Source organism: Salvelinus namaycush, chromosome 7 (genome assembly GCF_016432855.1).
Source record: "Salvelinus namaycush isolate Seneca chromosome 7, SaNama_1.0, whole genome shotgun sequence".
NCBI classification, from domain to species: domain Eukaryota; kingdom Metazoa; phylum Chordata; class Actinopteri; order Salmoniformes; family Salmonidae; genus Salvelinus; species Salvelinus namaycush.
The window spans coordinates 42,784,446-42,856,144 of record NC_052313.1 but is presented as its reverse complement, the minus strand read 5'-3'; the positions used below and the strand labels follow the sequence as shown (position 1 = coordinate 42,856,144).

At 42.6% G+C, this 71,699-nt stretch overlaps 5 protein-coding genes across 7 annotated transcripts in view; 3 read left to right on the top strand and 2 right to left on the bottom strand.

The window, feature by feature from the left end:
- Positions 1–10,845, bottom strand: part of LOC120051262 (CD99 antigen-like protein 2) — a 17,974-nt gene extending 7,129 nt beyond the window's left edge. Inside the window, exons 1-10 of the mRNA XM_038998029.1 lie at positions 10,805–10,845; positions 10,606–10,668; positions 6,093–6,122; positions 5,579–5,641; positions 2,376–2,414; positions 1,831–1,875; positions 1,556–1,609; positions 873–911; positions 238–288; positions 1–89 (exon numbers count right to left, since the gene is read on the bottom strand). The exon at positions 1–89 is cut by the window's left edge and continues 4 nt beyond it. Coding sequence (XP_038853957.1) covers positions 1–89; positions 238–288; positions 873–911; positions 1,556–1,609; positions 1,831–1,875; positions 2,376–2,414; positions 5,579–5,641; positions 6,093–6,122; positions 10,606–10,666 — 471 coding nt within the window. The 5' untranslated portion in view covers positions 10,667–10,668; positions 10,805–10,845. The remainder of the gene's footprint in view (positions 90–237; positions 289–872; positions 912–1,555; positions 1,610–1,830; positions 1,876–2,375; positions 2,415–5,578; positions 5,642–6,092; positions 6,123–10,605; positions 10,669–10,804) is intronic.
- Positions 10,846–18,893: 8,048 nt separating this feature from the next.
- LOC120051261 (dehydrogenase/reductase SDR family member on chromosome X-like) lies at positions 18,894–40,321 on the top strand. 2 transcript variants are annotated; one of them, XM_038998027.1, is made up of 7 exons: positions 18,894–19,051; positions 23,522–23,629; positions 24,093–24,161; positions 31,721–31,822; positions 33,503–33,710; positions 34,806–35,013; positions 37,804–40,321. In XM_038998027.1, the coding sequence occupies exons 1-7, from the start codon at positions 18,952–18,954 to the stop codon at positions 37,984–37,986; spliced, it is 978 nt and encodes a 325-aa protein (XP_038853955.1). In that variant the 5' UTR covers positions 18,894–18,951; the 3' UTR covers positions 37,987–40,321. The 2 variants fall into 2 exon arrangements, with proteins under 2 accessions (XP_038853955.1, XP_038853956.1); XM_038998028.1 differs by lacking the exon at positions 23,522–23,629.
- LOC120051260 (E3 SUMO-protein ligase ZBED1-like) lies at positions 18,940–22,744 on the top strand. Its single transcript, XM_038998026.1, has 2 exons — positions 18,940–19,051; positions 20,279–22,744. Exon 2 carries the CDS (start codon positions 20,331–20,333, stop codon positions 22,410–22,412), a length of 2,082 nt encoding a protein of 693 aa, XP_038853954.1. The 5' UTR covers positions 18,940–19,051; positions 20,279–20,330; the 3' UTR covers positions 22,413–22,744.
- Positions 40,322–63,644: 23,323 nt separating the features above from the next.
- LOC120050463 (ankyrin repeat domain-containing protein SOWAHC-like) lies at positions 63,645–65,993 on the bottom strand. Its single transcript, XM_038997049.1, has one exon. The coding sequence runs from the start codon at positions 65,775–65,777 to the stop codon at positions 64,065–64,067; it is 1,713 nt and encodes a 570-aa protein (XP_038852977.1). The 5' UTR covers positions 65,778–65,993; the 3' UTR covers positions 63,645–64,064.
- Positions 65,994–70,245: 4,252 nt separating this feature from the next.
- The window catches only part of LOC120051258 (septin-10-like), a 6,670-nt gene continuing 5,216 nt past the window's right edge, over positions 70,246–71,699 (top strand). For both annotated transcript variants that reach the window (XM_038998025.1, XM_038998024.1), the window contains exons 1-3: positions 70,246–70,392; positions 71,156–71,270; positions 71,524–71,699. The exon at positions 71,524–71,699 is cut by the window's right edge and continues 20 nt beyond it. In XM_038998025.1, coding sequence (XP_038853953.1) covers positions 70,366–70,392; positions 71,156–71,270; positions 71,524–71,699 — 318 coding nt within the window. In that variant the 5' untranslated portion in view covers positions 70,246–70,365. The remainder of the gene's footprint in view (positions 70,393–71,155; positions 71,271–71,523) is intronic.

The window sequence follows — 71,699 nt, the reverse complement described above, 5'->3', positions numbered from 1 at the left end:
TCCTCCACCACCTCCCTTGCCGGGATCAGGCTTGTAGCCACCGTTATCGCTCACATCAAACAGGTCGCTGTCGCCGAAGGACCCGCCACCTTCCAGATGAAAACAGTATAGCAACAGTGAGTCAGTAACAATTAGCATTGTTTTCCTGGGAGTCCATAATAACAATAGACAGTAGCACACACATAGTATATGATCATCAAACTGAGGAAATAAATGAATATATCCAATGCTTAGTACCGGTGCCTCCATCTTTAGGTGGAACAACAGCTGGTTTATCCGGTACGGGATCTATGGATGATAGACATTAAAGAACAAGGAAGAGGAGTGGGAAGTTATATTACAATATAACACGTTATAATAACATTATAATAGGTTTTCACACTGGGAAGCATGCCACTAGTCCCTCATACCATTTCCTCCGACATTAGATGTGAAAAAATCAGCACCTACAATCACTTAAGATCTTAAGTGAAAGTGACAGTGTGGTTAAGCAGGTTTTGAAAGCTCAAGAGGCCCAGCTTCTTATCAAGAGAGGTGAGAGTGTGAGAGTCACTGGACGCAAAGCAGAGGGAATCTCCTTTACATACCCAGCCATCACCATGTCTCAAGACATCTCAAGACGTCTCAAGACAAAAGGTGATTGCTGGTTATGTAAAGGCTGCTGAGGAAAAGCTTAATCATAGATAGCAGTGGGTGTGATTCATCACAAGCCCGGTTGATTGCTTGATTCAATGATTGATGAATTGTTTGTTTGTCGATTGGGTTAAGGAAACAGGGAGGGAGGGACAAAGGGAGAATCCCCAATATAGACCTGCACCAAATGGAAAGACTTCTTCCCTAGACTGAGAAACTAACAATAACTTTGACTTTACCTGGACCCAAGGCATCAGTCAGGTCAAAACCCATCCCATCTATGAAGAGAAAATATAACAGAAAACATTCTATGATTGCATCATTTACAATGGATGACATCTCCCATCTTGAGGTCAATACTAGGTTTGCTTTAGGAATCAGAAGCCGGGCCTAAAATTAACTGTTTGGTCTGCAGCCACTGTGGCAGGTACTCGCCACTCAGATTTTTTACCAGCCAAAACATTACACTTTTTTTTTTTTACGGATGACCATGCTTTGTAATGTTTCTAAAACAAGAACTGTATTAGTAAGAAGTAATGTGGTATATTGGGATATAGGATTCATATTTCATTGTGCGATTAGCAGCTGTGAAACAAAACAGCAGAAATACTTTGAAAACAGCTACTGCAGCATTTTTCTGCAATAAATTGCCACTCGCACTTTTGACTATTTTATTCACAAATGTAATGCTCGCACTGTAGAGACCTGCAAATTGAACACCGTGGCTGGTGAAATAGACATTCTTACCCGCCATTACCTAAATCTACCCGCATTTGGCGGGTGGTGGATGTTCATTTTATGCACTGATCAGAATGTCTTCCTGTATTCAATCATCTTAGAGCTAGAATCCTGATCAAATAGGATGGATACTGTAATTACAAGTGATGGGTGTTACTTCAGCTGGTTGAGTTAATTTACTTACCATCAAATGGTTTTTTGGGATCTACAGGTGCGGGAGGAGGGGCAGGTTTGGGATCTGGAAAGGGCATCAAGTATATCAACTATAAGAGCATTGTATTCCACATTTGGAAAATGATTGGACAAATGATTGGACAACATATTTAGTTAAGAACACATTAAATAAACACATTGACGTATCCATAAAATCTAAATCATCAGAGAACAGAAAGAAAATCTTAGTTGAAATACATGTGAGCTATCCATTCATTTGACATGTGTTGGCCATAGATGCCTTACTAGTTCCACCTTCTTTAGGAGGGATCCCAGCTGGTTTACCAGGATCTAAGAAGAGGAAAGGTGAATAAAGGAAAATGGATTAAAAAAAGCCTCAACTTTAAACCAGAATTCCCAGGATTTTCACCTTTGAGTTTTACAATTTAAAAGCCAGGAAAGGAAAACTTATTAGAATTATAGCATAATAAAATAAGGTGATCCAGGCTGGGATTTGCTGAAAGGGATGGGTGTTTAATTTAGCCAGTTATTACTGGTTGAATATAACTGAATACCACAACAGTATAACTATACACTTTGATGCAGTTATAAATCTATCACCCAAATCGCAAACTGGATGAACCCTTAAAAGCAAATCATTGAAAAAGAAATCAGAGACAAGGAATGATCCAATCTTATTATCCCAGCACCAACGAGCTGGTGAGAGTAAGTCTGTTGAATGGGAAGGGTAACCAAATGTAAGTCTGATATATAGAAAAGTTCCAAGAGGAAAACCAACACCAGCTTAGACAAAGAGGGAGCCATCTACACCTATTATTGTGTCACTTTACCATCTGGACCTAGAGCATCGAATAGATCAAATCCTCCTCCTGGAGATGAAGAAATATAATGACATTTATTTATGCTTTTAGCATGATTATAACACTGTCAACACAGAAGAATCTGGTCATGTAGAGGGGTATTTGAAGAAGTGTGACAACACAAAGGTGTCACGCCTTAGTATTCCTTAGTATTCTTTGTTTTCTGTAATATTTTGGTTAGGTCAGGGTGTGACAGGGGGGATGTTTGTATGTATTTGTCTCGTCTGGGTGGTTGTATTGTATAGGGGGTTTTGTTGAGTGTATGGGGTTGTGTTCAGTATAGAGGTTTAGGAAAGTCTATGGTTGCCTGGTTTGGTTCTCAATCAGAGACAGCTGTTTATTGTTGTCTCTGATTGGGAACCATATTTAAGGCAGCCATAGGCATTAGGTTATTGTGGGTAATTGTCTATCTGTAGTGTTTAGTGTCAGCACTATTTGTTTGAATAGCTTCACGGTCGTCTGTTTGTTGTTTTTGTTCGTTTGTTCGTCTTCAAAATAGAAAGAAGATGTCGTTCTATCACGCTGCGCCTTGGTCCACTCTGCCTCATTACGACGATCGTGACAGAATTACCCACCAAACTCAGACCAAGCAGCGTGTTAAGCAGCAGCAGGAGCAGCGCATACAGGATTCTTGGACTTGGGAGGAGATACTGGAAGGTAAGGGACCTTGGGCACAACCGGGAGAATATCGCCTCCCTCGTGAAGAGCTGGAGGCAGCTAAAGCCGAGAGGAGGCGATATGAGGAGGCAGCACGGAAGCCCGCGAGTAAAACCCAAAACATTTCTTGGGGTGGGGGGGCTACAACGGAGTGTGGCGAAGTCAGGTAGGAGACCTGCGCCAACTCCCTATGCTTACCGTGGAGTGCGAGAGTACGGGCAGACACCGTGCTATGCGGTAGAGCGCATGGTGTCTCCTGTACGTGTGCATAGCCCGGTGCGGGTTATTCCACCTCCCCGCACTGGCAGGGCTAGATTTAGTATTGAGCCAGGTGCCATGAAGCCGGCTCAACGCGTCTGGTCTCCAGTGCGTCTCCTCGTGCCGGCATACATGGCTCCAGCCCTACGCATGGTGTCCCCGGTTCGCCTACACAGCCCAGTGCGGGTTATTCCACCTCCCCGCACTGGTCGGGCGACGGGGAGCATACAACCAGGTAAGGTTGGGCAGGCTCAGTGCTCAAGGGAGCCAGTACGCCTGCATGGTCCGGTATATCCGGCGCCACCTCCCCGCCCCAGCCCAGTACCACCAGTGCCAACACCACGCACCAGGCTTCCAGTGTGTCTCCAGAGCCCTGTTCCTCCTCCACGCACTCGCCCTATGGTGCGTGTCTCCAGCCCGGTACCACCAGTTCCGGCACCACGCACCAAGCCTCCTGTGCGTCCTGTTGCTGCTCCCCGCACTAGCCTTGAGGTGCGTGTCCTTAGCCCGGTACCTCCAGTTCCGGTACCACGCACCAGGCCTACTGTGCGCCTCAGCCGGCCAGAGTCTGCCGTCTGCCCAGTGCCGCCTGCACTGTCCGTCTGTCCCGAGCCGTCAGAGCCGCCCGTCTGTCCCGAGCCGTCAGAGCCGCCCGTCTGTCCCGAGCCGTCAGAGCCGCCCGTCTGTCCCGAGCCGTCAGAGCCGCCCGTCTGTCCCGAGCCGTCAGAGCCGCCCGTCTGTCCCGAGCCGTCAGAGCCGTCCGCCAGACAGGAGCAGCCAGAGCCGTCCGCCAGACAGGAGCAGCCAGAGCCGTCCGCCAGACAGGAGCAGCCAGAGCCGTCCGCCAGACAGGAGCAGCCAGAGCCGTCCGCCAGACAGGAGCAGCCAGAGCCGTCCGCCAGACAGGAGCAGCCAGAGCCGTCCGCCAGACAGGAGCAACCAGAGCCGTCCGCCAGACAGGAGCAGCCAGAGCCGTCCGCCAGACAGGAGCAGCCAGAGCCGTCCGCCAGACAGGATCAGCCAGAGCCGTCCGCCAGACAGGATCAGCCAGAGCCGTCCGCCAGACAGGATCAGCCAGAGCCGTCCGCCAGCCATGACCAGCCAGAGCCGTCCGCCAGCCATGACCAGCCAGAGCCGTCAGCCAGCCATGACCAGCCAGAGCCGTCAGCCAGCCATGACCAGCCAGAGCCGTCAGCCAGCCAGGACCTGCCAGAGCCGCCAGCCAGCCAGGATCTGCCAGAGCCGCCAATCAGCCAGGATCTGCCAGAGCCGCCAGCCAGCCAGGATCTGCCAGAGCCGCCAGCCAGCCAGGATCTGCCAGAGCCGCCAGCCAGCCAGGATCTGCCAGAGCCGCCAGCCAGCCAGGATCTGCCAGAGCCGCCAGCCAGCCAGGATCTGCCAGAGCCGCCAGCCAGCCAGGATCTGCCAGAGCCGCCAGTCAGCCAGGATCTGCCAGAGCCACCAAAGCGGGTATTAACTATGGTGGAGTGGGGGCCACGTCCCGCACCCGAGCCGCCGCCGTAGGATTGGCCCACCCGGACCCTCCCCTTCTGTGTCAGGTTTTGCGGCCGGAGTCCGCACCTTTGGGGGGGGGGTACTGTCACGCCCTGGCCTTACTATTCTTTGTTTTCTGTAATATTTTGGTTAGGTCAGGGTGTGACAGGGGGGATGTTTGTACGTATTTGTCTCGTCTTGGGTGGTTGTATTGTATAGGGGGTTTTGTTGAGTGTATGGGGTTGTGTTCAGTATAGAGGTTTAGGAAAGTCTATGGTTGCCTGGTTTGGTTCTCAATCAGAGACAGCTGTTTATTGTTGTCTCTGATTGGGAGCCATATTTAAGGCAGCCATAGGCATTAGGTTATTGTGGGTAATTGTCTATGTGTAGTGTTTAGTGTCAGCACTATTTGTTTGAATAGCTTCACGGTCGTCTGTTTGTTGTTTTTGTTCGTTTGTTCGTCTTCAAAATAAAAAGAAGATGTCGTTCTATCACGCTGCGCCTTGGTCCACTCTGCCTCATTACGACGATCGTGACAAAAGGAAATCCTTGCATAGAGTTGATAAGAGTCCCTTCGGGGGGCTGGGCCACCCTACAGTCACATGCTGTGCTCATATTCTGTTTCTTTAAAGTGGTTACTCATGTTGAGTCATATGAGTCGTGACTAATGAGATGTCTATCTTCCCTTGCTTGTGACTTTTGTTGACTTCCAGAGTTTGTTTCATCCCACAGTCAGTGTTATATTATGTGATAGGTTTCCCTACCTGGACTGGGATCCTTTGCAGGTTTCTTTGGCTGTTTTGGAATATCAGTTGCCTTCGGGTTATCTAAACAAAGAGAGAGGTTTTTTTTGCCTTTCATTAAATCATTAATCACATTTCATCTATAAATCTGTATAAATCTATACGGCTAGAAATGTTAACGAAACAAAAATCTGTACTATAATAACAGGATCATCATGTGTTATGAGTATTAAGAATTAAAATTGTCATTTCTAATCATATATAAAAGATTTTCAGAAGGCCTACATTATATTTGGACCTGAAATCCTGTTCAGTAATAACTAACTAACCAATTTGCATTATGCAAAATGTATTCAACTGGATCAGAGCCAGACAGCGCTGTGAGCAGTGCTACAGATAGGCAGAGGAGGAAGACGTACCACCTGAACACGGTGAGGAACAGCCATTACACCTGTTTCGTCCGTATGAACTACATCTACAGTTGGCTTACCTATCAACAGACATCAAAATAAAATAAAAAGATCAAGAAACTTACCAAAATCTAAGGCATCAGCAAGATCAAAGTCTGTGGGACAAAGATAAAATACTATTGGTCAGCCACAATGTCCAAGAAAACACCCACAACACTGGCTGTCTACGCATCTTAGTTAGCACCACTTTCTACTCAACTAACTCAACTAGCTTTTTTAACCGTGTGCTAAAAAAGTTCCATGGAACCACCAGTTGCTATGTGCGTGTCTGATATCGTGACAGTGTTTGTGCTACTTAACAGCAGGTAGGACATCCTGTATTGGTTGCCTGGTGAGGTTTTGTTATGGGGGAACTGGCCTTGCCTGGCATGCAGTCTGTTGCCACTACAGTCAGTTGCGGTTTGAATGACTCATAGGCAGCTGAAACCGGAGAGCCTCCTTGAACACTCTACTTTCTCTACTCTGCCTTGGCTGTAGTTAAACCTTTAGGAATGAACCAGGCTAAGACTGAACTAGCACACTAACTAATTACCTAATTAGCCAACCCACTTAAAATAGAGGCCTCCCAGTTTGAATACATTTGCTTACTGCGTCCGAACCTTCGACTGTATAAGAATACGGTCTCAAGTGAAACTGAGCAGAAAAGTCAGATGGTTTTACAGTGTAAGAAGCAACTAAGTGTTTAGGATCTGAACACATACCTAAACTAACACTTTCTGAGACACTTTTTAACACGCATCAAGGCATTTAGAATTGAAATGAAAACACATCACAGTATTTAGGCTGTAACACTTGTTAACCACATGAACACGTTTATTCAGCACAAGGCGTTTAGGTTTTAAAAACTAAACACTGGGGGTGTTGCTTGAACACATTTCCCAGCATGCCTCTTGAGTGAATGTGAGCAATGCCAACCCAAGACTGTGTTTGTTAGTGACAGAGAGATGGTTGTTGCAATAAATTCAGTCCAAGTAACTACCTAAATTAATCTGTAACCCTTTATGACCACATATTATACATTGAGTGTATAAACATTAGGAACACCTGCTCTTTCCATGACAGACTGACCAGGTGAAAGCTATGATCCATTATTGAAGTCACTTGTTAAATTTACTTCAATCAGTGTAGATGAATGGGAGGAGTATGGTTCAAGGGTTTTTAAGCCTTCAAACAATTGAGATGTGTATGTGTGCCATTCAGAGGTTGAATGGGCAAGTCAAAATATTAAGGTGCCTTTGAACGGGGTATGGTAGTAGGTGAACTGCAACGCTGCTGGGTTTTTGCCGCTCAACAGTTTCCCGTGTGTATCAAGAATGGTGGGAAGCATTGGAGTCAACATGGGGGAGCATCCCTGTAGAATGCTTTTGAGACCTTGTAGAGTCCATGCCCCAACAAATTTAGGCTGTTCTGAGGGCAAAAGGGGGTGCAACTCAATATTAGGTAGGTGCTCCTAATGTTTTGTACACTCAGTGTACATTTCATAAGGCCTCGACATTGTAGTCTGAAAATCTTGGCTTATGTGCCACATCAGACCTTCAAGTCACAGGACGCTGGTTTATGATGTGATTAGTAATTCCTATCAGAATGAGGGAGGATATCCAAGAATTTGAAAATTGTATCACCCACAACCTGCAGTCAGAATGACTGCTATGGTGAATGACTTAATAAACAAGACAACCTGAACCAGTGGTTCCCAACCAGGGATAATAGGACCCCCGGGGCTACTTGGCCTAGCCACAAGGGGTACTTGAGAATACTCATGAGAACATAGGCCTACTAATAAAATACTCATGAGGGGATAAATCAGGGGTACTCCGGCAGAGCAAATTCTGTTGGTGGTACAGTAACTTCAGAAAGATGTAAACCACTGACCTAAACCTTTTAAAGTAAAACAACCATCTCAGTAATGGGTGCAATAAGTCCAACCCCTCACAGATTGGATTAGTTTTTTGTTTTATGAAGTTATTTATCTTTGTATAGTATAACATCAATTAATCAATCAATGTGTATGAGGAAACATAGATTTAAAAAAAAAAAAACTATTCTACAAATCAACCTGCAACAAAGCATGCTGGGAAACATGATAATGAGGGCCCCTCCCATGTCTTTTTCACTCTGAGAGAGTTACCAAAAATGAACTCAACACAGCCAAGTAACAACAACACCATGCGATTAAAAAGATTTATTGAATCAAATGTCCTGTCCAGTTAGGTGACAGACATTCCTAACACTGATCTGAATAAGGCATGGGAAGTCACATCAATTTCGAATGACTAAATGCACTCTAAACAGGATGATGGGAAAGTAAACAGTAGTGTTATAAAACATAATACTTAAGAGATATATGCGTTCTCTTGGTTGGAAACTGACTGGAAAAAGCTGAGTATCAGGTTTAATCTTGCAATCTAAATGCCTTTGATTAAGATGATAACCTTTATTGGCTAATTTAAATGCCTAATGTTTAAGATTTAAACACTGATATTTGAGTTATAAACGTGTCACATGTTTCATGGTTTTACAGTGTACTTTCAGAAGAAAGACCAACAAGCTATTAACTGTATCAACTAACTAAATATAACCCACTTGTACTAATTATTTCACTGTGTACTGGACACTTGAGGCAATGATGGGGTAGTATAAAACAGTCTTTCTTCAGTTCAGTCTGGCTTTTAAATCTAGGCATCACATGTGTCATCATGAAGACAGCGTGCCCATCTGGGTAGGGGTTTGGGGCTGCATGCCTGTTGTCAACTCTAGCAAATCCTGGAGCAGCCTCACACAGGAAGCCAAGAGACACAGCCATTCACAGGATGGGAAATATATTTTGAATGTTACGTTCATTGGGTGCTGAGTATAACTCACAGAGGAGCTATAAGGCTGAAAAGTCTTTCAAAGTCCAATATCTTGTAAATTTTCCCTGCAACAGGGTGATCAAATTAAGATCCTAAACCTATATTTTTTTTTACAAACATTGCATTGTGGGAAAGAAGATCTGAAACATTGGGGTGAGAGCAACAGTATCTGATAGTATCTGATTAAAAACTAGCAACTAGCAAATGTATTGCCAACTAAGTTTGTTGGAGCTACTTTCTATCTGTATATTTTTCAACTGACACACAAGTACAGAGAGCCTACAAAAAAAACAAGGTAGCTTAGCTTGAAAGTGTCTCGAAAGAAGAAAAACTTCAGCGAGAGAGTTGTTAGTATGCAGTACAGGGAACTGTGTTCTGCAAACCTCCCTTACCTTTCAGTAATTAAATCCTGCTAGAAAACAAAACTCTCTCTGTGCATTTCAGACTTGTTTTTCAAAGTTGTGCCCAGTTGTGCAAGTTAGTATTGCACGCACATGTGCTTCCCTATGAGCCAAAGACACTACCCTGATTATAAAGGGCAGACTAGACACACCCTTGAGTCATATACTACCACACTAAGATGAGTCAGAACTCTTCTGAGAGCAAGGATTATAAAACTGTACAAGAAGTACACAAGTGTTGTAGTAGCCTACACATTTGAAAGTGTTATACTGCCTTGCTGTTAAAAACTTCTTCAGGATCAGTAGGTCCCCTGTGGGACGGTTGAGCTAACGTAGGCTAATGCGATTAGCATGAGGTTGTAAGTAACAAGACAATTTCCCAGGACATAGACATATCTGATATTGGCAGAAAGCTTAAACTCTTGTTGATTTAACTGCACTGTCCAATTTACAGTAGCTATTACAGTGAATAATACCATGATATTGTTTGAGGAGAGTGCACAGTTTTGAACATGAAAAGTTCTTAATAAACAAATGAGGCACATTTGGGCAGTCTTGATACAAGAGTTTTAACAGAAATGCAATGGTTCATTGGATCAGTCTAAAACTTTGCACACCACCTAGTTGCCAAAATCGTAATTGCACCTGGGCTGGAATAATATATTATGGCCTTTCTCTTGCATTTCAAAGATGATGAAACAAAAAACAAAAAACTGTTGTTTTTTTCTTTGCATTATCTTTAAACAAATCTAATGTGTTATATTCTCCTACATTCCTTTCGCATTTCCACAAACTTCAAAGTGTTTCCTTTCAAATGGAACCAAAACAATGCATATCCTTGCTTCAGGGCCTGAGCTACAGGCAGTTAGATTTGGGTATGTCATTTTAGTTGAAAATGGAAAAAAAGGGGCCGATCCTTATTAAGGTAAATGCATGTCATTCTTAGCTGTTCAACTAAAAACTGCATGGGTGAGTGGGGTGCGAAACAAATGCATGCAACAGGCGCGTGCCCTAACACAAATAGACATAACACATAGGGGGGCGCAGACATGGAATTTCCCAGTCTATTTTCTTGCCTAAATCTATAAACGTATTTCTACTACTTTTAGGCCAATCTTGTGTCTACCTTAACCAAAGGATGGGCCTAAGCAAGACGTATACCTTTAAATAGGCCTACGTTACCATCAACATAACAATAAAAACAACAAGTAAACAACAACAATAATAGCAATGATCCTCATATTATTATCATTATCATAATAGCTATTCATAATAGTCCTAATAATGGCTTGGTTATGTATCCTGGGTGGGGAAAAAAACCTTACCTTGTGTTTTCGTCCCTATAGCAAGAGTTACAAGCAAGGCAATCCATAAGCAAGATTTCATGTCTGCTGAATAGGAAAGAAAACAAAAGTTTTCCTGAATTATCCGATGCTGGATCGATATGGCTATTTTAACTAATTCCTTGCTCGGAGTTCTTTGTCAAAATAAATCGGTAACTTTAGGGTGTGTCAACGTGCCTACCAGCGCTCGAGTGTTCTCCAGTTACAGAGTGGCAGTCAACTTTCCAACAGAATGAAAGAGCAGTCAGGGTGGGTGTGCTGCAAGTAACTTCATTAAATAAAGGCGTTACCCATGCCGCGCATCAGGTCACAAGCTGAGAGAAGTGAGGGGCATAAGCCTAAATTGACATTACTCTTGTTGCCTATCACCATCAATTGATTGAAAATGAATGTAATTATCCTTACTCAAACGCTATATGAACTATCTCTATTCAAGGGAAATTATTATTTTATCAGCATATGCGTATAGGCTACACAAAAGCTATTTTGCATCAATTTCATGTTTATGATGTAAAATAATAGAACACTGCAGACACCTACGTTCAATTATTTCCCAAATACTCCTCAGCAGATCCAAATGTGTGGTACTCCCATAACACATTGGCTATATGAACGGGGCGATTGTGCCATCTAGCGAGACGTCATGGTTTTCATTTTCATTTGTAACGTGCCTTTTCATACTGTGCGGTGTGCGTAAAAGCGAAGAAAATGTGGCAATTGGCCATGGTGAAAATGGTAATGAGAAATAATGTAATTGGCAGCTATACTACAAACTCTCATCTTGTAAAATAGTGTGTAGTAGGCTATGGCCTAATCGATGTAATGCATAGTCTATAATAGGAAAATGACCAACATCGAATAACAGAGCACGATATTGAAATAATGTTTGCCTTATTATTTTAAAAATTATAATAATGAGATTTGAAATCGTCTCTGTTTATCAACATCTGAGGATTATGGAATCGTGGTCAGTGTTGTCTATATATAATGATGTATAATCATATTTGTGTTGCTTCCGTGAATGTTGAGGTCTCTAAAGACAAATGTATAGGCCAGTGGATGCCAGCGAGTCTGACTCTTCAAGTTGGCACGCATCAATGCAGATGCCAATGAGGACTAGTTCGGGTGCTTTAGAGTGCAGAGAACGTGTCCATCATTTCATTCATAAGAACCGGAGCAACAGAGCCCGCTTATTCATCCTCTTTTTCTTCGCTGCTGACATGCAGTCTTTCTTGTCTCCATTTAACAAGGCGATCTTAGTGGCTTTGTTTATTTTTGCCATCTTACTCATTCTTTATGTAATACTATGGTATATATGCCGAGACGTGGATTGTGACCACGGTATCTGACGCCTGTCGTGAGAAAAGCAGACGATACCCTGACTTTGGCTTATACGGAGACGCGCCAGGGTGACCCTTTGGTAAGTCCACAGGCGCGTCTTGACCGCTCTGACCATGAGCTCAAGGTGCATCATTTAACCAACGGTAACATGGAATTCGTTTGTATATATTGGTGATGTTGAGTACAATATGTGCAGTTCCTTTTATGTGTATCGTGTAGGCTGAATACCCTATTCAATTTGATCTCCAACGTGTTGCGCCACATTCGTGTTAGCATGAGGTAGGCTATTGCAAAGCAGGGGAAATGTTTCCCTTGATTTCTATTAGTATTCATAGTAAAATGTTATAATTCAGTAAAACGTATATTAGTGGAAAAGCTGCTACCGTGTGACAAAGAAGGCGGGAAGGTGGTTCAGGCTACACGTTTTTGAAGCATCTGTGTCACCCTTATCCCCCTCGCTTGCAAATGTCCCGTTCTTGGTCATCCAACAAAAACACCGTTGACAATTCATAGAGACGTGTTGCATGAGGAGGCATCAATAACATTTGAAATTCTATTGAATCATTCTGGTTCTGATTCTGGTTCATCCACAATTGGAAAGTGTGATGGGAATAGACGGGATTCATTTTATTCTATGAATATTTCAATTCTGCAGAATGTCCTGTAAATGCTTACCTTTAAAACAGCTCTGCTTTTTTATTTTAGTTCATTTGACCTTATACCGTGTCCTGTGTATCCAACATTAGATGTAATAACATTGCAATAACAAAATCCCAACCATCTCTATAAATATTTGCATTGAAATCAAAGAGAAAGCTTTTTGATGCAGATACTCAGCATATAGCCTATTCATATTGTTGGATAACAATTTAGGCCTACTGCCCCCAGTAGTCTATTCTACAATACATACAAATATATTATTTAATAATCCCACTCAGTCTGAACTTCCCACTCATGCTGAAAAAAAATAAGGTTCTTAAAGAGACATTTGTATGTATTTCTGCATAGCGCATCTTTAAGGTATTTAATTTTAATGACAAGATATTCACTTAGGATCTCACTTTATGAAGGCCACAGGACTTAATATGAAAGAATGCAACAACTACGTCTCTGTCATTAGCAAAAAAAATCCCTTGAAAGGCACCATGGGAAATATGCAGATCAGGCTTAAAACCATACAGCAGGGCTATTTAATTACGGTCCTGGAGGGCCGAGCCATTTCTTATTTTTTTTTCAAAGAACCATCTCATTTATGGTTCTTCAAAGACCCTAAAATGGTTTTCTTATGGCTTCGCTCTCAAAAACCTTATTTGATTCCAACATGCACCTTTTATTTTTAGTAGTGCAGTCTGAACTGACTGGGTGCATCCGAAATGGCACCCTATTCCCTATGTAGTGCACTACTTTTGACCAGAGCGTTATGTAGGGAATAGGATGCAATTTGGGATACAACTGACTCTTGGGCCCAGGTCAAAAGTAGTGCATTATGTAGGGAATAGGGTGCAATTTGGGACGCAGAGGAGACCTCTAAATAGGAGACCTCTAAATAGAGAGAAATGTGTTTGCATAACACTTTGAAGTTGGAGCTTACCCACCTGCTCTGTTCTAGCCTAGCCTACTGCTCTATCATTCCAGTAAAGGTAAACCTGAAGTTTGTCAATCCCTCAGGGGGCCTTCATGGAATGAGCTCCCTGCTGTTTGACAGAACACAAAGACTGTGCACTTTCCTGACAGTGTAAACAACGTCATCGAAACACACAACAATGGGTTGACTTGATTTGACTGTAGACTGTCTGCCAGTGATGCTGTCTTGTAACTTTTCAAGGACAGTGTTTAATAACCAAAATCTGATGCATTCTATCACTATGACACCGGCGAGTCAGTCACTCTAAAATGCTATTTGGAGAACAGTAAAAACAAGCAAAAATGACCCCAGCCATTATCACCGTGGCTGCTGTAGCTTCATTCAGTCGATCTACAAATACATAGTATATTAGCTATACAATTAGCCCCTACACATTAACCCACATTAACTCAGCACCCGGATTAAAAACTATAATTTAATACAGAAGGATCTCTCAGCAAAAAAAAGTATTTAAAAAAACAAAAGCTAAACAAATACCTTTGCTTTACAGAAAAAAAGTTTGTGCAGTTGTACAGCTAATTTCCTGCAATTCTACACATTTTGCCATTACTTATGCCATGTTAATATGTTATCTGAGTGAAAGTAACTAACAAAATCAATTGGGGCCCCCTGGAGATCATAGCCCCTGGGCACGTGCTCCCGAGTGGCGCAGCAGTCAAAGGCACCGCATCTCAGTTCTAGAGGCATCACTACAGACCCTGGTTCAATTCCAGGCTGTATCACAACTGGCTGTGATTGGGAGTCCCATAAGGCGGTGCACAATTGGCCCAGCTACGTCCGGGTCCATCATTGTAAGTAAAGAATTTGTTCTTAACTGACTTGCCTACTTAAATAAAGGTTAAATAAAACAATTGTACCCCGTGTGCCCGGTCAGTAATCCGGCCATAATTACTACAAGTTTAGATAGCTGGCTAGACTAACTAGACTAATTAACTACTCAAAAACAATTACTGGTATTGGCTAATTGAGTGACTGTCATGGCTAATTGAGTGACTGTCAGTGAGTAACAAGTAACAACTGCTAATGCACAACCAATTTTCGAAATTGCACCTTGTGTATTCTATTATTCTAACTTTCAACACTAAGACCTTGAGTGAGTTCCTAAAATAAAATAAAAATTACAGATGTCCAGACGTCGGTGTCCTCTTATGTAGCTATGGCCCTCGTATTTTAATGAGCTGGCTAGCCAGCTAACGGTAGATAGCTACCAAGCTAGCAACAAACCAACACATTGAAAGTAGATTTTAGTTGCCTGGCTTGCTACTAAGATATTCTCAATACATTTTTAAACACGTTTATTTCGGTGCCAAAAAATGTGCGAGTAACGTTGCTATTTGGACCAGGCTGTTGCGATGTCATGCAGACTGCCGTTTTTGTGTTTCTAATTTTTTATAATGACAAGGACAAGTTTGATGTTGGACAACAACAATAGAATGTTCGCGATTGAATGCGTGCCAAAGACAGTAAGATGAAAAGCAACATTTATACTGAGGACTTTTAAATGCATTACGACAATCCAGTAGAGGTACATGGGTAAAATCACTGCCATATTACAACCTATGTGTTGTGATAATTGCATTGTTTGCTCTATAACCTTTTAGTTCATATGCCTTGTGATATATAGGCCTAAGGCCGAGACAATAAGAATACACAGTGGCCGAATAAATTTAACCACACATTTGTTTATTTTTTTACCGGAGACGAACGTCTGTCCAGTGAAGTCCACAAAACATATTGCATGTCACAAACCTACACGACCTACAGCATGGTCAAGTAAGGTAATGTTTCCAACATTTTCAGACTACTAAACAACTGTTTCTTTAGAATCACAGAGAGTCGCAAAGAAAACAGGAGCTGCCTCCACTATTCCAGCACCATTTCAACATCATATAATCACCTATGCTTAGTCTAATACAGTGACAACTAAAAGATACCAAAAGTGATTTAGTCCAATCAACGTAAGCTAAATATGATGTGGCTAACCATGGTATTGATTTCTCTGCGTGCGTGTTAGGCATGTGTGTGTGCGTGCAAGTAGAAAAAAACATGTTGACTCACCCCACTTGTAGAGAAATGCCAATACCATCCTCCTCTTTCATGTTGTCTGAACAGTCTATGACTCTTGTTATATTTTTCACGCTTTTAGTTTTTGTTATCCTAGGCTACCTGGCTAGAATACGTGCTCACTAGCCTAACTTCCTTTCATGGGCAACGATACGCCAGTCCAGCTAGGTAACATTAGCATACTACATCTAGCTATATGTTGAACTTCCATTCTCTCAGGCCAGGGGCACAATATATTAATTTAGGGTTGGATCAGAATCACCGTTATAATCATTGACCAGTACGGAGAAATAATCCTTGGCTAATTTAAGAAAGGGACAATTTTATCTAGCTAGCTAGCCACCAGAGGACAACAACACAACGAGATGCAACAATTCATGTTTTCTCTGTCAGTAATGATGTTTGGCTTGTGATGTGATTGGCCTGAAGCCAAATCCAAACTGGCTTCCCTTGACACTTTTTTTGGGGTGCACCAGGACCATTCACAGCTGTACTCACTCAGTTTAGCTCAACGCTGATTGGCTATGATTTTTTTTTTTTATCAAGTCAAATCAATTGAATTTGTCACATGCGCCGAATACAACAGGTACAATAGACCTTACAGTGAAATGCTTACTTACAAGCCCTTAACCAACAATGCAGTTTTAAGAAAATACCTGAAAAAGTAAGAAATTAAAGTAACAAATAATTAAAGAGCAGCAGTACAATAACAATAGCGAGGCTATATACAGGGGGTACCGGTACAGAGTCAATGTGCGGGGGCACCAGTTAGTCGAGGTAATTGAGGTAATATATGTAGGTAGAGTAATTAAAGTGACTATGCATAATGCTCGCTGACTTCCCTTGCATTCAATGCTACGGGCGGCAACAACGTCATACTCTTTCTGACCTTACAGCATCAGACAGATACTCTGCACATACTGAGACAGAGGGAGGCTGTTTCATTCGGCCGAATGCTTTCTACGATGAGATACATTCAGCCTCTTGCGAATTGAAGGAAATTTATGAAACACAGAGAGACGAACAATAAATTATTTTGTATGTTTTGTCTCTACTGAAAGGGATAAACTAGAGGTACCCAAACTTTTTGGGCCCATGACCCCATTTTGAAATCAAAATGTTTTCAAGACCCACCATGTAAAAAAAGTGATGTAATCAACAGTCTATTACAAATCAGTCTGACTATACTCTTGACATGATTTCAATCTGAAGGAAGTATGGGGTTGAAGTGACTGAAATGCATCAGAATGGTATTGGGAAGTTCAGAAGATAATTATTTTGTATGACCTTCTTTGTAGAAAGGGACGTCATCATTGATAAAGTACTTTTTTCCCCAGTCTGATTTGGTGCCTGGTCTTGTCCACTCTGTTCTAGTTAGTCCTGCTCGGATTGTGGGCATTGTAGAGGGAAACAGAAGACACATAAGATAGAGCCACATTTGTACTGTAGGAAGAAAGCAGAAACCGCTCTGTTTATCACAACTGCATCTAGTGGCTACCAGAGGTTACTGACGTAACACCGGTTTCTATGAACCATGCGCAATGTTTAAAACATTTATTTTAGAGTTTCTCTCGCAACCCCATTTTCAAATCAGGCAAATCGCGACCCTTAGTTTGGGAAACGCTGAGATAAACTGATAGACTCCTGTGTGATCTCGGCAAACCGACAGGTTCTATCAGTCTGGGTCGTTTGCTTGACTCAGGACTTTGTTGGACTGAGCAAAAGCTTAAATCTTGGAGTTGCCACAACGCCATGGGCCTTAGGCAATATTATGTACATTAAACCTTCCTTAGATGATAGTGCGGTAAATTGAGCCATTTTTTGCATTCAGCATCACACCGCCAAGGGAAACATAGTATTCTTTCTAACAAAGATATCTACATATATTTCAGGATGTTATGTATCACTGGATATAATCAGAATTAATGTAAACATAACAGTTTTGAAAACATAGCTTGTACAAAAAAAGTGGCCTCTTGGCACAATTTACCAGGCTTAACACCTAACAAACACTTTGTACTTTTTTTTAACACTTTCAACATAGGCCATGCCCTGTTGTTACCTCATATCCCAGCGATAATGCCTTGCATTACGCTTAGGAAGAAAACACTTCAATTTGCTCAATTTGCCATTGGCTCAACCATTGGCTCATTTTGACTATATTAGCCCACACAGCTACAAGGATGCACTTTCATGTTAGGTTTAGGACCTCATATAGAAGCTTATAGAGACCCCACCTGATGTATAGAACAATCTTAAAATGATCTAATTTGGTTTAGATACAGTACAAGCATCATGAAACCTCTAACACAATACATTCATTTGACTTGGATTTTAAAAAAAAGTTTAATGTGGTTTCTTCCTTCGCAGACTCCATGAAATGATGACCTCTTCCTTAATATTTGGTCAAATTATTAAATTTGTGTATGGTTTCCTAGAAGCAAGGGTGGGTCAATTTACCCCTTTGGCTCAATTTACCCCACTCTCCCCTATAACAGAAGTGAACTGTCACATTCTGACCATAGTTCTTTTGTTATTTCTTTGTTTTAGTGTGGTCAGGGCGTGAGTTGGGTGGGTTGTCTATGTTAGTTTTTCTATGATTTTCTATTTCTGTGTTTGGCCTGATATGGTTCTCAATCAGAGGCAGCTGTCAATCGTTGTCCCTGATTGAGAACCATATTTAGGTAGTCTGTTTTCTATTGTGTTTTGTGGGTGGTTATTTTCAGTCTTTGTGTGTCTGCACAAGACAGAACTGTTTTCGGTTGTTTCTTTGTGGTTTTGTTATTCAGTGTTCAGTTTTGATTATTATTAAATATCATGAACACTTACCACGCTGCACCTTGGTCCTCACCTTCTTCCACCGACGACAGCCGTTACGTGAACCTCAACTATTTTCGACTAGTCAAAGCCTTACAATCAAGGCCAATGCTTAATTTAAAATTATTTATAAAAATGTATCAGGCTAATATTTTATAACTGGATTTGTGAAGTAAGAAGTCTAAATTTAAAAAATACTGACGATATTATATTTGATGCACTGTACAGACCGTGAAATTAGATTAATAAGGGTAGGCCTTTTTATTTCTCTCCTCACATCTCTACGCCTCCTGCCAGTTGCGTGCCCTACTCGTGATACAGATTTGAGGGGGCAGAACTAATGTCAAGGGGCGGAGCGCGCTTCGGCGCCCTCACAGAGCAGGAGGAACTTAGCGAAGCACAAGTGTGCAGAGTAGCACGGAATCCAACGACTGAAACACACGAAGAGACCTGGCACAGATATGTGGCTACTGTCTTTCATTTTACCAATTTTGAGGCTGTATTTAGTGGGAGTTAAAGTTCTTCTGTATCAACTGTTCAACAAGTCTTTTACGTTACCAGGTTAGACTTTTCTGTTCATTCCCGTATTCATTGAAGATATTGAATGCAGCTGTGATGATCACTTATCCTATCCTATAACGTTAGCTGCTGGCTAGAGCTGCCTGTTAACGTTAGCTACTTAGCTAGCTAGTGAAGGCTTTCAACAACAATAGCCATTTTGACTGAAAATTGACTAGCAAACGAATTAATATCAAAATGCAACCACTGTTTAACAAATTGTTGAGGAATTGATATAACTGGCTGTCATAAAATTAAGCTGCAAGTGTTATGCGGTAGTTGACTGCTACTGTAACTTACCTATAGCCTTTATGTTGTTAGGATATATGATCTGCTTTCCATAATTCACATTCCATTTCACAAATGCACACAACCGCAGACTTAGGCTACTTTAACCCTACATTTGAGTATAGTGTTTGTATGCTCACTGATTCTACAAAAATAGTAGTCTAGGTCTGTAATGGGAATGGGTTTTTGATATATTCCTATGCACATTTTCAAAATTCATAGTGTGCCATAATACCATGCCTTGTAAGGTGAATCACACGTCATGATAATCTCACTACATATCTTCATTGCCATTGTGTGAACTATAGTGCTTTTGGAAGGATAGGGGTAATCAATGACCTTTAGCCCAGATTCCCTCTTATTCACATCACATCAGAATGTCGAAATCCTCATGTGAACTTGTAGCCTAGCCTGTACTGACACAATAGCAGTGTTGTATTCTGTCTCGTTATCGAAAAGACCAATTAGCCTAAACCTCTCAAACATACCTAAGCATGCAAAGAATCCAGTTGTGTCATTTAGGGCCTAAGCTGTACTGAAGTTAGTTTTAGCCTTGGCAAAAGATGCTTGTGTAATTGGACCCTAGGCTTTATGGTGAGAGACTGGGTCAGGCAATTTTCAGTATTTCAATCAAGATAAGACCGGCTAGTAATTAGAGAGATGATTGGATCAACAAAATTGTCAATACTCAAAGCAGATTGTGTTGTGTCCCCTAGATTTATGTTTAAGGTGACGCAATGTCTTCCACAGCAGGGGAGAGGCAAGCTCATTCTGTACTGGCTCTTAGAATATTTTATTTAGAGAATAGGTTGAATTACAAATAAGAAAAAACGTAGTTATAGCCTATTAATTACTGGGGTAAAAGCCCCTATCTGACATGTTCTTTTCCTGTTGTTGACCTTTTGTTATCTCATGCTACCTTTATCTCACTGCCTTTGTTAGGTACTCAGTAATGAGTGAAGGCACCTAAAAGGATAATTGTCAAAGGAACAAAATGGAGGCCAAAGGTGCTTCCTCATCTAATCTCCACCTTGTTGCACATCCAAGGGCAAAAAGTAAAGTATGGAGGTATTTCGGCTTTGACACCGATGCAGACGGGTGTATACTACACTGGAGGAGGATCTACTGTCGCATATGTATGACTCAAATAGCATATTCCGGGAACACCTCCAATCTCTCGTACCACCTGGAGAAGAACCACCCAGTTGAGTTCTGTGAGTTTGTGAAGAGCAACACGGAGCAGATGCGTGAGGCGGTTGCAACGGCCTACTCCAAGATAAAGACTGAACCTATGCAGCAGCAATGTCAGGAAGCCATCTTGAAGCAGAGCCCAGCGTTTGAAAATATCAACCGACGGCATAATGATCTGACGTCTGCGATCGTCAGCTTTGTCTGTGAAGGGATGTACCCTGTGTCTGTGGTGGAAGAACCCACCTTTCAGGCCCTTTTAAGGACTGCAGATCCAAGATACTTGCCCCCTAGCAGAATCGACGTGGCAATGAAGGCCCTACCACAGAGGTACAATCAGATCCGAGATGCAGTGCTGGGTGAGGTGGCAGGGGTGGTGAACTGCGGTGTCTCAACTGACCTTTGGCAAAGCCAAACCCAGAACAGGACTTACATCTCCCTGTCCATGCACTCTCTGAACCAAAACGGACTAGGTTCTGGTTTCTCCATGAGTTCCAAATGCCTGAAAACTTTTGAAGTTCCAGAGGACAATACAGCTGAGAATATTACCAGAGCATTGTACGAAGCCTTTGTCGAATGGGGGATAACTCACAAAGTCAACGGTGCCACCACTAACGGTTCATTGGACATTGTGAAAGCTTGCTCTCTTCTGGATCTATCCGTGCAGATGCCTTGCCTTGGCCACACTATAAATCGAGGGATGGATGAGGCCTTTCAGCTGCCCAGAATTGACTGCTTTTTGGGACGTTGCCGCAAACTTGTTGATTATTTCCAACAGTCCGTGATGGCTATGTATTTGCTGCGAGAGAAGCAGAGGCAGCAAGGCCTAGCCCAGTGTGTCCTCATCAGAGACAGGGTCCGATCCTGGGTGACCACACTGACTATGCTCCAGCGCCTGAAAGAGCAGCAGGCCATTATCAGTGTGGTACTCATGGAGGACAGTGACAACCATCAGCTGAGTTTCAAGGACAGTGAATGGAACATGGTCGAGGGCTTGATTGGAGTTCTGCAACCTTTCAAACTGGTAGCTGACATGATAACAGACTGTAGGTATCCGACCATTAGTATGGTGAGGCCTGTCCTTCACATGCTGCTGAACACAACCCTCAAGGCCAAAGAAGGGGATGCAAAAGAGGTTGGCATGGCCAAAGAGGTCATCTCCAAGGTGTTGTCCAGCACCTACCCGCAGACGTCTGAGATTGCAACGTTTCTCAACGTCGCCACTTTCCTGGATCCCCGTTACAAGAGGCTTCCTTTCCTGTCCCCCCACGACCGCTCCCAAGTGGAGAGTAAAGTCATTGAGGAGGCCAAAGCCATTCTTGAGAAGCAGAGGAATGAGAATGTGGTCACAGATGAATTGGCTCCTCTTTCTGATGAGCCACCCAACAAAAAACAGACTCTTGACAAACCCTCTCCTTCATGTAGCAATGCAGGCAACCCTTTGGCTGTGATATTTTGCCAGTCAGGCAATGATGAGAACCAAGAGGAGCTACACGCTCAGGTCGTGGAAGAGCTGAGCAACTTCAAATCCCAGAAGATCCTGGGTCTCAACGAAGACCCTCTCCATTGGTGGTCGGACCGTATGGGCTTATTCCCTACTCTCCCCAAGGTGCTCCAGAAGTACTGGTGTGTCCCCGCCACTAGTGTCCCCTCCCACAGACTGTTCAGTTCCTCAGGGACTTTCTTCTGTGGTAAGAGGAACCGCCTCACCCCGGCACATGTAGACCAACAGGTGTTTCTCTATGAAAACTCACGGCGCTGCAATGAGGCTGAACCTATTGAGGATGACTCAGGGGAATGGGGCTTGGGACAGGAGCAGGACTCTGGGTCAGGCCATGGAATAACTGGGCAGGCCGCTGCCCACTACCAAACTGTTACAATACCCTAATCCTAAAGGAAATACTTAACAAAGGAATATATAAAGAGGGCATTTAGTTGTTTACTAGTAAAAAGGATTTATGTGAGTGTAACATCTGGTGAATTTTTTGTTGCTGATCGTGCTGCGATTTTAATTTGATTAACTATTTGATGTAGGACTGAATGGCTTTTATTGTCCCAATGTTCAAGTCATTTCTGAGTCATTGTTTGCTTTGCTCTTTGAAGTCCTTAGACTGTTTAAGATGTCTTTACAGTACGTTTTAGATTAGCTTTGATGTGCCAAGCTTTGTTATCTGTATTGAACTCTCAGAAGAACATAAAGTATATCCTATATAACTTGAATCTCTGCTTGCTCGTGTTCATTTTGTGTTCAGTGTGTCCAATACAACTTCCTCAGATGAGTCCTGATGGTACTACAAAGGTATCAAATTGCATTTATAGGCTTCTCCTCAGTGTTACAGTTGTTTTGGAAACTAAATGAGCAATGAACTGCCCATTTAACCACTCACCATCCGCCACTGCAAATGTGATGCAAATCTGATTGGGAGAAATGTAATAGAGTTGAAATCTCAACCATCCTGATCATCCTCAGTGCATAGATAAGCACTGCGACTCTAATTTTAGTCATGCTAAACTGTCTGGCCTGGCCTGTGCAGGCTGTGCATTGTGTGCTTGTTGCACAAAGTCATTTTATCTTCAGGGGCAGGAACTGTTTTTGTGAAGCAAAATGGATCTATGTGGCATCGATAATGAAGGGCTCTTCCTCCCTGCGTGTTTCAGGACTAGAGGTCGTTACGGATTTATTTACCTGTGACTCGCTCAACTTCAGTCCGACTCCACACCGTACACTTCGATAGCTGCAGATTACAGCCCAATGTAATTTCTCTGACCCAACACAAATTGCCCCAAAATGGAAGTACTGTGTGTTTTTTATAATGGGCAAAACAAAATTGAGTCAGCGGAATTATGTTTTGATAGCCCGTAATTGAGTTGTTCTCAGTGATATGTTGGACTGGATGGAATAAATACGCCTGTTTGTATCAACCCATAGATTTTTCCATTGTATTGTAAGGCAATGGTAACGTATGGACCTTAGTTTTCTTTTTCTTCCTCACACAGTTTTGCCCAAACAAAATGGAAGGGTTGCCATAGTGACGGGGGGTGCCCGAGGAATGGGTTATGAGACTGCAAGACACCTGGCAAACCTTGGCATGCATGTGGTTATAGGTATTGTACACACACCCTTTGGTCATGACTCAGTAATCTCCCAAATCATTCTAAATTGCTCAGTCCAACATAGTTGAAGCCTGTGGGCTAACATCCTTAGGTTAATGTTTTGTTGAATTGTAGCCTAAGGAATGCTGTCGCGCTGATCTTCACTACAGCACGTAGGGAATCTAAGGGAATCTTTGATACGTTGCTAACACATCCCTGCCTAAGGCAGTTATTTCCTAACCTAATCAAATGTGACTCATCAATCAAATTTAATAGGGTTTTGCAAAGAAATCATTATTGAGGTAATAGTGGCACTGCTTCAGTGAAACCCAAATCAGAAGTGTAGGTTTAGTCTTTCACTTGGCTCTCCCTGGTCCCTATGATGAGGGGAGGATACCTGCTGCTCCAGAGTACCCCATTCATTCATCCCTCCATCCATCCTCTTTTTTTCCCTAATCATTCCCCTCTCCTCCAGCTGGGAACTCTGAAGAGGAAGGCCTGCGAGCTGTGAAGAAGATCCACGAAGAGGGCAGCGAGGGGAAAGGTAATTTTCTCAGGACTATTTCCCTTATAGCCTCTCTCTCCCGCTCTATCTCTCTCCCTCTGTCTCTCTATCGTTTCCACACAGCCATTGCAGAATAAATAGGCTACCTCTCAAATAGGTCTGCTTCTATACACAGGGAATAAGCTATTCAGACATAGGCCTATGTACATGAGTGCCCTGACTTTTAACTGTGTTTTCCGGGGTAAAAATGTGGGTTCGTGCTGGTAAGAGTAAACCACTTCTCCTGCTTTGTAACAGAGGGAGGATGTCTGTACACCTGCACCTTGTCAGAGGCGGCTTGGACGCCAGAGTCCATTCCAAAAGCAATTATCTAAAGGCAGCAGGTTTTCTCTTCAATTCCCATTTTCTTCCCCGGTCCCTCCTTCCCTTAAATGTACTTTTTACATTTATTTTGATAAAAGCAAAGTCGTGTCACGAGTGGGAGCAGGGGAAAGGCGAGGGAGATGTTTGTCTGTGCTTGTGTTTGATGAGTATGGGGAGGAAAGCGAACTGCTGCCAACCAGTCTCAGTTTCATTGTCATGCAGATGTGATTTAAAGAGGCTGTTTGGAAAGAAGGGAAGACGGCATCTTTTGATCCCAAGCAGGCAGCTTCTCTCTTCCCTTCCTCTCTGGTGCCGAGATGACAATGATCATAGCACAGCTCCAGTCAGCCAGGGTAACATCATTGTCACGTACGCCCTGCTCCACAGAGTAATGATGACACACGTGGAAATGAGAAATGGGCTTGTTTGTATTAAAAACAGGAAATGTCCCCCTGGTGCATTGAATCCCCCTGCTCCGCCCCAGCCCTAGCATGCACTGTCAGGCAAGCGGTGTTTAGCAAGCCTCTAACAAGTTGTGTGGGAGGCAAAACGGTAAGAGTTCCTACATGAACAGGATATCTGATTGTCTTATATAGTGTGTACTGGTAGGCCTGAGAGCCAATAACAATGTCTGCCACAGAGATGTATTTCTGAGCAAATTTTTTGTATATGTGTATTTCATGCCCTCTCCGATATCTGAGCACGTTTGGTATTAGCTCTATATGTCGGAGTTTGTCCTCGTCACCCAACATACAATCCATATCACTGTGTTTGCTGTCTAAGATCGGATGGTTGAGAAAATGTTTGTGTGGCATGTCACCAGGAATCCTCCTCTGACCTTTGTAGGGCCAGAATGTCTAACCTCGCTTCATCAGCAGCATACGGAGACAATAGAACAGATGTGTGTGTTGTCAGAATGTGTTTGCTAAATCACCAACCAGGCAAGACGATGCTTAGAGACAGTAGCTTCAGGTCCTATTAAGCCTAATTTATTCTGCCCCCTCAACAGTTTAATCCTGTTCCTTATTCAAGACTGTCTGCTTTAAAGACGTCTCTGCATAAGAGGGGAAACGCACCAGGGCCCGGTTTCCCGTAGTGATGGAACGTATTTAACCTTTATTTAAACTAGGCGAGTCAGTTAAGAACAAATTCTTATTTACAATGATGGCCTACACCAGCCAAACCCGGACGACCCTGGGCCAATTGTGCGCCTCCCTATGGGACTCCCAATCACGGCCGGTTGTGATACAGCCTGGATTCGAACCAGGACGCCTCTAGCTCTGAGATGCAGTGCCTTTAATCGCTGCGCCACTCGATGTAACATGTGTTTCCCAAAACCCCACGCAGAGAGAACGGTCGATACTGATAGGATCAAAAGAAATGCAGCGCTGCTCTCGGATCAGTTTTCTCCCTTTTAAATCTTACCTTAACTTTAGAATTATTCCACAATACTGACATTTGATCACAGTCTATGAAATACAACCTATAGCAGGGTTCCCCAACTGGCATTCGCACAGAGGGGGCTTTCATTTATGAGCAAATAAATTACCAAAAACACCAGGAAATCAGCTCCAGGTGATTTTAATTTTGAAAATCTTTTCCCAAGTATTCCCACGCATAATAGAGAGACACGTGATGTAAGCAAGGTTTGGAATTATTATGTTTAGTCAAATATATCTGTTTGGGCTTCTTGCAATCAATTTTCAGCCTTCAAATGATTTGTAATTATGTTCTAGCCTACGACCATCCACTCAAGAAAAAATCTAGTTGATCCCTGACCTATAGCTACAAATATTTAGCCGGCTTACCCTATGTAATCTATGCAGAGATACTCCACCTCAAGAATTGCATTTGGCGAAAGGCTCGGCACACGCATACTCAGGCTGACTGGCTCTCGTTCAGGAAAATGAGAAATAAGTGCACTCAGGCTATCCAGAAGGCCAAAGTTAGTTACTTTAAGGAGCAGTTCTCTCTGTGGGTCTAACCCCAAGAAGTTCTGGAAAACGGTTAAAGACCTGGAGAATAAACCCTCCTCCTCACAGCTGCCCGTGTCCTTTAAAGTTGATGATGTGGTTGTTACTGACAAGAAGCACATGGCTGAGCTCTTTAATCACCAATATATTAAGTCAGGATTCCTATTTGACTCAGCCATGCATCCTTGCCCTTCCAACATTTTCTCATCTAACACCCCTTCTAATGCGACTAGCCCCAATGCTCCACCCTCTTTTTCCCCCGCTACAAAGTTCCCCCCTGCAGACGGTCACTGAGTCCGAGGTGCTTAAGGAGCTCCTTAAACTTAACCCCAAACAACCATCTGGTTCAGATGGTTTAGACCCTTTCTTCTTTAAGGTTGCTGCACCTATCATCGCCAAGCATATCTCTGACCTTGTTAATCACTCTCTCTCCTCTCTGGGGAGGTTTCCATTGCTCGGAAAGGCAGTCACGGTTTGTCCTTTATTTAAAGGGAGAGATCAAGCTGATCGTAACTGTTATAGGCCTATTTCTATTTTGCCCTGTTTATCAAAAGTGTTGGAAAAACTTGTCAATAATCAACTCACTGGCTTTCTTGATGTCTATAGTATTCTCTCTGGTATGCAAAGTTTCCGCTCAGGTTATGGATGTGTCACTGCAACGTTAAAGGTCCTCAATGATGTGACCATTGTCCTTGATTCTAAGCAATGTTGTGCTGCTATATTTATTGACTTGGCCAAAGCTTTTGATAGGGTAGACCATTCCATTCTTGTGGGCCAGCTAAGGAGTTTTGATGTCTCTGATGGGTCTTTGGCATGGTTTGCTAACTACCTTTCTCTAAGAGTGCAGTGTATAAAGTCAGAACATCTGCTGTCTCAGCCACTGCCTGTCACCAAGGGTGTACCCCAAGGCTCGATCCTAGGCCCCACGCTCTTCTCAATTTACATCAACAACATAGCTCAGGCAGTAGGAAGCTCTCTCATCCATTTATATGCAGATGATAGTCTTATACTCAGCAGGCCCCTCCCCGGATTTTGTGTTAAACGCTCTACAACAAAGCTTTCTTAGTATTCAACAAGCTTTCTCTGCCCTTAACCTTGTTCTGAACACCTCCAAAACAAAGGTCATGTGGTTTGGTAAGAAGAATGCCACTCTCTCCACAGGTGTGATTACTACCTCTGAGGGTTTAGAGCTTGAGGTAGTCACCTCCATACAAATACTTGGGAGTATGGCTAGACGGTACACTGGCCTTCTCTCAGCTGCAGGCGAAGGTTCAATCTAGACTTGGTTTTCTCTATTGTAATTCGCTCCTCTTTCACCCCAGGTGCCAAACTAACCCTGATTCAGATGACCTACCTACCCATGCTAGATTACGGAGATGTCATTTATAGATCGGCAGGTAAGGGTGCTCCCGAGCGGTTCATTACCATTCGGCTATTAGATTTACCACCAATGCTCCTTATAGGACACATCACTGCACTCTATACTCCTCTTTAAACTGGTCATCTCTGTACCCGTCGCAAGACCCACCGGTTGATGCTTATTTATAAAACCCTCTTAGGCCTCACTCCCCCCTGTCTGAGATATCTACTGCAGCCCTCATCCTCCACATACAACACCCATTCTGCCAGTCACATTCTGTTAAAGATCCCCAAAGCACACACATCCCTGGGCCGCTCGTCTTTTCAGTTCGCTGCAGCTAGCGACTGGAACGAGCTGAAACAAACACTCAAACTGGACAGTTTTATCTCAATCTCTTCATTCAAAGACTCAATCATGGACACTTACTGACAGTTGTGGCTGCTTTGCATGATGTATTGTTGTCTCTACCTTCTTGCCCTTTGTGCTGTTGTCTGTGCCCAATAAATAACACGCGTTTTCAAGGGCAACTGTAGTGACGACGGATTTGTGAAACAGTCCCGAGATTTAAAGATGCTCCGACAAAGTTCTAACAATGAATTTAACCTCAATGGTTTTGGGAAGCCGGGCCCAGAACTATGGACGGCCGCGCGCCTCTGACCAGAATATCAGCAGTCAATTTCCCGATGATTCTACAAAACGTCAAAAACAGCCATAGCTCGTTGAAAACCCAGCAGGTGAACGCTATAACACACCGCGATGTGGGCAAAAGACAGGACAGCCACCGCTGTTTGTCGTCGCGGTGTCTGAGCCTTAGTCCATATGACACATGTGGGTGTGATACTGTGAGACCGCAACCACTGTACAATCAACCTGTTATTTACGGTCATCTAGAAACGTGCTGTATCTGCTGGTATTTTATGATCAATGCCGTGTCTCTGCAATAAAAGTTATTGACTTTTTTTTTTTAAAGTGTCAGAAAGCCCACCGGTTTAGTTTGCGACACCAGTGGCTGCATTCATCTCCTTTAACGACTTCCTGACTTCCATACCTCCTTTCTGCAACGGAGAGTGAATCTCATGCCAATAGACATCCTGCTGATTTACCATCCAATCGGCCTTCTCCTCCTCCTTTTTCGGAGCAGCATCAATCTATCCTATAAGCTCCTATAAATAATTGTGGACGATCAATCTCTTATCAGAGTTGCAGCTGGACGGTCAAACTAGCAGCCAGCCTGTTTCCAGTCCTCTGTCCTGCTATTGGACAGCAGCTGGTCAGTTGTCTATGTACAGCAGCGGTCAGAACTGGTCAGGGAGAGAATGTAATTCAGGAAGATGGCAGTATTTCAACAAGTCTTTGGATGAGACATCTTTGTTGGTATTCCAGGTGGCACGACGCCTTCTAGTCTGTGTCCTCCAGCTGGCTCTTTGGCACTGTGACTAGTCTAGAGGATATCCTTCTTTCCTTCATGACAGGTCTGGCACCGTGACAAAGCTCTGGCACTAGAGATGGATTGGAAGAATATTTACGACAGTATGGATATTTTTTCCAATGAATTATTGTAATCTATGCAAATATTGGTCAATATTGGGCAGTGATTAGAATAGAGATAGCTTATTGGGGATCACACATTCTCAGTGAAGTTATTTTATTTTTTATGGATATGTTCATTTTCGGAGGATAAATTCACCGTAAAATCCTAAAAGCTTGGTATTTTCGAGAGTTGAAGTGTTCGAGAGGAAGAAAGGACGGAGGAGAAAGAGAATAAATATGCATTTGTTGGGATATTTGTACGGTATTAGATTAATTCCACTGCAATGATTTCTGAAGCCTATAACCACCATATAGTTAGCTTACTCATACAAGGGACAAAGAACAGCCTCTCTCCACTTTCTACTCTTTGTAAATCACGGTCTCTTGGGATGACCTTACACAAGCCATTAGCCGGGGGCATGTTTTGTTATCTCCCACTTAAGATACAAGATCATTAGCTAGCAAGGCCTTTGTTGACTCACTGTGACTCACACAACACACTGCTTATTACAGAGAGATGTCCTCTGTCCTCTCCTTTCTACAGCTACAGGGCTGTCAATTGATCTCTTTGACCCCTCGCTTTACACAAATTTGTACATTACAGTTATGGGTTGTTAGCATACACACACACACACACACACATCGCCTATGGGTCTTTCCTAGTACCCTAATGAAGCTATTTTCAGAATGGTTTTAACAATAAAAGGTTGATTTTTGAAGCAAACTTCCATTTTCCTACCAAGAGTTGCTGAATATCTTTTCATCTGTAGTTCTCCTTCCCAACAGAACATCTACATTTATAGCGGATTTCTCGAGCTTTCTCTACTCTTATTTTCTGGAGCCATTTATATGGCAGCTCAACAATGCTTGAAACACTGTTCACTCTTTACACTCAGTGGGGAAGAGTCCCGTGATTAGTGTAATGCAGAGTAATTTACCTAATTATGGGACAATCATTTGTTTAATTATGTGGGGGGGCGCTAATGTCATTACTCAATAGTATTGTGTAAAACCCTGGATTCCTAGCAGTAGAGCTAGCTTCAGTCATGACATTCTTGTTCCTGTCTCATTATAGCGTTGCCTTTTAAAATGCTTTGACTTCATTTAATTAGGATATAATGTGGCCCTTTTTCATGTTGGAGCCGTGATCAAGAGCTGTATTTATTTCCCTTGCACTGTTATGCAGATGAGTAAAGTTCAGTGAAGCACTCTGTCCACTCTGTCGCTTCCTGTGGTGATAAATAAACACGCTATCATTTGGCCCATAAGAATGATTCCTGCATACACAATTAACTCTCCACCGTTTCTTTGTAACAATGTTTCGTCGGTTATAGTTTCCATACCAGAGAATATTAGATATACATCTACTCGTGCTTTGTGCTCTTTTATTCACCTGCTGATGAGATCATGTTTAATTCATGCCAGGTCACTGAGTGTATTGCCATAATGTAATCTACCTTGCGTTTAGTTTTTGTCTCACGGTTTATAGTGTACTACTGAATGAGACCATGGCTTATCATACAGCAGCTTTATCCTTCAGGTGGAAAGGAAGTAAAAGATTAGGATTTGTATAATTAGGATTCCTGAGATATTAAAAGCAAGGAGAGGACCCTCTTTATTCCCCCCGCTGCAAACTTTCCCCCTGCAGATGGTCACTGAGTCTGAGGTGCTAAAGGAGCTCCTTAAACTTAACCCCCCAAAAAAACATCTGGTTCATCTGGTTTAGACCCTTTCTTCTTTAAGGTTGCTGCCCCTATCATCGCCAAGCCTTTCTCTGGCCTTTTTAATCACTCTCTCCTCTCTGGGGAGGTTTCCGTTGCTCGGAAGGCAGCCACGGTTCGTCCTTTATTTAAAGGGGGAGATCAAGCTGATCGTAACTGTTATAGGCCTATTTCTATTTTGCCCTGTTCATCAAAAGTGTTGGAAAAACTTGTCAATACTCAACTCACTGGCTTTCTTGATGCCTATAGTATTCTCTCTGGTGCGCAATCTGGTTTCCGCTCAGGTTATGGATGTGTCACTGCAACCTTAAAGGTCCTCGATGATGTCACCATTGCCCTTGATTCTAAGCAATGTTGTGCTGCTTTTTTAAAATGTACTTCTACTCATTGAAAGCCTTTGCAATAATCTGTCTTGCAGTTTATGGACTGGTATGATCACTGTACTGTCTGTTAATGGTTGATGTAAGACTAAATGAAAGGATGATGTCTTGTCCTGACCTGTGTTAGATGTCTGATTAGCTACAGTAGTACTATGTATTATAGCATAGGAAAATTGTAATGTTTGTTTGTGATTTGTTGATGCTATAAGCTAGATGCCGGTATATTTAGGCATAGAAGAATGTTCATGTTGTTTTTGTGTTCTGTTCACAGTGGAGTTTCTGTTCCTGGACCTGTGTTCCCTAAAGTCGGTACGGCAGTTTGTCCAAAGGTTTAAAGCCAGGGCTCTACCACTTCACGTCCTTGTGAACAATGGTACTTATACACCAAACAACCTCTTCATTCAATACACCACAATATTCACCTCTGAAGAGAATCATAGCATAGTTATTTCATCCCGGGTGGCGCAGTGGTCTAGGGCACTGCCTCGCAGTGTTAGCTGCGCCACCAGAGTCTCTAGGTTCGCGCCCAGGCTCTGTCGCAGCCGGCCGCAACCGGGAGGTCCGTGGGGCGACGCACAATTGGCATAGCGTCGTCCGGGTTAGGGAGGGTTTGGCCGGTAGGGATATCCTTGTCTCAGTATGTAAAAAATGTAATAAAATGTATGCACTCTACTGTAAGTCGCTCTGGATAAGAGTGTCTGCTAAATGACTAAAATGTAAATGTAATCTGAAAAATCAAGCAAACCCTGGTTGTCGTCAACCCTTGAAAATAGTGTCTCATGGTCCTTGGGGGCCTCCGAAATGGCACCCTATTCCCTTTAGTGCACCGCTTTTGATCATAGCACTATGAGGTAGTGCTCTGCCATAGGAATATGGTGGCATTTAAGGCGAAACCCTATTGTGTAGTCCTCCAGGGCAGTTTGTTTGAACAAAATAGCTTTTATTGAGAGAAGGTCTTTGGAGACTCCAGTACTGACTGGCTTGGGGTAACAGTCACCCACTCTCTGCCCACAAACAGACTGAATTAATAATTCACTGGTCTGCAAGATGCTCTCGGCAGCTAACATCACATATCACACCCGGCTGATGGATAATGGATAGTAGATGCCGAAGGAAGGACGTAGGGCAGATGTTAGTGTCGTCCCATTGAGAGAGTAATGATAGGGAAAGGTCATCGCTACACAGACCCCGGACGCATCCCAAACGGCACCCTATTCTCTATATAGTGTGCTACTTTTGACCAGGACCCGTAGGGCTCTGGTCAAATGTTCTGCACTAAATACGGAATACGGTGCCATTTTGGACGCAGGACCCTATAGCATTCTGATTTCCCTGAATTCCCCCCCCCCCCCCCCCCCCCCCGCTAGTAGAGTTGTCGTCACGCCGTGAGTTTTCTCTGTCTATGCCCTATGCTTTAGTAAGCTAAGCAAGGCCTAATGTCACCTCGTCTCTCTTTCACTTTAGCCGTCTAATGGCATGTCCAATAGTGTTATTGACAAACACATTGTCGTAACCTCCATTACCATGTAGCCAATGGTGTTGAGGTTCGAGTAATGAGCTGTTTCAACCTGCATTAGGGGAAGGTGTCTGCTTGAGAGACCATAGACTGATCTGCAGACAGGTCTCGTTGACCATCGTCTGTAAGTGTTACAGCGCACCTAGAGGTCAGTCGTCTATAAAGGGAGTGTTTTTAATGATCACGTAATAAGAATATATGCCATTTAGCAGACAGTTCTATCCAAAGGAATTTAGGCCTACACAAATTAAAAATGTATGCACTCACTGTACTGTAAGTCTTACTTGAATTGAGGATTGAACCCACGACCTTAGCAGTTCCATGTATTTATCCTTTCACAATCACTCAACAGAAGTATCAGTTACTGTATATCGGCATAGACAGCCGTTTTATCTTATTGACATATTGATTGAACATTCCTAGGGAGTTTATCCTAGCCACTCTGCTTCTGCCTCTGCATTGCTCGCTCTTTGGGGTTTTAGGCTGGGTATCTGTAAAGCACTTAGATTGAAATGTCATATTGCGTGTCCTTCACAGCCGGCATCATGCTGGTTCCAGAGGGAAAGACAGAGGACGGTTTCGAGCTGCACTTTGGTCTGAACTATCTGGGACACTTCCTGTTGACAAACCTCCTCCTGGACAAACTGAAGAGGTCTGGGAGACACGACGCCTGCTCCCGCGTCGTCACCATGTCCTCCGCCACACACTACGTTGGAAGACTCAATATGGAAGACCTACAGGGCAGGTAGGGACCAGGACCCGGGCCTGTATTCACAGAGCATCTCAGAATTGTTTTAGATCAGTACTCCTACCCTGAGACGCTTTATGAATACAGACCCAGATTATTTGGTATAGGGCTTCCAACATTGTTCTCAGGTGTCCAATTGAGTGCTGAAATTGAATCAATCTCTCGAAATAAAAATCCCGACATGGTATCGTAATCTCGTTGGTATTAGTCATGGTTGATGGACAGTCAAGTAGCACATTTAAAACCATTACCAATGTGGTAGTAGTATTTATCTGTTGGCTACGAGTGAATGTCATTCTCAATTCAAGATACAAGCTATATCCAATGAATCTCATTGACCGACAAAGCCTTTCGATTCCCTTTTTGATACTCTTAAAATATTTACCTCAATAAAAAAACATTAACGTTTTCGAAAACGTTCTTACCAGGACCAAAATGATTAGTTTTGATGACAGATAGTGTTAGCGATGACAGATAGTGTGATAAACCATTATTATACAGTCTGTACTGAGAGGCTCCTTGCCTCAAGGGCAAGAACAGCGGTGTCTCTCTTCCTCGGCTGCGAATTTAGATGCGATAGATGGCTTCGTCACATCTGGGAGAAATGAGTGGGTGATGCTGCTGGCTACAAACGGCTAGCTGCAACGGTGCTCCACCCAGAAACAATCTCACGCTGTAAGAAAAAGAAACAGGGGGGAAACACATTATAGATTGGGTATTTCACAGTCGGATGCTCTTATGACCTTCACAGTGCGTTTGTGCAGACAAGTTGATTTGCTTTTGAACGGTGTTTCTGGTGTTAACAATAAGTCTATCTATTCAGTACAATACAGACACTCTATAATAGACATTGGGTTTAGTCATGCAGACAGCTTAGTAGGGGGCATTGGATTGGGAACAACAAAGTTGTAGACAACATACGGAATAAGTATGTTATGTATGTTAATTAGCTTAGGTTTTTTGGGGCAAACTAAACTGCCAAATTATCATATTATAAAGCATGACTTAACCCGAGATAAACGGTCTCTCTCGCCCTCTCTTTCTCCATTCCTCTCTCTCCCTCTCTCCATCCCACTCTCTCCCTCCCTCCAGGTCCTGCTACAGTGCGCATGGTGCCTACTCTCAGAGTAAACTGGCTCTGGTTCTCTTCACATACCATCTGCAGGAGAAGTTAACAGCAGCAGGGTTCCCAGTAACATCCAACGCAGTAGACCCAGGCATGGTGGACACTGACCTGTACAACAACCTCTGCATTCCAGCCCAGGCAGCCAAGAAACCTGTTGCCAAAATGCTGTTTAGGGTAAAGTAGAATCTTAATCTAGATGACCATTCAAATATTTAAAGGCCACCTTAGGGTTAGGAACCTGTGACAAAATGCATGAAATATACTATAGATATGGGCCACGTGATGTGTCACTGTTAAAGTGTAGGTTTCGCGTTATTCCTTCACAAAACTAACAACAGTGTAATAGTACTCCACCTAACACTCTTATACTTCACTATAGGGGAACGTAAACTATGCTGACAGTTCTGTACGACTGTTCAGGGTACGGTGAACGACCTTTACAAATACTTAGGAATTTGGCGTACTCGAGGGGGAAATAAATGCACCAAAGATAGATATGGTAATAGGAAAAGCTTCTACGCTTGACCAAAGCTTAACAGCGGTGATTGATGAGAATACTAAGAAGGTGCAACACATGTGGAATGGTCCAGCCTTTTACTGCTCAGGCTTCATAATGAGTTTTTCTGTTGGTCATATTGCCACGGAATCCATGTGTTTTTAAAAAGGATTATAATTGCAATCTTGGGGTTCTGAGATAATAAAAGCATGTCTATTACAGTCACATTAAAGGGTGTGTTAAATGGGGTGGTCAATTTATTCATAACCACATGTGAGAGGCACAGGAGGTTGGTGGCACCGTAATTGCGGAGGACGGGCTCGTAGTAATGACTGTAGCGGAATAGGTGGAATAGTATCAAATACATCAAACACGGTTACCAGGTGTTTGATGCCATTCCATTCGCTCTGTTCCAGCCATTACTATGAGCCGTCCTCCTCTCACCAGCCTCCACTGGTGAGAGGGTGTGTGTATTTCTGAAAACTACATCACAATTTGTGAGAAACCTGTGCAAACGACACAGTCATTCCCATTATAATTAGCAGGTTAGCATTTCTCGTCATGAATCTTGTTCTGGAGGCAGCTCTGCAGAGTGGTCACTAGTTGGAACAAAATCATCAAGTCATCTAAAACCTAACCTCAACCACACTGCTCAACCTAATGCCTTACCCTATCCTTAAATTAAGAACAAAAATAAACAATTTTGACTTTGCAACTGGCCCATCTAGCAGAGATCGCTCAATTCTGCCTTAAAGACAAGACTCGTTCCAATAAACTTCAACCTGCTTATAATTTTAGGGCAATCAACAATTTAGCTGCAAGCGAAATGCATGTGGCAGTAATGTTATTTTTTTTATTTCTTAATTATTTAAATCACCTTTGAATCTGCATCTAAAATGTCACAGATTCAATCTGTATTAGGGCATTCTAATAGGGGCAGTGTCGTGTCGCCAATTTGCTTGTTTGCCTGAATAGTTTAAGATGACCGTGTCCTCTTTAACACAGAGAAATGTGCTGGGAAATTAAGCCTTACCTAGTTGGGCTTTAAGTGTTAAAAAAAAAAATACAGTATTTCAAGGGTGACAATATAAAGATAGCCTGACAAACATCTGAATTTAATTTCCTCAATACTCATATTCCACAAAGATAATGAGAGTTTATATTGATGTTTATCTCAGTCATAATTTCCTTTCGGAGGCTTTTATCTTGGAACTGGGGTCTAGTGCCGAATCATTATCAGTCTGATCGTTCGGGTTCTGTGTGTTTGGAAAGATGTCTCATATCCACTGAGGTTTGGATTGCCAAGTATTGCAGCCTTTTGTATTGCAGCATTTGTATTGCCAACTGACTGCAATATGGAGGGCAGCTATGTGATGCCCACTGGCCACAGATGGTTGCTCAATCCTATGTCCAAATTACAAGTGATCACCCGAAGAAATATGAAAATGCATGAAATATTGTTTTGTTCAATGTTTGTCACTTTTCCTTTCTCTACGAGTGTTTTCTTTTATAAGTGAGACATCTATGTGTGCTCTCTAAGACGTGTGTACACATTTCTGGACTGGTGGTCTTGTGGCCCATCTGTCGACGGATTTCATTAGGGGCTATTTCACATCTGCTGTTTCGAAAATCAAGCCGGCCTGTCTGCCAGTGTCTTCATTCACATTTTCCATTCAAGGAACATCCTCAATGTTAATCACATTGACTCTGTTTTTGGCCATACAACAATTGGGATTACAAAAACCTCACCTCTAGACCAAATATATTGTGGGGAGCAAATTCTTCTGAACTCTTCGAAGTTCCCATCAGCAAAGACATTCACACTCTGTGTGTTGTCGATTGTGTTTGTGTGTTTAAACGAGGGGCGTGAATTCAGATTCCCACGGGCAGCGAGTGTAGTGTTTTAAATGCTCTGTGTTGGCATTTGTTTCACCTCCAGTGCAGTGGGCCCATTTAGGAGCCGCCATATGCGCCTTATATAAGCTCCGGGCTTTCCAGAGCAGTAGGCATGGCCTGCAATAGATCAGTCTGGCTCTGCTTCCTCCTCTCTAACCTCTTTCACTTAACCTGCCTGCTGCTGCCCGGCCTGCTGCACATCACTCACCACAGGCTGCTGCTGCCAGACAGACGTGTTAGTTCACCTGAGAGCTCACAGCCGCCTTAGATTGCTGTAACAACTGTTTGTCGTTTATCTAAATAGCCTAATTCTAATCTCGTCCGCCCAGCCGCCTCTCTAGCAACTGAGCCTGGGGACAAGGTGTAACTAACTGAACCTGCTTAGCAAGTCAGTTGTGAAATGTATTTGCGTCCTGTTTATGAAAGCGTTAATGTTGCCGTTTCGAATGATTGACAGAACTGGGCTTTCAGTTTACAATTTTGAAAATGGAACAGAGGACCACGATGTTTCTGAAGAACATGCCTGTCCCTGCCATTCTTTTTTTAAAGTGTTATTTCTGTGTCATCTCCAGACCCCAGCCGAGGGAGCGTCTACAGCTATCCTGGCTGCCACTGCGTCTCAGCTGGAGGGGGTCGGAGGCTGCTACTTCTATAACGGGGAGAGAGCTGAATCCGCTGACATTACTTACGATCACAACGTGAGGGCTGAGCTGTGGAAACAGAGCTGTGTGCTGGTTGGTCTTCAGGAGGCCTAGAGGAGGAACCAGGAACCATGATCTTAGAAATATGCCAAGATCAACGGCATGACACCTCCCTCCAGCGTCAACAACAACCAAGTTGCGTCCCAATTCTCAACCCTTCCCTTCGGCCGTAAGTGTGCACTTGTTCCCTTCCCTTCATGGATCTTAAAGCACTGCTATAGGAAATATGGTAGCAACTTCCTCTAGCCTAGGCTGACACCAATCCAATGCTTTTAAATTCATGGGGAGGAGAGCACAAGTGCGTACTTTAGTAGTATCGGGATACAGCCCAAGTCAGCCCCAGCCAGCACTATATAGAGCAACAGCCTGTGGACTTAGGCTTCCTGATTACTTAGCAACATCTAGCTACAGCAGAAACTTTGGTTGTTGCCTCTACTGTAACTGTCCTCTCTTGACCTCTGTCCTCATAGTACTGCATAACACATCAGCATTGGAATCAACTCTCCAGCATATCATATCTTCTAACATATCTTCTCCTCCGCAAAGACATTTCTGAAGACATCCATTCTACCATGCGACAAGCACTATTAAACACATGCTGAACTGCACATTGAGTGATGGAATTTATGTTTTTTATATTGCAATACCAGTTCTGCTGCCAAATTTATGAAGCTTTTGTACTGTAGCTCCCTCTTCTGGAATCGCAGATAACAAAACATTGAAGGACACAAGGAACAACATCGGAGCTAGTAGTGCCTCGGAGCTAGTAATATCGCTTTGAACCAGCGCCATCTTTTTTTCCTGTCTAAAATAGGACCCTCTGTCCATTCTTCTTTCTTCTACTTGGACTCCCATCAGGGGCGGACTGGCCATCTGGCATTTCGGGTAAATGCCATTTTTAGTCTAGTGGGCCTGTGTAACTAATTTTTTCTTATCTGTTTAATAATGGGGGCCTCAAGGAAAAAGAAATTGGCCGTTGCGTTAAAATAATGCCAGAGGCAATTCCTGGTCCTAGTCCAACCCTAACTCCCATCAAGGACTGGACCATATATCTGTAGATGTACCGCCTCATAGCTGTGATCAAAAATATAATGTCAAATATGCTTTGGTGAAGGGCTAATAATGACAACCATGAGACTCGAACTTGGTTAGCCTTATTCCAGCTTCATTTGCACTTGCCTCGTTTAATGCGTGTGTCCAATCCCTGTTGTTGTAATCATCAAGGACAAAAACTGACAGCAAGCTTCCTAATAGTACAGTAGATGCCTTTGCCTTGTTTGACTTCCTGTGCCCAGAGGGGATGTTCTGCCCTGCTATCGCCACTTCACTGTGACTGATGTGAAATGTTGTCGTGATCTTTGATGTCTCTGTGCCATACCGTGATAACAAAATGATGCTCATCTTTAAATGTCCTGAAACAGTAGTTAACATGTTAATGGAACATATTTTCATGTTTTTGCCATTTTCATCTGACTAGAAGATTCAGAATCTTTAAATGACGAAGTGGTTCTCATGATAAGAGGTTTCTAGTGTAGAGAGTTCTAACTTGGGTGCTACTTGACATTTGTGCTCGGGTTGGATGGCCGCTTGAATTACAAACACTTGCTATGACATCTTTGTAATTAAGATGGGTAATAGGGACTGCACATCTTCATTATCTAACTGTGCTTCTTCTAGGTGTCTCCAATCCATTTGAAGTATGCGTGTCAACATTCTCATACAGGATATCGTCAATGTTTTGTCTAAGTGTTTTGTGTTCAAGTACTGTATGTGTATGCATGCCTCAAGCAGTGTAAGGTTCAGTTTGGTACATGCCCCAGACGATAGTTATTCAATAACAACAGTGCCAATACTCAAATGCTCCTTAGAGTACTAATGAGGAAGGTTGAAGAGAAGAGGACTCTTCTCCAAGCTTCCATCTGCTTTTGTTGTAATACAAAATGTGTTATGAGTCTAATGCTGGATAAAGGCAGACATAAGAGACATCAAATGTTATTTGTCACATGTGCCCGAATACAGTGAAATGCTTACTTACAAGCCCTTAATCAACAATGCAGTTAAGAAAATACCTATAAAAAAAAATGTAAAAAGTAAGAGATAAGAATAACACATAATAAACAACATAAACATGAAATATAATACAGCAAGATGTAAACATTTCAGTAGGACATTTTAATCTGAAGTAATTAGGTTATTCATTGTATTACCACAATCACTGTGAACGATGCCTTGCTTTTCCAGGTTTTCTTTAGTTGTACTGTACTAATTAATGAAGTAGTTATTCATTTGAGTTTCTAGTCATTGTGTGATTCTTAGATGTGACTGTGTTGTCCTCACTCATAGCATAGAGAAGGAGGTCCACATTGGACACACATCTAAATAAAATCTATTGTAAATGAATTGCTATCCCCAGCTTTGTTTTGCCTATTATCTTAAATCTACTGTGTACAGTAATGCGTAATGGTTGACAAAATTGTATTATAATTTTCAACATATTGACAATAGTGTGTGTGTGTGTGGGGGGGGGATCTGGTTCACGTCAAACACAGGCACTGTCAGAATGATGGGAGATGATTAATTCAAGGACACTCATTCTGTGTATAGACGTTTAGGTAAGTAAGAAGGATCCAGTTACTCTCATAACCACGGGCACGCACGCACGCGCACACACACACCCACACACACACAGTCGTGGACAGGCCATGACATTTATTATGTTACTGTGTGGAAGTAATACCCCTACAGCTTGCAAGCAGGGCCTCAGTCTTTTCGAAGCATCTGACAAACCAATCTGTCCTTCTTCAGGCTAGCGCGTCATACCTAATGTGTGTCAAAGTGGACGACTTAGAACACTGTGCTCTTCAGGCACCATGAGTAGAGTAGACCACACACACATTGGGGAATCCAATGTTTTATTCACGAGTTACACAAGGATTTTTTTTACCATGTCTCTTTCCATATTATTCCTGAGATTGGGTAAGGCTCTTCTATAAATCCATGCTGAGAGAGGAGAGTCTTATATCAGTGTGAATCTATAAACTATACTGGGCCGGCCTCAGCAGCACAGCCCATGTCTCAATGGCCAGAGGATGAAGAGTCAATTATCGTCATGTTTGACTTTTTCTTCTGCTTTTTTTTTTTTTTTTTTTTTTTTTTTTTTTTTTTTTGGAAGAAAGAATTGCATCAGGTCTGAGCAAAAAGAAAGTCGTTGTGATCCCATGCGTGTGTTACGGAGACAACGCTTCCACCCTTAGCTCTGCATCAGGTTGCATCTTTTCCTAGCGCTTTTATTTTGCGTCAATGCAATTTATTACAGTCTCAAACAGATAGCTAAAGATTAAGAGCCGCAAGATCACTAACCCCATGTTCAGATGTGTTTCTATGTTGCTGTGTGATATATAGTGAGTACTGAATAGCATTTCCTTGACTGCAGTGATTTGGGGGAAGTCAGCCATCTCTAGTTATATATGTACAGGACATCCTCTTGTTCCCTGCGGTCGTTCCAGCAGACCTGTTAGTCAGCGTAGATAAAACCGGGTCCTGGGGCACCTCAGCTAGGTAATAGCTCCATGTGGTCCCGTGTGGCTCAGAGTGTGGCGTTAGCAACGCAAAAGGTTGTGGGTTCAAGTCCCGCAGGGATTATACACATATGTGGTATGTATCTGAATAACGATAAAATCCAATTCAGAGACCAATCGTTTGGCCCTAAAGAGTGTCCCCTAGTTAACTATTTAGCAGTCACAGACTTGCCTCTGTGAACTGTACCGTAGAAGAGCTTAAAAATGTAAAAAGGGGGTAAGTGACAGGGCTTAGGCACTGGGGGCTAGTTAGCATTAGCAATGTAGCCAGAGCCACAGGGAAGCACATCTGGCTCTGTCAGCTTCATTCATATTGCGTGGTTGAAATAGCTGCCAACTCCAGAGGATTATGCGGGGGAAAGACAGATGTCTTATTAAGAATGACATTATTTTCTTATTTCACTTTTGGTGTAGGGCTTGAGTTAAGGTTGAGGGTTAGGGTTGAACCGAGATGTGGACATGGAGCTCGGGTTACGGTTGAACCGAGATGTGGACATGGAGCTCGGGTTAGGGTTGAACCGAGATGTGGACATGAATCTATGGTTAGAGTTGAACCGAGATGTGGACATGAATCTATGGTTAGGGTTGAACCGAGATGTGGACATGAATCTATGGTTAGGGTTGAACCGAGATGTGGACATGGAGCTCGGGTTAGGGTTGAACTGAGATGTGGACATGAATCTATGGTTAGGGTTGAACCGAGATGTGGACATGAAGCTAGGGTTAGGGTTGAACCGAGATGTGGACATGAAGTTAGGGTTAGGGTTAAACCGGGAAGTGCACAGGAAGCTAGACTTAGGGTTAAGTTAGGAGAGGGATTCCATTTCCCTGTGCTTCTACCGTGAGGTTTCTTGCTCAAGGAAAGTCCAGGGAAAAAAGGTGATGCATTGTCCATCATGTGGCTAGATTAGGGTAAGGGGTAAGTTTAGGGTTGGGTTAAGGTTTAAGTTGTACAGTACATACCTGCAAAGAGTGTGGTGACTATCATGAATTGCTCAACCTGCTAACCTTTCACCGCAGTGGGCTAAATCAGGGTCACCCAGAGTGTTTCTTGGTAGTCTTAAACAAATCTATTTTGAAACAGAAGTATACACCTCACACACATGGTTATGGGCTTAAACAAAGAAGACACCTGTATCATATCAGATATAGAGTTGAAAGGTATTTAATTTTGAGTTTGCATCCCAATATTACACTTTATATACATCACAGAAGACTGAAATATAACAAAACCATTTGACATAGAAACACTGGATTTTGGCCGTTTAAAAAAATAAATATTAATAACATTTCACCCATGAGGCCACTAGGTCATTTGACTGCAGGAAAGGGGTCCTGATGTATTGTGTGGCTGTTGGTTTAATGATTATTAATATGGCTGTTGTGGATGTTGGCGATTTGCTCCGATTCATGTTTTTAATTACAAAACAGCAAGACCAAGGCTGTATTTGAGCCCTACTGAGAACATAGGACTGATTAAACCCTGTGCTATTCATGCAGGCTTTTTATTGATTCATTCCTCATATTTGTGCAAGAGTGAGATTAAAATCAAGCAGAAAATGAAGCAGAGTTGGGAGAAAGATCCCTGTGTGTTTTGAAGCTACCTTACCGTTCTTATTATTCAAACGAGCTTGTGCTAAAGGCTTCAATGATTATATTAGTATTTTCAGTCATGGAAAAACCCCCAAATCAAATAACCATCTGCTAGCTGCATCGCTGGCAGTACCCTAACTTGTTTTACGGCTAGATCCAATCAGTATCGCTCGATTGAAATTTAAAGGCAATGTTCCCGCGTTTGAGGAGACTGCATTCACAGTAAATGCTGCACGGTAAACGCTGCATCGGAAATTACCTTTACATTTGAATGCGGATCTTACGCAATACTTCCGCGATAAAGATTGATTCCGGCCCGTAGAGTGAGTCACGGGTACAATCAATTGATAACTGAACCTTTCATTTATCTATATTACGATTAATCCCCTTTTAAAAAGGGCAACCGAGTACATTCTTGTGTTGGAGAAAGCCTAGAGTCATATGAACAGAATACAGGCCCTTTTAAACAGGCTGTGAATGCTAAATTGATGAAAGCTGAAGTGTACCAAAACCCTCTTCCTCCCTGTGGTCTATTAGATGTTGACAAATGCTGTTAGATGTTGTGTGTGTGTGTGTAACCTAATGACATTTTCAAAGCCATACAATTAAGCCCTGACCTCAATGTTTATCATCCACAATGTTCCCCCCTGGTGTCGACAATGACATCCAACAAGGCTTTTCAATGTCAATCACAAAGTATTGCAGCAATTAATCATCTCATCACATATCTAATCTCATGTCATTCCACCAATAAGGTGGTCTGTACGGTGGGATCCTCCCCCATCTCCTCGCTCTCGTTTTCTCTCTTTCCTCCTCTCGCTCTCTCCTCTCTCTTAAAGGAGAGAGAGGAGCTCTCAGATCAAATGCTAACAAGACAGTGATGAGTGACCTGTTTCCAATAGGTAACAGTCTGTCACTGGGGGGGCAATTCAGATATAGTAATGTACGCCTTACCTACGCCCTTCTCAGTATTTGGTGTGGCTGTCGACAGACTCACTAGAACATATCGAGAGAACAGGTGTGGCTACCAGGTGTGGTGTGGCTACCTTGTGTTCTGAATAATTTTAATTCAACTGCTGAAAACCCTCCCACTTGCTGGCAACAGATTTTCTCATGGAGTTTTCATTGAATAGTGGTTCCAGTTCATTTATCTTAAGCCATCCCTTTAAATACGGTGTACCTTTTAGCTAGAATTTTGTCGACAAACTCACCAGAACATATCGAGAGAACGGATTCAGAATATTAGGTATCAATGAAAAAAATCCATCTAAATATATGCATATTCGTCTCTGTTTCAGCACCAATTGGTAGATAAAAAAATACTCTTATCTTGTATATTATTTAGGTTCAGGAAAGTAATAATGAATCATAAAAAACAAGTTCGGAGAGCCGTTACACACGAGAGCCTTTTTGATTCATTCTGAAAATGGAAAAAAAAATTGCGACATTCAGTTCGACCCAGGGTAATGTTTGAAAATTAGTGTACATAGAATCATAATAGCAAGAATATGCGCTCGTCTATTGCCTGCACTAACAATGGAACTGTGTGATGACACCGCCATGCATCGGGTTCAAACCGTCACGGATTGGTCTGCGCTCCGCTTCATTTTCATTAGCCTACATTGTTTTTTCTCTATACTATCAACTTTTACTAATGATCCTCATCAACAATCACACGTCAGTGACAGCGTTTACAGAGGAAGCAAATGAATGTAGGCTGTACCAACTGAAGGGAACTAACAGTAAACTGGCAGTTGAATATGTTTGGTTATTAGGCCTACTGACGGTTGATACTGATAGTGGCTAATATATAATGGCGCAAGAGGGGATGGCTGCCGTTTTATAGGCTCCTAACCAAATATGCTTCAGTTTGCTGCCATATGACTGGTTTCACATGTCTCCAGCGATTTATAAGGTCAAATAGATCTAAAACAAGTGTCATTTATATTTACAATTCCCTTCTCCAAACAGATTAGTAATTTACCTAGCTCTTATCAATAGCTCTTATCAAGTTGTAAATTACAGTGCATGGAGAATGTTATTTCTATTGGGGAAAATTAAGTAGGTGCTTTTTCCCACTTGAAACTGGTAGGTTCGCTAGACCTTATTCATGGTTTCCTCACGCGTAAAGGTGGTGTAATTATTAGGTAATTAAGTCAAGGTCAGAATATAGAGTATCTGTAGACACCTCCGCCACACCTTTATTTATTCAATCTCCACCCAAAACGAATAGCGGGTGAATAGCATGCATGCTATTCTCACGCTTAAGCATTTACCTGCACTTAACTCGGGTTGGAATCGGCCCCAATGTGTTTAAAGAAGATGTCACGATCGTCGTCAGGGTGGAAATGACCGGACCAAGGTGCAGCGTGGTGAGCGTACATTTTCCTTTATTTATGTAAATGTCGCCAACAAAACAAGAAACAAAGAACCGACCGTGAAGCTCACTAGGGCTATAGTGCCACTAACAAAGATAACTACCCACAAAATACAAAGGAAAAAAGGCTGCCTAAGTATGATTCCCAATCAGAGACAACGATAGACAGCTGTCCCTGATTGAGAACCATAGCTGGCCAAAACATAGAAACAAACAACACAGAATGCCCACCCCAAATCACACCCTGACCTAACCAAATAGAGAAATAAAACAGCTCTATAAGGTCAGGGCGTGACAGAAGAGCATGATAGAAGAGGCCTCTGCATCAATTATAGTGAAATAAGTTATACCTTTGCATTAACATTTATGCTTATATACAGTTGAAGTCGGAAGTTTACATACACCTTAGCCAAATACATTTAAACTCAGTTTTTAACAATTCCTGACATTTAATCCTAGTAAAAATTCCCTGATTTAGGTCAGTTAGGATTACCACTTTATTTTAAGAATGTGAAATGTCAGAATAATAGTAGAGAGAATTATTTATTTCAGCGTTTATTTCTTTCATCACATTCCCAGTGGATCAGAAGTTTGCATACACTCAATTAGTATTTGGTAGCATTGCCTTTAAATTGTTTAACTTGGGTCAAACGTTTCAGGTAGCCTTCCACAAGCTTCCCACAAAAAGTTGGGTGGATTTTGGCCCATTCCTCCTGACAGAGCTGGTGTAACTGAGTCAGGTTTGTAGGCCTCCTTGCTCGCACACACTTTTTCAGTTCTGCCCACAAATGTTCTATAGGATTGAGATCAGGGCTTTGTGATGGCCACTCCAATACCTTGACTTTGTTGTCCTTAAGCCAATTTGCCACAACTTTGGAAGTATGCTTGGTGTCATTGTCCATTTGGAAGACCCATTTGCAACCAAGCTTTAACTTCCTGACTGGTGTCTTGAGATGTTGCTTCAATATATCTACATCATTTCCCCCCCTCATGATGCCATCTATTTTGTGAAGTGCACTAGTCCCTCCTGCAGCAAAGCACCCCCACAACATGATGCTGCCACCCCCGTGCTTCACGGTTGGGAGGGTGTTCTTCGGCTTGCAAGCCTCCCCCTTTTTCCTCCAAACATAACGATGGTCATTATGGCCAAACAGTTATATTTTTGTTTCATCAGACCAGAGGACATTTCTCCAAAAAGTGCGATCTTTGTCCCCATGTGCAATTGCAAACCGTAGTCTAGCTTTTTTATGGCGGTTTTGGAGCAGTGGCTTCTTCCTTGCTGAGCGGCCTTTCAGGTTATGTCGATATAGGACTCGTTTTACTGTGGATATAGATACTTTTGTACCTGTTTCCTCCAGCATCTTCACAAGGTCCTTTGCTGTTGTTCTGGGATTGATTTGCACTTTTCGCAGCAAAGTACGTTCATCTCTAGGAGACAGAACGCGTCTCCTTCCTGAGTGGTATGATGGCTGCATGGTCCCATGGTGTTTATACTTGTGTACTATTGTTTGTACAGATGAACGTGGTACCTTCAGGGGTTTGGAAATTGCTCCCAATGATGAACCAGACTTGTGGAGGTTTACAATTTGTTTTCTGAGGTCTTGGCTGATTTCTTTTGATTTTCCCATGATGTCAAGCAAAGAGGCACTGAGTTTGAAGGTAGGCCTTGAAATACATGCACAGGTACACCTCCAATTGACTCAAATTATGTCAATTAGCCTATCAGAAGCTTCTAAAGCCATGACATAATTTTCTGGAATTTTCCAAGCTGTTTAAAGGCACAGTCAACTTAGTGTATGTAAACTTCTGACTCACTGGAATTGTGATACAGTGAATTATAAGTGAAATAATCTGTCTGTAAACAGTTGTTGGAAAAATTACTTGTGTCATGCACAAAGTAGATGTCCTAACCAACTTTCCAAAACTATAGTTTGTTAACAAGAAATGTGTGGTGGTTGAAAAACGAGTTTTAATGACTCCAACCTAAGTATATGTAAACTTCCGACTTCAACTGTGTGTATATATATGTGTGTTTATGTTCAAACAGAAAAATGTGTCATATTTGTACAAGCACACTCACACAAACAGCATTCTTGTCTCACTAATTACATCAACAATGCATTGTTTCCTATTGCAATTACTTACACTTATTACTACCTTAATTGAAACAATCCAGACACAGCCATTCACATACTTCCTTTCCCATTTATGCAATTTTCTCTTGAACCACTGGGGATTTACTTAACTATGTCAGCTCATGATTCAATTTAGCATACTTAGTCTGTGTAATATATAAATCTAAGATGATCCATTATCCATCTGAGTAGAGGGCCTATTTAAAGTTAATTAGATGTGTAATGCAACAAGAAATTAATCTGCTCATGTAAATAATGGGTCTAGTCTATTCTGTGGCTGAAAGATGGTTCTTGGAAATTCCCTCCGCCACACACACCACTCTCCCTTGTGATGCCTTTCAGAGGAAATGGATTGTGTCTCGGCAGATATTTCAATACGGCATGGCCAGACGGCAAAATAGGATTTCTCGTTATCCAGGGAATAGATGTACACGTCATCTGTGACAGCCACAGCACTGTCTCTTAGTGAACATGCATTACAGGCACATTGTGGGCTTTCCGTGGTAAGTCAGCCTCAGAACCTTCTCAAGCCTAGAGGAAAGAAGCATCAGTCCTTCTCATAGCTCTGGTTTCTGCCAAAATCAGTGTAAGAGAACATTTCACAGATAATCCAATATGTTCGTTATGTTCACGACTAAGGTTAAGGGAAGGTCATAGTAGATGTACAGAAGTCTGTGCCAACGAATGATGCCTCTGATGATACAGAATAATTAATGAACATGGGCAGGCCTGAACACAGAATTGGTCTCATTGTGGTTTGAGCAGAATGGACATACACAGAGCCTAGGTTAGACATTTATGGCCCCCACTGATACTAAACTCAGCAAAAAAAGAAACGTCCTCTCATTGTCAACTGCGTTTATTTTCAGCAAACTTAACATGTGTAAATATTTGTATGAACATAACAAGATTCAACAACTGAGACATAAACTGAACAGGTTCCACAGACATGTGACTAACAGAAATTGAATAATGTGTCCCTGAACAAAGGGGGGGTAAAAATCAAAAGTAACAGTCAGTATCTGGTGTGGCCACCAGCGGCATTAAGTACTGCAGTGCATCTCCTCATGGACTGCACCAGATTTGCAAGTTCTTGCTGTGAGATGTTACCCCACTCTTCCACCAAGGCACCTGCAAGTCCCCAGACATTTCTGGGGGGAATGGCCCTAGCCCTCACCCTCCGATCCAACAGGTCCCAGATGTGCTCAATGTGATTGAGATCCGGGTTCTTCGCTGGCCATGGCAGAACACTGACATTCCTGTCTTGCAGGAAATCACGCACAGAACGAGCAGTATGGCTGGTGGCATTGTCATGCTGGAGGGTCATGTCAGGATGAGCCTGTAGGAAGGGTACCACATGAGGGATGAGGATGTCTTCCCTTTAACACACAGCGTTGAGATTGCCTGCAATGACAACAAGCTCAGTCCGATGATGCTGTGACACACCTCCCCAGACCATGACAGACCCTCCACCTCCAAATCAATCCCGCTCCAGAGTACAGGCCTCGGTGTAACGCTCATTCCTTCGATGATAAACGTGAATCCGACCATCACCCCTGGTGAGACAAAACCGCGGCTCGTCAGTGAAGAGCACTTTTTGCCAGTCCTGTCTGGTCCAGCAACGGTGGGTTTGTGCCCATAGGCAATGTCGGTAATGTCTGGTGAGGACCTGCCTTACAACAGGCCTACAAACCCTCAGTCCAGCCTCTCTCAGCGTATTGCGTACAGTCTGAGCACTGATGGAGGGATTGTGCGTTCCTGGTGTAACTCGGGCAGTTGTTGTTCCCATCCTGTACCTGTCCCGCAGGTGTGATGTTCGGATCTACTGATCCTGTGCAGTTGTTGTTTCACTTGGTCTGCCACTGCGAGAACGATCAGCTGTCCGTCCTGTCTCCCTGTAGCGCTGTCTTAAGCATCTCACAGTACGGACATTTCAATTTATTGCCCTAGCCACATTTGCAGTCCTCATGCTTCCTTGCAGCATGCATCTTTCTTTTGGTGTTTTTCAGAGTCAGTAGAAAGGCCTCATTAGTGTCCTAAGTTTTCATAACCGTGACCTTAATTGCCTATCATATGTAAGCTGTTAGTGTCTTAATGACCATTCCACAGGTGCATGTTCATTAATTGTTTATGGTTCATTGAACAAGCATGGGAAACAGTGTTTAAACCCTTTACAATGAAGATCTGTGAAGTTATTTGGATTTTTACGAATTATCTTTGAAAGACAGGGTCCTGAAAAAGGGACGTTTCTTTTTTTTGCTGAGTTTATGATGAATGGGCAGGGGTGGACTTAGTAATTTGGTAGCCCAGGCAGAAGTCAGTCTGAGCCCCCCCCCCCCCACCCCCCCCCTAAAACATGTATTACCTTTTAATGTACCATAAGCACAGCCAGTCATGATGTTTTCATCTGATTGTCAAAAAAATAATATCAAAAAGTAGGTTACCTTCGCACGTTCATCCCTAATAAATCCAGCATCCGAACTGTGCACCCGCCAACTTTCTGTCAATTCGCAAGTGGCTGAAACTTTCTCACTGGAGAAAGCATCTGAGCAAGCGAAACAGCACCCCAATCTTACTATATGTAACCCATGTATTTGATGCTGTCTGGCCAAAAAGAGTGTGACATGCCATACTCTTTTTGGCCAGACAGCATCAGCTACATGGGTTATACAGTTGAAGTCGGAAGTTTACATATACCTTAGCCAAATACATTTAAACTCAGTGTTTAACAATTCCTGACATTTAATCCTAGTAAAAATTCCCTGACTTAGGTCAGTTAGGATCACCATTTTATTTTAAGAATGTGAAATGTCAGAATAATAGTAGAGAAAGATTTTTTCAGCTTTTATTTCTTTCATCACATTTACATACACTCAATTTGTGTTTGGTAGCATTTCCTTTAAATTGTTTAACTTGGGTCAAACGTTTCAGGTAGTCTTCCACAAGCTTCCCACAATAAGTTTGATGAATTTTGGCCCATTCCTCCTGACAGAGCTGGTGTAAATGAGTCAGGTTTGTAGGCCTCCTTGATCGCACACACTTTTTCAGTTCTGCCCACACATTTTTTATAGGATTGAGGTCAGGGCTTTGTAATGGCCACTCCAATACCTTGACTTTGTTGTCCTTAAACCATTTTGCCACAACTTTGGAAGTATGCTTGGGGTCATTGTCCATTTGGAAGACCCATTTGCAACCAAGCTTTAACTTCCTGACTGATGTTTTGAGATGTTGCTTCAATATATCCACATAATTTCCCCCCCTCATGATGCCATCTATTTTGTGAAGTGCACTAGTCCCTCCTGCAGCAAAGCACCCCCACAACATGATGCTGCCACCCCTGTGCATCACGGTTGGGATGGTGTTCTTCAGCTTGCAAGCCTCCCCCTTTTTCCTCCAAACATAATGATGGTCATTATGGCCAAACAGTTCTATTTTTGTTTCATCAGACCAGAGGACATTTCTCCAAAAAGTGCGATCTTTGTCCCCAGTGCAGTTGCAAATCGTAGTCAGGCTTTTATGTGGCGGTTTTGGAGCAGTGGCTTCTTCCTTGTGGAGTGGCCTTTCAGGTTATGTCGATATAGGACTTGTTTTACTGTGGATATAGATACTTTTGTACCTGTTTCCTCCAGCATCTTCACAAGGTCCTTTGCTGTTGTACTGGGATTGATTTGCACTTTTCGCACCAAAGCACGTTCATCTCTAGGAAACGGAACGCTTCTCCCTCCTGAGCGGTTTTATGGCTGCGTGGTCCCATGGTGTTTATACTTGCGTACTATTGTTTGTACAGATGAACGTGGTACCTTCAGGCATTTGGGAATTGCTCCCAAGGATGAACCAGACTTGTGAAGGTCTACAATTTTTTTTTTTTTGGTCTTGGCTGATTTATTTTGATTTCCCCATGATGTCAAGCAAAGAGGCACTGAGTTTGAAGGTAGTCCTTGAAATACATCCACAGGTACACCTCCAATTGACTCAAATGATGTCAATTCGCCTATCAGAAGCTTCTAAAGTCATGACATCATTTTCTGGAATTTTCCAAGCGGTTTAAAGGCACAGTCAACTTAGTGTATGCAAACTTCGGACCCACTGGAATTGTGATACAGTGAATTATAAGTGAAATAATCTGTCTATAAACAATTGGAAAAATTACTTGTGTCCTGAGGACAAACCGACTTGCCAAAACTATAGTTTGTTAATAAAAAATTTGTGGAGTGGTTGAGAAACAAGTTTTAATGACTCCAACCTAAGTGTATGTAAACTTCCGACTTCAACTGTATCATCTAATCTCATACATCTCTTCTGCCTTGACGACGATGGCAGTATTATCATCAGCACCTGTCTTTTTACTAAAGAAATGTGTATTTTATCCCCCTAGAGCAGGGACAGTCAACTAGAGATGAAGGGCCGCGGGCTGGTCAGGGGGCCGGAACATAATTACAAATAATTTGTCAACTGCAAATTGGCCGCAAGAAGCACAAACTGATATATTTAACTAGTAATTTCAAACCTTGCTTACATTTGTTTAGGATAACATACTGTTTATCTCTTTAGTATGGGTGGGTGTACTTTGGAACAGATTTGCTGATGTTTTTACAGTCTTTTGTGTCCAACAATAAAATATTTTTAAAATATATACAGTACCAGTCAAAAGTTTGGACACAGCTACTCATTCAAGGGTTTTCCTTTATTTGTACTATTTTCTACATTGTAGAATAATAGTGAAGACATCAAAACTATGCAATAACACATATGGAATCATGTAGTAACCAAAAAACTGTTAAACAAATCCAAATATTTTTCATAGTTTATATTCTTCAAAGTAGCCACCCTTTGCCTTGATGACAGCTTTGCACACTCTTGGCATTCTCTTAACCAGCTTCACCTGGAATGTTTTTCCAACAGTTGAAGGAGTTCCCACATATGCTGAGCACTTGTTGGCTGCTTTTCCTTCACTCTGCGGTCCAACTCATCCCAAACCATCTCAATTGGGTTGAGGTCGGGGGATTGTGGAGGCCAGGTCATCTGATGTAGCACTCCATCACTCATCTTCTTGGTCAAATAGCCCTTACACAGCATGGAGGTGTGTTGGGTCATTGTCCTGTTGAAAAACAAATGATAGTCCCACTAAGCGCAAACCAGATGGGATGGCGTATCGCTGCAGAATGCTGTGGTAGCCATGCTGGTTAAGTGTGCCTTGAATTCTAAATAAATAACTGACAGTGTCACCAACAAAGCACCCCCACACCATCACACCTCCTCCTCCATGCTTCATGGTGGGAACCACACATGCGGAGATCATCCGTTCACCTACTCTACGTCTCACAAAGACACGGCGGTTGGAACCAAAAATCGCAAATTTGGACTCAACAGACCAAAGGACAGATTTCCACCTGTCTAATATCCATTGCTCATGTTTTTTGGCCCAAGCAAGTCTCTTCTTATTATTGGTGTCCTTTAGGAGTGGTTTCTTTACAGCAATTCGACCATGAAGGCCTGATTCACGCAGTCTCCTCTGAACAGTTGATGTTGAGATGTGTCAGTTACTTGAACTCTGTGAAGCATTTATTTGGGCTGCAATTTCTGAAGCTGGTAACTCTAATGAACTTATCCTCTGCAGGAGATGTGACTGTGGGTCTTACTTTCCTGTAGCGGTCCTCATGAGAGCCAGTTTCATCATAGCGCTTGATGGTTTTTACGAATGCACTTGAAGAAACTTTCAAAGTTCTTAAATTGTCTTGATTGACTGACCTTCATGTCTTAAAGTAATGATGGACTGTCGTTTCTCTTTGCTTATTTCAGCTGTTCTTGCCATACTATGGACTTGGTCTTTTACCAAATAGGGCTATCTTCTGTATACCACCCCTACCTTGTCACAACACAACTGATTGGCTCAAACGCATTAAGAAGAAAATAAATTCCACAAATGAACTTTTAACAAGGTACACCTGTTAATTGAAATGCATTCCAGGTGACTACCTCATGAAGCTGGTTGAGAGAATGCCAAGAATGTGCAAAACTGTCATCAAGGCGAAGGGTGGCTAATTTGAAGAATCTCAAATTTAAAATATATTTTGATTTGTTTAACACTTTTGGTTACTGTGTTATTTCATAGTTTTGATGTCTTCACTACTTTTCTACAATGTAGAAAATAGTAAGAATAAAGAAAAACCCTTGAATGGGTAGGTGTGTCCAAATGTTTGACTGATACTGTATATACAATGCATTCGGAAAGTATTCAGACCCCACATTTTGGTATGTTACAGCCTTATTCTAAAATGGATTAAATTGTTTTTTCCCTCAACAATCTACACACAATAACAAAGCAAAAACAGGTCATTAGAAATGTTTGCAAATAAAAATCTGAAATATCACATTTACATAAGTATTCAGACCCTTTACTCAATACTTTGTTGAAGCACCTTTGGCAGCGATTACAGCCTCAAGTCTTCTCGGGTATGACGCTACAAGCTTGGCACACCTGTATTTGCAGAGTTTCTCCCATTCTTCTCTGCAGATCCTCTTAAGCTCTGTCAGGTTGGATGGGAGCGCCGCTGCACAGCTATTTTCAGGTCTCTCTGTAACACTCTGATCGGTTTCACCTGTCTTTGTGCTTGTCTCCACCCACTCCAGGTGTCGCCCATTTTCCCCATTATTACAAACCTCTGCCTGCCCTGACTCCGAGCCTGCCTGCCGTCCTGTACCTGCCTGACTCTGACCTGATCATGAACCTCTGCCTGTCCTCAACCTTCCCTTTGCCCCGTGCTATAATAAATGATTGAGAACTGTACTATCCGCCTCCTGTGTCTGCATCTGGGTCACATCCTGCGTCGGGATAGTACGAACTGGCCATGATTGACCCAGCAGACTCAGACCAGCTCCACAATGCTGTCTCCCAGCATGGAGCCACCATTGGAAGGCATGAGGAGTTACTGCCAATGCCTTATGGAGGGACTCCATACCCTGGCAGAACGCCATGACCATGCATTCGATACATTGCTGGAGCAATTCTGTGGATTCCCTACAAGGCAGCAAGCCACACCAGTAATTTCCCAGACTCTCAGCAACTCCGCCACTAGCGACATTTATTCCCAGTCTACCCGTGTCCTGAGAACCCCGCTTACCTCCTCCGGAGCGCTACGCTGGAGATTTTGGATCCTGCCGGGCCTTTCTCTCCCAGTGCTCCCTCATCTTCGAGCTGCAGCCTTCATTGTTCCCCTTGGACCACTCGAGGATAGCGTACCTCATAACGCTGATGTCTGGGAGGGCACTCGCCTGGGCTACGGCGGTGTGGGAGCAACAGTCCGCCGTCTGCCTCAGTCTGAAGGAGTTTGTGGCGGAAGTACGGACGGTGTTCTATTCTCCGTTGTCCGGGAGAGAGGCTGCTCGTAAACTGCTCCAGCTACACCAAAACTCCCGTAGCGTGGCAGACTACGTGGTGGATTTTTGCATGTTGGTGGCTGAGAGTGCCTGGAACCCAGAAGCATTGTTCGACATATACCTTCACGGATTATCGGAGGTGACCAAAGATGAGCTCGCAGCCCGGGAGCTGCCCATGGACCTCAACTCCCTCATAGCCTTGACCATCCAGATCAATGGGCGGCTACGAGAACGTAGGAGGGAGAGGGAAGCTGTTCACTGTCACCCTCACTCGCCCTCGATTCCCAACTCGCCTCAGAGGAATCCCGAAAACCCCCAAAGTACTTTCAGAGAGAATCCAATGTCACCCGAGTGCTCACGGGTACCACCGAGGGCGGTCGACTCGCCTCCTCTAGAGCCCAAGCTACTGGAAAAGGCTTTATTGTCTCCGGATGAATGTTTACACAGACTGAACACCAGGAGCTGTCTGTATTGCAGGACTGCAGGACATTGTATTTCCACCTGTCCATTAAAAAGACCAGGCTCATTAGTACGTATGACTACTCTGGTCAGCCGTACCGGGATTTTCCAATCTCCCATTACTCGCACCCCTCTTCATGCCACCCTGTTGTGGGGTGACCAGGCCAAATCACTCCGGGTGCTCATTGACTCTGGGGCCGATGAGAACTTTATGTACACTACCATGGTGTTGGAGCTGGGCAACTCCTCTCAACCCCTCTCCATTCCTATGGACGTCAGAGCGCTGGATGGGCGCTCTATCGGCAGAGTCACCTGCACTAGGATTCCAATGGACCTACGAGTATCAGGAAATCACAGTGTGTGTATGCAGTTCCTGCTCATAGAATCTCCCCATGTCCCCGTAGTTTTGGGGAAATTCATGGCTCCAGAAGCACAATCCCCTGATCGACTGGGCTACTGGTTCTATCATGGATTGGAGCCCTTTCTGCCCTGCCTGCCCCGGGACGTCTTCCTGCAGGCTTGAGAAAAGCCACGGATCTCTCCGCCATTCACGCAGAATACCTGGACCTCCGGGTCTACGTCTCTCCCTCTGCATCGACTGCGCCATTGACCTTCTCCCGGGCACCACACCCTTTCGGTGTCAAAAAATCAAAAATTAAATTCGGTAGTTGGGGTACCCTGCCGTAAAGTCCAAGGGCCCTGAGGCTGGGTTTCTATTAAGCTAGCCTTTTCGAGTACCAGGCTTCCCTAATATGGGTAAGCCTGGGAACGTTCATGGCAGAAAAATAACTAAATAGGGGTGTAGACCCAGTGTAAATCAGTGACGCCTCGCAACATGTTAAACCAATCAAATTCCTTGCTTGTCCGGCGCGCTAATAGTGCTCACTAGATTAGTATCGTAGGTGCAACAGTGCGTGACGATTCATTTTAGTAATTTTTTTTTCTTCACCTTTATTTAACCAGGTAGGCCAGATGAGAAAAAGTTCTCATTTACAACTGCAACCTGGCCAAGATAAATCAAAGCAGTGCGGCAAAAACAACACAGATTTACACATGGGATAAACAAACGTACAGTCAATAACACATAACACCATAGAAAAAAAACACTATAGAAAAATCTATAAACAGTGTGTGCAAATGTAGTAAGATTAGGGAGGTAAGGCAATAAATAGGCCATAGTGGCGAAATAATCACAATTTAGCATTAACACTGGAGTGATAGATGTGCAGATGATGATGTGCAAGTAGAGATACTGGGGTGCAAAAGAGCAAAAATAAATAACAATTTGGGGAAGGAGGTAGTTGGGTGGGCTATGTACAGGTGCAGTGATCGGTAGACTGCTCTGACAGCTGGTGCTTAAAGTTAGTGAGGGAGATATAAGTCTCCAGCTTCAGTGATTTTTGCAATTCGTTCCAGTCATTAGCAGCAGAGAACTGGAAGGAAAGGCAGCCAAAGGAGGAGTTGGCTTTGGGGGTGACCAGTGAAATATACCTGCTGGAGCGCGTGCTACGGGTGGGTGTTGCTATGGTGACCAGTGAGCTGAGATAAGGCGGGGCTTTACCTAGCAAAGACTTATAGATGACCTGGAGCCAGTGGGTTTGGCGACGAATATGAAGCGAGGGCCAGCCAACGAGAGCATACAGGTCGCAGTGGTGGGTAGTATATGGGGCTTTGGTGACAAAACGGATGGCACTGTGATAGACTACATCTAATTTGCTGAGTAGAGTGTTGGAGGCTATTTTGTAAATGACATCGCCGAAGTCAAGGATCGGTAGAATAGTCAGTTTTACGAGAGTATGTTTATCAGTATGGGTGAAGGAGGCTTTGTTGCGAAATAGGAAACGGATTCTAGATTTAATTTTGGATTGGAGATGTCTAATGTGAGTCTGGAAGGAGAGTTTACAGTCTAACCAGACACCTAGGTATATGTAGTTGTCCACATATTCTAAGTCAGAACCGTCCAGAGTAGTGATGCTAGTCAGGCGGGCGGGTGCGGGCAGCGATCGGTTGAAAAGCATGCATTTAGTTTTACTAGCATTTAAGAGCAGTTGGAGGCCACGGAAGGAGTGGTGTATGGCATTGAAGCTCGTCTGGAGGTTTGTTAACTCTATACACAGTGTCCAAAGAAGGACCAGAAGTATACCGAATGGAGTTGTCTGCGTAGAGGTGGATCAGAGAATCACCAGCAGCAAGAGCAACATGTACAGTATGTGGAATGTGTGTATAGAGCACACGTCTGACGAAACACAATTACGTTTTTCCTTCAGGTTTTCTTCAATTTTCTGCAATGTTGCAAACTAGCATATGGACCAACTCTCTGCAAACTGTGTCCTTCCCAGTCTGACAACAATGACGAACATATCGTAGCACCAACGGGCGTGTGTGGGGGAGGGTTCTTTAAATGTAACATCCAATCATAATCTTGCTGCTGGGAGCCTGTGTACCATTCAAAGGCGTGAGAGCGACATGATTTTGGAGGTATGGCAACGTGGGACTACTAATAAGCTAACATATGGAATTGTTTTAAGATGGTCATACCAAGGATCATTTTGCTATTTGATTTTGAAATGTAGGACCCCTGTAGATATAAAAAAAAATATATACAAAAAAAGTATTGGACGAAACATTGAATTTGGCCTTACTGCTATTAGCCCATAGAAATACACTTAATAACAGATTCACACATGGAAAAACAGATATTCAAACATATATCAAAAGGAAGAATGTTTTGAAGTGTCTTTCCTATATTTGAGAAAGATAAGGACGCTCAGGAAAAAAAAGTACAATCATTTTTATCCTGGAATTATCTGTATACCTAAATGCCCTTTCACATCCATTCATTTTTCGGCCCAGGATTTTTATTTTTATTTGTTTATTATGCCTCGAATGGACCATGGGGGAGCCTCAAGCGGAGAAATTATTTTATTTTATGCCCAGCTCAAGAGGCCCCTTGATGATGTGAAGCCTGAGGCAATTGCCTCGTCTGCCAAATGGTAAGTCTGCCAGTGTGAATGGGACACATTGGTAGAAGGCAACGAATTAAATTGCATTTTTACTTTAGATCAGAGACTTGAATCAGATTAAATCGAATAAGGGCATATGGTATAGCTCAGTTAGTCTCCATTGTCTAGTCAGGGTCATAGTGAACATCCCAGATGGCACCCTATTCCCTATAGTGCACTACTTTTGACCAGAGCCCTCAAAAGTAGTGCAGTATATAGGGGATAGGGTGCCATTTGGGATGGCAGAGTCATCTAGTCAGAGCGGTTGATTCATGTACCCCACATCCCATTTCAATCCCCAGCAGTGTCAGATTAAGTGTCCTCATTAACACAGCTAGCGACTGTATGTGACAATGTGAAGGCTAAGCCACATAGGATTTATTACACCTCCCGCTGAATTTATGATACACTCTCATCTATGATATTAACCAGCGAGAAAGAGGGGAGAGAGACAGACAGAGGGAGAGAGAGAGAGAGAGGAAAGAGGGGGTGGGGAGAAAGAGACCGAGAGGGGATTAGAGAGAGCAAGAGATGCAGAGAGAGCGAGAGAATGGTTTAGCCATTCAGTGCCATCTAGTGGACTTGCTAGGGCAGTTCAGTGTCCTACTCGGAAAGCACCAACTCAAGGTCGGATTTATATCTCACTGTAAATGTCAACTATAACAGTTTCATTTGTAAAATAGGTAATAAACACCTCTGAGCATAGTAACCTTGGACTGTGCAAAATGAAGGCTATGAGGTCTTATGAACCACTTTATATGGTAAAGAGTGTTTCAGGGGTATAGAAAACTAGATGGAAGTCTGTATTTGGAGGTAACCAAAACACATGGTATGAGTCATGTAGGTGGAGTAGACTATTAAGGTAACACCCAAACATCGTATTGGACTGGTAATTCAAATGAGATGTGCAGGCTGAGGCTTGAACAGAGATCAAACGTAAAATGACGTTCAACATATCAAGGACCTTCCACTGGATCCTGGCAGACCTTATCAGTCTGACAGGATCCAGTGGAAAATGTTAGACATGGCTTAAAACCTGAATCATAAACAGATATGTGGAGAGAGTGTGTCACACTGACCCTGTTGGTTGGCCTGTGAGATAATCAGCCTTGAGCTAGGTAAACATACTTTGACAGACAGACATAGATAGTGAGAGAAAAAGACAGAAAGAGAGGAATACAGAGATAGCAAGGGCGCAGTGCCTCTGGTGACTCATTCTGATCCACATTCCACGCCAGCCGTTTCAACTTCAAACTCCCACTGTGTGCAATTCCACAAAGCCCTGTGTTCTCTGAAGACCTCCAACTCTCTCTCTCTACTGTCTGGGCTCTATCGCCTGGGATACGTCCCAAATGGAACCTTACTCTCTCCCACTCCTCTTTCTATTCTGGTTAGAGACAGTTTGCGCTGTTCTGTGAAGGGAGTAGTATACAGCGTTGTACGAGATCTTCTGTTTCTTGGAAATTTCTCGCATGAAATAGCCTTCATTCTCAGAACAAGAATAGACTGACGAGTTTGAGAAGAAAGAGTCTTTGTTTCTGGCCCTTTTGAGCCTGTAATCAAACCCACAAATGCTGATGCTCCAGATACTCAACTAGTCTAAAGGCCAGTTTTATTGCTTCTTTAATCAGCACAACAGTTTCCAGCTGTGCTAACATCATTGACAAAAAGGGTTTTCGAATGATCAATTAGCCTTTTAAAAATGATCAACTTGGATTAGCTAACACAATGTGCCATTGAAACACAGGAGTGATGGTTGCTGATAATGGGCTTCTGTACGCCTATGTAGATGTTCCATTTTTAAAAATCAGCCGTTTCCAGCTACAATAGCCGTGCACAACATTAACAATGTCTACACAGTATTTCTGATCAACAATGTTATTTTAATGGACAAAAAATATATATAATATTTCAAAAACATGGACATTTCTAAGTGACCCCAAACTTTAGAACGGTAGTATATATATATATAAATATATATCTATATAGATAAATAAATAAGTGCATTCAGACACCTTGACTTTTTCCAGATTTTGTTCATTACAGACTTATTCTAAAATGGATTAAATCGTTTTCCCTTCATCAATCTACACACAATTCCCCATAATGACAAAGCAAAAACAGGTTTTTAGAAATGTTTGCAAAAGTATTACAAATAAAAACCTGAAATAGCACATTTATAGAAGTATTCAGAGCCTTTACTCAGTACTTTGTTGAAGCACCTTTGTCAGCGTCGAGTCTTCTTGTGTATGACGCTACAAGCTTGCCACACCTGTATTTGGGGATTTTCTCCCATTCTTCTCTGCAAATCCTCTCAAGCTCTGTCAGGTTGGATGTGGAGTGTTGCTACACAGCTATTTTCAGGTTTCCAAATGATAAAAATGCAAACCACACAATCTTTAGCTTTGCATACATTATTGAAGACAGAGTATTGAACATAGATCTAAAACGATTGTGAGGTGTCAGATTTTGTATGTTAACATTCTTTTGTTTGATAATCGAAAAGAGGGCTATAAAATAATATAATGTACAGACAGACAAGAGAAATACGGTTCCAGCCCTTTGAATATCATAATTAGCAGCAGGTGGTTGATTTAAAAATATAAAGAAATTGCAGAATAAAAAAGGTAAGAGCTAATTTTGCAAGACTACAAAACTGTACAATAAAATCAAGTAGCAAAATCAGATGTAAACTATGTAGCATTACTGTAGGCTATTCAGTGATAAAAACCATTGACTGAGAAAACATTAAATTCCCCAAAAACAGTTCATGCCATAAGTACTATGCCTTAAATCTAATCTAGACAAACAATTAGACTAATACATGTGAGACAATGATTTGCTAAATATGTAAAAATATACACTCCAGTTATATTAGCAAAAAACAAAAGTGCAGGGTAAAAAAAAGTGTTAGAATTCAGTGCAACATTGCATAAAAACAAATACTTTTGCCTGCACTGGCACTGCAGAAGGCTATATCAGTCTGCTAATATAGGACTATTAAAGGCCAAGTGCACTTCTGTGAAGAATACATTTTTCTTCAAAAAATTATATTTTAAAATGATTATTTAAAAATTTTATTCCGATTTTTTCAGGGGGTGCTGCAGCACCTTTACTTCCCACGGCTATGAGGGAACCTATTGGTAGATGCGTAAAAATAAAACAGCAGACATTGAATATCCCTTTGAGCATGGTGCAGTTATTAATTACACTTTGGATGGTGTATCAAGACAACCAGTCGCTACAAAGATACAGGCGTCCTTCCTAACTCAGTTGCCGGAGAGGAAGGAAACTCAGGGATTACGCCATGAGGCCAATGGTGAATTTAAAATGGTTAAAGAGTTGGTAGGAGAAAACTGAGCATGGATCAAAAACATTGTAGTTACTCCACAATACTAACCTAATTTACAGTCTAAAAAGGAAGCCTGTACAGAATAAAGATTATTCCAAAACATGCATCCTGTTTATAAACAAGGTACTAAAGTAATACTGCAAAAAATGGCTAAGCAATTAACATTTTGTCCTGAATACAAAGTGTTATTGGATTTGCCTGAAACATAACACATTACTGAGTACCACTCACCATATTTTCAAGCATAGTTGTGGCTGCACCATGTTATGGGTATGCTTGTAATCATTAAGGACTGGCGATTTTTTTCAGGATCATTTTTTTAAATTAAAATTAATGGAATGGCACTAAGCACAGGCAAAATCCTAGAGGAAAACCTGGTTCAGTCAGCTTTCCACCGGACACTGGGAGATGAATTCACCTTTCAGCAGGACAATAACCTCCCGAGTGGTACAGCGGTCTAAGGCACTGCATCTCAGTGCTAGAGACGTCACTACAGACCCTGGTTCGTTTCCAGGCTGTATCACAACCGGCCGTGATTGGGAGTCCCATAGGGCGGCGCACAACTGGCCCAGCGTCGTCCGGGTTAGGCCTTCATTGTAAATAAGAATTTGTTCTTAACCGACTTACCTAGTTAAATAAAGGTTTTTAAAAAACTTGAACACAAGGCCATATCTACACTGGAGTTTCTTACCAAGATGACAGTGAATGTTCCAGAGTGGCCGAGTTAGTTTTTCAAGTAGATTTAAGTCAAAGCTATGGCAAGACCTTAAAATGGTTGTCTAGCAATGATCAACAACCAATTTGAACAGAGCTTGAATAATTTAGATAAGAATAAATGGGCAAATGTTGCACAATCCAGGTGTGGAAAGCTCTTTAGAGATTTATCCAGAAAGACTCACAGCTGTAATCGCAGCCAAAGGTGCTTCTACAAAGTATTGACTCAGGGGTGTGAATACTTTTGTCATTGAGATATTTATGCATTTAATTTTCAATATATTTGCAAACATTTCTAAAAACAAGTTTTCACATTCTCATTATGGGGTATTGTGTGTAGAGGCTCTCCTGGGTCAGCAAGCTGGAGCTTGTTGATATAAAACCACTGGTGCGTAACAGATCAGAGGGTAGCCTACAACTTCATACCAGACAACTGCAACCTTAGACAACTCAAAATAAGGAGCTATGATCAGAAGGTCATAAAGTGAGTATAACTGCATAGCATAATTCAAGGTGGACTGTGAATAGTTATGAGACCTGATCTTTCATCATAGCACTACACACAGCAGGCCTACCATACACTCAACAACAGCGTACCTTGTGACACATAAAGCTCCCCTACTGATCCTGATTACAGACTTAAAGGACCAGAGGCCTTTTCATTGGCCTCCAATCCTCCACTTGAACACAAAGAGGAAGTCAATTCCCATCTCAAGTCTTTCAGGTGGACTGAATGGCATCCACCGCAGGAAAGCTGGATCAATAACGGTTTAAAATCAAAGTGCTTAAAGCAACTTAAATATAAAGGGAGAATAAATTCATAGCATCACTAACAGTCTGACAGTAATAAGATAGAATTGCTCCCAAGCATTGTGAAATCAATTACATTGTTTCTACCATGTGGTCAAATAACTTGAAGTTTAAACACTTCCCACTTGGCAAAAACAGGTTGAGTCAACCTTGTTTCCATGCCATTTCAACCAAAAAAAATGTAATATGAAGACGTCAAATCAACGTGGAAAACTGATTGGATATGAAAAAAAAGTAATGGAAGATCATTTCATATTTTTAAAATCACCCAAATTTGAACCCAAATCCAATGACATGGTGTCATTTTTTGTCGATTTCACATTGAATTCACATTAGTTAAAAACTCTACGAAATGTAAATCAAAACTAGACGTTGAACTGACATCTTTGCCCAGTGGGTTGCAGGCAGCTTTACATGTACATTAAGGGTTAAAGCAGACAAACTGTAAAACCTCCTTGGCTACTTCGGCATGATAAGAGGATTAAGACAGAAATATTTAGCCTAACCAGGGGTAGCAATCTGGCCAGTTACTCAATAGATCATGTAATACCGTATTCTGTTAGTTCAGCATATTCATATAATGCCTGGGGTAAAAACCCTTAAGTATGTGTAACACCAGACTTGGCCTATGCCACAAAAAAAAAAAAACACTTGTAACATCAGACTATACCGCATTGTGTCCTGCACTGTAGTAGTTTATTTGCTCTTTGTCGAGTGTACTTAAGAGCCCATTCTTCAGCCAAACAGATTTGATATGGGTCTGGATTTAAATGAGCTTTTCCTGGACCCGTTAAGCTCCTCTGTCTCACAGTGTGCTGGGAACGAAGTGCTGTGAACTATCTGCGAAGATCTGAAGCGGATCTTCTGAAGTTTGGGCCTCATCTTGCTAAGGGATGATTTCCTTCGCAAGGGTTGCTGTCTGGCCTGCCCTGCTCCATCACCTGTGTCCTCCTCACTGTGATTGTGCAGTTTGAGGGGCATCAGATTAGACTGGAGAACTTTAGACAACCTCCAATGCCCCCCAGAGTCTGTGTTCTCTGAGTCCGAGTCGGCGACACCACCCGCCCCGATGATGTCACGGATATCGACGGCCACGCTGCTCGTAAGATACTGACACGCCCTTTTCCCATTGTAATCTCTGGCCTCGACGTCTGCGTCGTAGGCTCCTACCAGTAACTTCACCACTTCAACATGGTTGTGCATTGCTGCTAGATGTAGTGGTGTGTAGCCGGCACTTGACCGGGCGTTGATGTTGATGGGCACCGTGTGTTGTTTGGCAAAGTTCACGATAAGTGCCAGCAGTTCTTGTTTGCCTTGCTTGGCAGCCCAGTGCAGGCAGGTGAACCCAGTCACAAAATCCTTCTTCATGGCAAGGTTCGGTTCACAGGAAAGGAGGCGGTGGAGACTCTCCCATTGGCCGTCGGATGCACACATCATCCATTCGTGTTCCAACGGGTCCAGAGTGACTGAAACCACAGAGGCAGAGTCACTGTCGCTCCGGGCACAGTCCCTGTACTTTGCAGACAGGTAGACGGAGTTCCTCAACACCATGCTGCGTTGCACCTGGGGGGAGCTGTTCATCATGAGCTCAATAACGTTATTATGGCTACCTTTAGGTGTGTTGCTGTCACTCCCTGATTTGCTCAGTAGCGAATCATAATTATGGCCTTCATCTGCCCCGTGCTCTGATGAAGGGTGACTGGACAGCAGGCTGTCCTGTGCATTAGTTGGGAATGGACGTCCGGGTAAGTGGAACATAGAGCCATCCGCGGCTGTAGGTAAAGGTGACGTCTCAATCACTGCAATTTGCGGTATGTCGTGCGGTTGCAATGTCTGAATGTCCTCCTTGGTCAATTTCTGCTCTCCATTGCCACCAAGGCCTAACGCATTTCCCATGTCTGATAAACTATTATTCTGAACTACAAACCTTGTTGACGCAGCTCTTTCTAAAATGTTACCTTCCAATATAATTCCGGAAATGTCAGGCGGTCTCACTCCTGCGGCATTGTCAGTTCCGTAACCCGAGCCAGGTGAAATTTGTTGTTGTGCGTCGTTTGCTGTGGTTTCCCAAGAGCGCACACCCCCAGCAGAAGATGCTGACAGATGCAGTTGTGGTGCACAATCTTCAATCAAGTTCTTATATGATTTGGATAGGACAGGGGTGCTGCTATCTTGTTCCAAAAAGGTGCCTGTCCCGTTGCCATTGCACGCGCTGTCTTTCTCCACTCGATACTTATTTTTTAAACATACACATTTAACTCCATTCTCCAATTTTACAAATGCGACGTTGTCCACGTATCCCTTGAATTTCTCCCGAACAATTGCTTTCTGGTCAGGGTCTTCCGGGAAAACAGCTTTGAAATAGTCAATGAATTCCTGTTTTTTCACTCTCCCTCCTCGATCGGTCAGAAATTGTACGACCACTTCTTGGGTGCACTCGGTCGCCATTACATTAGATTAGCTGATTAAAAATACATACAAGTAGCCTTCGATATACCCAAAAAATGATCTTCCTTTTATGTTTATAAATTAGCTAGAGTTAAATCAGCCCGTACAATTACGGTTTTCACCTGCCCTGGTTGGTGTTGTCCCATCACATCATCCTCACAGACCTTGTTGTGCTTCTTTGATACAGAATATAAATTAATAGAACCGTCACCACACCCAGAGTTGAGTCGGGAAGGACCCTCTTTTGCAAGACCTGTCTATCCGTTTTATTTATATGGTCACAGCGATCCACCCCAGAGATATTAGAGAAAGGAGGAGATAGGAATCATGTTGGACAATGAATGGAGGAACGTATAACTAACCCAAGAGCCTGTCGTTTCCAATGGGAGCAAATTAATCATGGTGGGCAGAACAAGCAAGGAGGTGGGCAGAGGCAATCACGAGCTAGTGAGGTCCTATTGGCGCGTTCTAGCATATATTTGCATATTTTCGTTAGAAAACGCATACTTTGAAGTGCGCGTGTGCAATAACTCAATTCGCACTCCTTCTAAACAACGCTTTTTTTTTTTTTACTTTGACAAAGGGTAAAGTCTGCAAAACGCAGTCCACTCTGTTTGTTACAGATTATAGTTTGAGAAACATAAAACTGTATGGAGATCAAAAGTTTAATCGATTAGAAAATTAGCAGAATGTTGGCCAAAATCCATCTTCTCACACTGCCGGCCACTGGGCTTCCTCGCATCACCATATTTGGTAGTGCGTGGAAACGCCAACCGGATGCTTCACATTTATACATCCGGTTTAATATCTGTCTCATTGTTCTGTGGTATAATGCAGCGTTCACAACACCTGGGAACTCGGAAAAATACACGGTCAAATTGTTTTTTATTTAACTAGGCAAGTCAGTTAAGAACAAATTCTTATTTACAATGACGGCATAGGAACAGTGCCTTGTTCAGGGGCAGAATGACAGATGTTTACATTGTCAGCTCGGGGATTCGATCTAGCAACATTTCGGTTACTGGCCCAAAGGCTCTAACCACAAGGCTACCTGCCGCCTCAAATCATGAAGTCAGAGATTTTGGTGAATCACTAAAACAATACAGAAATACACTACGGAAAAAGAAGGAACAGCATGTCAGAAATCAGCTCAATGTAATTGAAGAATCCATAGACTCTAACCAATTCTGGGAAAATTGGAAAACACTAAACAAACAACAACACGAAGAATTATCTATCCAAAATGGAGATGTATGGGTAAACCACTTCTCCAATCTTTTTGGCTCTATAACAAAGAATAAAGAGCAAAAACATATACATGATCAAATACAAATCCTAGAATCAACTATTAAAGACTACCAGAACCCACTGGATTCTCCAATTACCTTGAATGAGTTACAGGACAAAATAAAAACCCTCCAACCCAAAAAGGCCTGTGGTGTTGATGGTATCCTTAATGAAATGATCAAATATACAGACAACAAATTCCAATTGGCTATACTAAAACTCTTTAACATCGTCCTTAGCTCTGGCATCTTCCCCAATATTTGGAACCAAGGACTGATCACCCCAATCCACAAAAGTGGAGACAAATTTGACCCCAATAACTACCGTGGAATATGCGTCAACAGTAACCTTGGTAAAATACTCTGCATTATCATTAACAGCAGACTCGTACATTTCCTCAATGAACACAATGTACTGAGCAAATGTCAAATTGGCTTTTTACCAAATTACCGTACAACAGACCATGTATTCACCCTACACACCCTAATTGACAACCAAACAAACCAAAACAAAGGCAAAGTCTTCTCATGCTTTGTTGATTTCAAAAAAGCCTTCGACTCAATTTGGCATGAGGGTCTGCTATACAAATTGATGGAAAGTGGTGTTGGGGGTAAAACATACGACATTATAAAATCCATGTACACAAACAACAAGTGTGCGGTTAAAATTGGCAAAAAAACACACACATTTCTTCACACAGGGTCGTGGGGTGAGACAGGGATGCAGCTTAAGCCCCACCCTCTTCAACATATATATCAACGAATTGGCGCGGGCACTAGAACAGTCTGCAGCACCCGGTCTCACCCTACTAGAATCCGAAGTCAAATGTCTACTGTTTGCTGATGATCTGGTGCTTCTGTCACCAACCAAGGAGGGCCTACAGCAGCACCTAGATCTTCTGCACAGATTCTGTCAGACCTGGGCCCTGACAGTAAATCTCAGTAAGACCAAAATAATGGTGTTCCAAAAAAGGTCCAGTCGCCAGGACCACAAATTCCATCTAGACACCGTTGCCCTAGAGCACACAAAAAACTATACATACCTCGGCCTAAACATCAGCACCACAGGTAACTTCCACAAAGCTGTGAACGATCTGAGAGACAAGGCAAGAAGGGCATTCTATGCCATCAAAAGGAACATAAATTTCAACATACCAATTCGGATCTGGCTAAAAATACTTGAATCAATCATAGAGCCCATTGCCTTTTATGGTTGTGAGGTCTGGGGTCCGCTCACCAACCAAGATTTCACAAAATGGGGCAAACACCAAATTGAGACTCTGCATGCAGAATTCTGCAAAAATATCCTCCGTGTACAACGTAGAACACCAAATAATGCATGCAGAGCAGAATTAGGCCGATACCCACTAATTATCAAAATCCAGAAAAGAGCCGTTAAATTCTACAACCACCTAAAAGGAAGCGATTCCCAAACCTTCCATAACAAAGCCATCACCTACAGAGAGATGAACCTGGAGAAGAGTCCCCTAAGCAAGCTGGTCCTAGGGCTCTGTTCACAAACACAAACACACCCCACAGAGCCCCAGGACAACAGCACAATTAGACCCAACCAAATCATGAGAAAACAAAAAGATAATTACTTGACACATTGGAAAGAATTAACAAAAAAACAGAGCAAACTAGAATGCTATTTGGCCCTAAACAGAGAGTACACAGTGGCAGAATACCTGACCACTGTGACTGACCCAAACTTAAGGAAAGCTTTGACTATGTACAGACTCAGTGAGCATAGCCTTGCTATTGAGAAAGGCCGTCGTAGGCAGACATGGCTCTCAAGAGAAGACAGGCAATGTGCTCACTGCCCACAAAATGAGGTGGAAACTGAGCTGCACTTCCTAACCTCCTGCCCAATGTATGACCATATTAGAGACACATATTTCCCTCAGATTACACAGATCCACAAAGAATTCGAAAACAAATCCAATTTTGATAAACTCCCATATCTACTGGGTGAAATTCCACAGTGTGCCATCACAGCAGCAAGATTTGTGACCTGTTGTCACAAGAAAAGGGCAACCAGTGAAGAACAAACACCATTGTAAATACAACCCATATTTATGCTTATTTATTTTAACTTGTGTGCTTTAACCATTTGTACATTGTTACAACACTGTATATATATAATATGACATTTGTAATGTCTTTATTGTTTTGAAACTTCTGTATGTGTAATGTTTACTGTTAATTTGTATTGTTTGTTTCACTTTTGTGTATTGTCTACCTCACTTGCTTTGGCAATGTTAACACATGTTTCCCATGCCAATAAAGCCCCTTGAATTGAATTGAATTGATTTTAAGTTCGGAAAGTCAAAGCTCTAGACAGAGTTGGAATTCCGAGTTGAATGGCTGTTCAAATAAATTTCCCCAGTCTGAGCTCGTTTTTTCCCGAGTTCCCAGTTATCTTGAACGCGGCATAACGCCCCAACAGCAGACTGTCAAACGATCGCATTCACTTGTAATGCGGCATATCGTGCTTGCAAACTAATCTTCTCAAAATCAGGGTGAGTCGAGATACCTGCCTATTTTCCTTGAAAGTACGTAATGTCACGATTCCAAAGCTGTACGATATTTCAGAGAACAAGTTAATTATCTCACATATCGGAAAATACTTATGTTGTACTTATTGTTCACTAAATTCATGCTAATGTTGTGTTTTTGAGCTAGCGCCTGGTCGACTCCCATTCACTGTTTGTCCCAGAATCCCAGGAATGTACCGCGCGGCCCATAGACGATACATGGGCAACGTACACAGTGAACGTTATACGATTCCAATGGCGTTTTCCATCTCCTCAAAAGTATCTCTGTCCACGCCTCTTAGCAACCACTACATTGGGAAACTGTGACCCTTGAAACGCCATTTTGGAATCTAAATTAGCGGCCCTTCAGTCAAAGTCGCCCAAAGAACCAAAATGTCTATTTAGTTTCACACTATGTATGTCCAACGAATTTCCGGAAAATTGGTTTATACCATTCATTCTATGGGGGTCGCTATATGGTAACAAACAATCTTGCAGTTCAAAATAACTACTATGTACTCAGAATTTGATAAATACATATCACAAAATCAGAACATGTAGTACCTCATATGTTTGTAAGATATGTCGTTTCTATTGTTAAACACAAACAAAGCTGTCACTCGTCTATCCCCAGCCATGGAAAAAGTTTGCAAGCCTACATTCCTTTCATGGCTACGTAGGGAGTCGATTTTTCAAAGTTTTTAGTTGAGGCTATTTTATTTACAACCTGCTCGTATTTGTAGCTATTAGCTCCTGTATTCCGAGATGACTACGTCGGATATTGCTCAGGGGGTAATTGTTGTGTTTGATTTAATCGCTAAATAATGTATGTTTACAGTTGTAAAACTTACGGCACGTTTAGCTTGCTAGTTAGCATGGTTATGTTCCAGGTCGTCTTTATTGCTGTTGCGCTGCGTGATCCTGAAAGGTAAAAACGTATCTGGGCGTTGTGAGATCTGACCGCCTGCACAGCAGGATTGCAATAAGACGACCTGGAACTGATTCAGTAACTTTTTTACTATCCAGCTAGCTATGTGGCTAACAGCGTAACTCCAACCAGAGTTTCTAAAAAGCAGGATTTTACTGCCGGAGATGGTTTACGCCCTATGAGCAAGAATGAATATATGAAATACATATAGAACACAATTAGCCATGATCTGTCTAGCTAGTTTGCCAACGCATGGGTTAGTTTGCCGATGTGGCAGCCAGTGAAAGTTAACTTTGTGTGCTAGCTACAAAATCTAGCCAAATGTATGCTGCTTAAACTGATCTGCCATCTATCTCCAGCCTTTCCAGGTCTATCCACAATCTGTGCCACAATCAGTATCAGTAAAGAAAGGGACAGGTCAGGTAGGGTGTCATTCATAGAAATAGGTAAATGTGTGTGTGTACTGTAGACAAATTTACATTTAGCCTTGTGTGGGTAAGTAGTGTACAGACAATGAAAACAGGAATATAAGATTATCTACCTAGGTTAACCAGTCCAAGCTGTAGGCAGTCAGATATAATCATATACTGAGTTGGCCTAATGTTAGGCTATGTCTCCCTATAACAGGACAAAAATGCCCGGCCCCTGTCCTTGTCTGGCCATGTTGGCTTTGACAGCCTACCTCACCAGCTGGTCAACAAATCAACATGTCAAGGTTTCTGCTTCAATATCCTCTGTATTGGTGAGTAACGTTGTGATGTTACATTAAAAGTTCAGCCAGCAGACCAGTATCCCTTTTTTAGATGGGAAAAAAATGTTGGCCCATTTCCTCTAAATTCATTTCTAAAATTTATTCTGGACCTCTGCCCAGATTCCTCAATGTCATTCTTTGGAACTCTCTAAAATGTTTTTTTCATTTTCCTCAAGTTTGACCCTCATTTTACAAAGCAATGTTATCACTAAGATTAGCAAACAATATTTCCCTCACTATCCAGGCGAAACTGGTATTGGCAAATCCACCCTAATGGACACACTGTTCAACACTAACTTTGAGAACTTTGAGTCGTCTCACTTCGAGCCCAAGGTGAAGCTGCGAGCGCAGACCTATGACCTGCAGGAGAGCAACGTGCGACTCAAGCTGACCATCGTCAACACAGTGGGCTTTGGGGAC

Excerpts from the sequence above, each read along its gene's own strand:
- LOC120051261 (XM_038998027.1), top strand. The coding sequence starts at position 18,952 with ATGTGGCTACTGTCTTTCATTTTACCAATTTTGAGGCTGTATTTAGTG. Across the intron at positions 19,052-23,521 it reads CAAGTCTTTTACGTTACCAG|TTTTGCCCAAACAAAATGGA; the intron begins GTTAGACTTTTC and ends TTCCTCACACAG. Across the intron at positions 23,630-24,092 it reads TGGCATGCATGTGGTTATAG|CTGGGAACTCTGAAGAGGAA; the intron begins GTATTGTACACA and ends CCTCTCCTCCAG.
- LOC120051260 (XM_038998026.1), top strand. The coding sequence starts at position 20,331 with ATGGAGGCCAAAGGTGCTTCCTCATCTAATCTCCACCTTGTTGCACAT.
- LOC120050463 (XM_038997049.1), bottom strand. The coding sequence starts at position 65,777 with ATGGCGACCGAGTGCACCCAAGAAGTGGTCGTACAATTTCTGACCGAT.